We start from the raw sequence: 72,089 nt of genomic DNA on the forward strand, positions 1-72,089 counted from the left end.
AATACCTGTATAAGAGTGTAAGATATTCTGGGTTTTAGCCCTGGTAAAAGGCAAGAAATCTTCCATTGTGGAATCAATTTTCATCCCTATTCTCCTCTAAATTTACCACTTGGAGCTCTCTATAAATCTGATATTTTGAGTCAGAGAAACATTTGATTTGACTATTATATTTTTAAATACATAGTACAAAAATTAAAACGCTTTAAAAACACTCCTAGAAATTCTACTTAGAAATGTTTTGACATTTCTTGAAATGACTCCTTTTGACTTCTCCTTCTCAGCTACTGAGGTTGGTGTGGACTTGTGAAAAGTTTACATTTTTGGAAAAACGGTTTTCTTGTGAGAAAATGTTCTTGGAAAGGTGTAAGGTAGTGATAATTGCACTGTAAATGCCTCTTTTTTCCTCTTTTCCTCAATCCTATTTGGATTCCCAGCTCTGAAACAGCAGTTTCTTGTTTTTGTGACTGAATAACGTCACTGATGATCCCAAAAAACATGCTGATAAATAAATGACCACTTGAAAATAATATATGGCCAATGAGATGGGTATGAAACCAGTTCAAAGGTGACACCTTTAGCCAAATATGTATTAAAAGACCCTACAGAAAACCAGATTATGGGGTAGAAAAACAGGCATTGTGCAAACCTAGAGTAGTAAGTTCTTTCCCCAAAGTAACATCTGGAATAAAACTGCCTGAAGGAATACATCCATCCACAATTTTGCTGAAACTCAGTATCTCCAGCTTCATCCTTGTGTTTCAAATAAAAGCAATTAAAGTTGGATCTGCTTATTCAAGCTTAAGTTTTTAAGTGTTTGAAGCATTTTAAATTTTAAGAAGTACTTAAACAGAAGTATTAGTTTTAAAAACTGCAGTGTTTCCATGTTTCTATAAGAGCAACTGTCTTCACTCCATGTTGATAAATACCACAGATACAATTAGCAAGGGAGCTGCCTTTTACTTTAAAGGAATAATATCACAGGATTACAACATAAATAAACAAAAAGCCAGGGGTTGTTTGCTCCATTGTCTGTTCTGCAAACACAACATTTTTCCTTTTTTAAATCAACAGTTTCTCTTAATCTAATAGGAAAATGCCTGTGGATAAATGTGTTTATCATGTCACAAAATATCACGTTTCTGCAATGCACTGTGATATCTCTGAACTCCCAAATGCCAACGTATAAGAAATAATAAACATTTTACAGGAACTAATGCCTGTCACAGCAAGAAGGATTTTACAACAGATTTAGATTTTTCAGAAAGTTTCTTTCACGCAATTGTGTAGAGAAGCTTCTTATTTTTATATTGTTATTAAGATGCACTTCACTGGAGGAGTCATGTCTTCCCTCAGACATATTAACTGTGTCAAAATTCTTCTCTAACTCAGCTTTGTGAGGCTGTTGGATGCTGCCAAAACCTACAGAGAGTAAAACCCCAAATCATAATGCAACAGGAGTTGTGTTAGTCAGAGTTACAGCAGAGACATCCACAGCCCTCTCACTTCTTGGTCACAGTCAGTGCTCTGAAGCCAATATCTTGATTATCAAGACCTCTCACCCACACTGGGATTAGGGGGAAAAGTCTACAACACTTTGTGTTTCTACAACCATGGGATGCTGCTTCTTTAGGACTTTGGCACCGCTAATCATCACACGCCATGTGTGAAAGCAACAGAGAAATCCATTAGGAATTAAGTCCAGAATCTCTCTTAGGTTTTGCTTCATGCTTTTTTCAATATCCCACAGTTTCTTCACTCCTGGTTTGTGTTTCAACTCTAATATAAATTCATTTTAGGATGATGTTATATACCACAGTCACAGTTCTTTCCCAGAATTCCTCTCATCCAGTGCAGGCTGCAGAACATCCAAACCCCTTTGACTCACCTGCGTGTATCTAAGGCAGAGTCTGAACATGACCTGGAAAGACTGATGGTGATTTCAAATTAACTTCCACAGGTCTTTCATCTCTGCAACAGCCCTTGGCCTCTTTTCTCTTTGCTCTCTCTGGACAGGGATGAAGTCAGAATCTTCTGTTTCTTCTTTGATTGGTTTTGAACTGGAACAATTTTAAGTTTTGACATGAAAGGGGGAAAAAAAAAAAGATGTCCTTTAAAGTAATAATTTTGTACTTCATAAGGATCAAACTCTCAAGATTCCTGCCTGAAAAAGAGAGGAACGCCACAGGAAAGAACTGAGGTAATGAACATTTCTGTCACTCACCTTACAGACTCATTTTTCTTCTACATTTTATTAGATGCTGCCTTGCTCTCCTCCTTAAATACAAATGACAGATTATATTAGATGCATAAATTATATGGATTATATTTCTGTCATGAGTAAATTAGCTGTTAAATTTAGTTTGCTTGATGCTATTGACAGGTCCCTGATTTAAGAATGTTTTTTCTTTTTAGTAGCTTTTTCACCTTTTCTTCTTTTCTCTTTTGGAAAGTTCTCCATCACATTTTGGAAGAACTCAGCAAAAGTTGCAAATATATGTCCCGGACTTACAAGGACACAGAGAGGCTGTTTCTCTTAGACAGATGGGGTAAAGAAGGCTTTTAAGAAAATACATAAGCCCAGAGAGGTTGTGGACTCCCCATCCCTGGAGGTGTCCAAGGCTATGTTGAATGGGGCTCTTTTTGCAAGAAATGGCAAAAATGCATCATGAAGCAGCTCACTGGAATAAACACTGGAGGGTGAAAAGCAGTCTGGTTTAAACCTATATAGAAATCTGTTCTAAAGGTTTGTTCAAGAAGTACTCATTACAAAAGGTTTTAAAGTCAGAACCTTAAATGTGGTTTAGCATTAAATAAGTGCAATAAGATTTTAAAACAAAGCAGCCCCAGTACTGTTGTTCAGTCAGTGCCTCCACAGATATAACTGTTCTACAGACATTTGGCACAACCAACTGTATAACAACCATCTCTTGACTCTTTCAGCTTTTATGTTTCTTTTTTACCAGGAGTTTTGCTTGAACCCTAGAGCAGCCAATGTTCTGTTTTGTTCCTGCACAGAAAACAGGGCCAAACCAGCAGTAACAAGTGCTAATCAAGACTCTCCCCTTGTTCAGCTTCCTGACCCTTTAACAGGCTTTAGAGTATAAATAGAAACCAACCCCCTGTGTAACCACCCAGAGAATCACTGGCATTTAACCCCCGCAGCACAACAGCAACAATCACCTCACCAGTGATACATATCCCTGAGGGCTTGGGATTTTTTTAGGCCCACTCCTAAAAAGAGGGGATTTTGTTCACAAGCAGAATCAAATTGTATTTGACATAGAGCCAACTAAAATTATCAAAACAGACATATAGACAGACATATCTTAAACCCCTCACATGTCCACATTGACTCTAATCTTCTTACAGTAGCAATTTATATGAAGGTTAAAAATAAAGCACATATAAATATGTCTTTTGAGTCAGACTCCAATTTTGCACTCCTCACTTATGCAAATAGGAATTTCAAGGGTATCTACCCATCAGGGTATAGGAAAGGAAGCTTTGAAGAATTTGGTGCTAACAGTTGATTTTAAGCACAACAAATTAAAGAGGAAAGACAAAAGAGAAGAAAAATTATGTTTCTTTTCTTGTCAGCCCCCATGGTTTACTGTGGACAGATCAAGCTCACAAGAAAGAGTTTCAATTTGCTAATATTCATAAGAGACACCCCCCCACACACACATACACACACTTCCAGGCCCTGTCAAAAATTCTCATCTTTTAGGATTTAAAAAGTAAGTTTTAATCCTGGTTCTGCCAATAATCTTCTGAATGACCTTGAGCAAATCACTTTGCCTCTGTTTTTTCAGCATGGCTGTAAAGCTGGATTAATTCTTACCCACTTGTGGTAGTGTAAAATAAATGATTGTCAGGCAGCATTCTGGAGCACTACAACATGCAGGAGATAAGCAAAACATACGCCAGGCTTTGCATGAACTTTGTAAAGATAAGCTTAGAAACTACTGTCTACGAGGTTTGAAGGGAAAATATCAATATTCTTTTTCAAAAAGTCTTTCATTTTACATTCCAAATGATTCCCACCTGAAACTCAGCCCAGTTTTATTAAAAACATTTAAGACACTGTGCATGTCTTTGATTTGTGTCAACAAGAGTAAAAGAAAACTAATTACCTTTTCTTTTTCTCTCTTATTTTTTTTTCTTCTTTTCATGGCATAAGGCTCTAGACTTAACTAGATGTAACAAAACATTGAAATAGCTCAATTTTGCAAAACTGGCCATGCAAAATTAGACCACCATCTCCCAGCACCTGTAGCGTGGCAAGACACTAAATGGCGCAGGATGATGGCACAAACACCTCCTCATCTCAGTCATTTTTCAAGCCAGCAACCAATTAATTTATATTTTGAAATACAGTCACACACTTGTTTTGCAAAATATTCCTATTAAATGCAAAGCTATATTACCTAGTGTTCCCAATAAGAATTTTAATTAAACTGTCAGCTTTTTGAAGCCAGAATTATCTAATGCCTGTTCTTCCTACTGGTCTCTTATTACAGCTGGATTTTGTTTTCATTAGTTTCTTTCTTGTGGTGGCTTTATTCTCTGCTCTCATTACAGTGAAGATTCATAGATCAAAATGACACTTTTGCAGGAAACTCCCAATTCAGCCAACTCTGTGTTTGCTCATAAAAGATACAAACCTGCTTATCAGGAACTTATTTCCTCTGCATAAATGAACACAGGAGAATCACAATGACCTACAGCACTGAAATTATTAAATGCCAGTCATCTGCATGGACAGAGAAAAACTGCTCCAAAGGATTACAGAGCCTTATCCCTCAGGTTATCCTCATCCAAGGGGAACAATGTCCATGCCCTCAGGGATGTTTGCAGGAATACAGCTCTCCATGACTTTAAGGTGATCATCTTCTGACTTAGCTATGGTTTGTTTCTAACTAAGAAAGCAGTTGTACCTGAAATACAAACCCCAAATTCCCTACACACATGGATTATGGAGCTTGAAACAAGGAGTTTCTTTTCTCACACCTCAGCAAGTAGGACTGGTCATATGCTGGAGATTCCAATTCTGGTAATCAAGGAACTGTCCTTTCATTAAAAACCCTTCTCTTAGTAAGACTTCATTCTCATTGTTTGACCCCATTTTAATGTCTATTCTCTTCATACCCTGGTAGTATATCCATGGAGGACACTTAAAACAGTTAGGGGCACACCCATGACAGTTTACTGAAGGAGATGAAAGAAAACATCTGTAAGGCGAAGAACTTCAATAATCAGGCTTCATAAAAGTGCTTCAAAAGGTCTTAAAACTAACACAGGTATATTCCCAGATGAGTTCAGTTCCTCAGTCCCTAAATTAATATAGCTTCTACTTAAAAGTTCTTTAATGTGATCTTTTCTGTGCAAGTCCCCGGGACTAATTGCAACAGTGAAATCTTATGCAGATGCAGATACTTCTTAAAAGTATTTTAAAGTCTCAAGCAACAGTGTCCCAAGGGAACAGAGCATCAGGATTGCTCTTCTGGCTGCTGAGCTGAGTTACAACTTCACTGACCTCAGCAACACTCCCTCCCATCCTCTCAGGTGTTACTATCCTCCCACATCTGCTCATAGAAGTCCTTGTGTAATTGCTTTCTATCCTAGTCATGTCAAGGGATCCTGCTTTTTCTTCTCTTTAAATAAAAAATATTTTCTATTTCAACCAACTGTTGTCCACTTTAAATAACAACATAAAGAAGTGGAATGAAATTTTAAAATTATGCTATTAGCAAATATAAAGTTACAGGAGGGCCAATAAGTACATGATTAAGGTGCTAAAGTATAAAGTTTTGGGGGCTGGGAGATATATCAGCTCTGTGTTTAGATATCCCTTGGATTGCAATTTCCAACACTTTGCAGTCAGGAAACTCAGCCACACTTTTGCTGTGGACATGCCTCAGGGGCAGCAATAACTGGAACAATTCATCCCTGAAAGGAGATAAGTCAGAGGGATATTTATTGTGGTATTCATTATTTTCTGGAAGAGGTAATTAGCCTTTTTTCCTTCCTCTGTATTTGCTCTTATTTCGTAGAACATAATAAACAAGAGGCCACTTTCAATCCAAAAAGTTTACAAATGTATAAAGGAGCAGCATTGGAGGCTTCATTATTGCAGACCCTGAAAGAAAAAGGTGATTTCAAAAGGCATAAAATGACAGAAGGATAAAACATTATTGACTTGCTTCTTCAGAAAGCAAACTGAGCCCTGCTGAGTAAATTAAATGGCTGTGGACACAAGAATACATCCTGTGTTCTTTCTGGGCCCCAACCTGATGTGGGGCTCATGTGGGAACAGGACTCAGACAATGGAGTGAAATGCTGAACTGGGATTTAGGTGTGCACTGCTTTCACTTATCTGGAGTTCAATTGTGCTTTCAATTAACTGGCATTTCTAAAGCTTTGCTGTTTACTTGGGGTCAATGGCAGGAAACTGGGAAAGTCATTAGAAATCTATTTATCCCATCAGCACGTGTGGCCTCTTGCAAGCTGCTTAAACTAAGCTCTATGTTTACAGAAGAGCTATTAATTTTCAATTTAAAGCTTATCTGTAGCAGGCTGCTGAAGACAATGACACTTTGCAATGACCATTAGTGTCTAGAAATATTTCAACCCAAACTTAGTGCATTTCGAGATAAACATTACAGGCAGAGAGCTATCAGTTAACTTTATGGCACAGTCATGCAATAACCCCTAAGCAGTGTCCTAGAGGATCTCAAAAGTATGAAAAATGTATTTCTGACATATTATGTGCATAACTGCTTTTATGGGGGCCCTCCAGTGCAGGCATTGTAAACCACTGAACAGCTACAAATAATTTACAGTCAATAAAGGTGGGTGTTGACCTGAACTGCAGCACAAACTTAATATGTGTCCAAGTTTGCTGGTCAAAGTACTGAAAGAGTGGTTAAAAAAAAAAAAAGAAAAGTAAAAAACATTCAATACAACTGGTTTCTCAAGTATCATAGAAGGAAACCTATATTTTTCAGTTATATGAGCTGGCTTTGAAGCAAAGAACATGTTTTTCTCTCTTTTCTTTTTCCTCTTTGGATGTGTCCTTGGGCTTGAGCAAAAACAGTCCGTGTGCCAGTGAGTTACTACAATGCACTCAATTTTTATATTAATGTAGTTAACGGTGCCTAGCAGTGTAAAAAGAATTTTTAAAAAAATGGTACACATTTACAAATTGCTCTTTCCTGCAGCATCCAGACCATCTTCACACGTTTCAGCCAGGGCCACTTCACATCTCAAGCACAGCTCTCCTCGAGGCCACTTTCCATAGTAACCATCCTGAGTGTCAGGGAAAATCACCCAGGAGAGTCCTACACTCTGTGAGGGAAGGAAACCCTTCTGTTGTTGTTACCATGAGCTGATATATGGCCACGATGAACAGCAACACTAATAAAAGATTTAACAGCCTAGATTTAACTTGGCTTGCTATAGGGTGCAATGAAGCTTTTGACTTGATTAAATATTCCACTTCAGCGTGGGAGGCAGGTTTAGCATTTTTTAATTCTTCCCCAGAGCACCATGCCAGGTTTTCACATAATTAAGTGGGTACATCCAGACTGTTTACAACTGGGATCCCTGATGGGATACTCTCTGAAAACTTTATGTTCTTTTCAAAACTACATATAGGCTGTCAAGTTCCTTCATTATTTCCCTTGTAGTGGCTGTTTCAGAAAGAGTTTTAAGCAATTTATGATTAAGGAAGCCAAATAGATGCTCCCTCCACTTTTAATTTTTGTTTCTAATTTCTTATTTTATTCTTTGCTATGGGTTTATGGGTCTTAATTACAGAAGTAATTGAGAAAAAGCTGAAACAGAACTAGCTTAATTTGAGGCATAGAAATGAGTCCATTTTCAATATATTAATCTGTGGAATAATTAAAAAGGAGAAACCTTTAATTCATATTAAAAAAAAAAAGTGGCTCACTGCAACAAGAGAATTATGTTTGATACATTAAAATGCCACTAAATCTGAACCACTGTCATCAAAATACCTGTGACTGCAAGGGAATAATCAAATAGCACATGAAACAGTTCTCTCTTCTTTTTTTTCCCCCTCACAAATTCAATAAGATGGAACAGTTCTTTATTTACAGGTCTTCATGCTTTAGCAGTCTGCTATCCCCTGTCACATCTTGTTAGGATACAGTAAAAAAATCAAATGGGAAAGGGGTTTCAAATAAATTCTTCATTAAGAAAAGCACAACAGCAGACGAGGGAGGAAGTTTGTGTACAGAGCAAGTCTTACATTTAGGAAAAAACACATTCCTGCCTCATTGTCTTTGCTCAGTGACACAGCTGACCCCAGCAGCCAACATTAAGTGAATTTGTTTGCTCCTACACATCTCTTCATTATCATCCACGAGAAAACACTGGAACCATGGAATGAATTGCACTTCAAGCTGCGGGAGATGAATTCATGGTCAAAGAGAGGAAAACAGAAGAACACAACAAACACGTCCAATAAGCAGAAACAAAACATCCATGAAAGAATCATAACACTGAGCCTCCTCTCTTCTTTTGTTTCACACAAATGATTACACACTGTGAATGCCACTTCCAAAGACCTTTAGCAATTCCAGAGGCACACAGCTTCCCAACAAGGATCCTCTATTTCCATGTGCTGATCCCAGCCAGAATATCATGCAGGTGACAATACGAGCTGCTCTTCCAACATCCCATCTATAGTGTAGACATTTGCTTATTAAGTATTTTGAACACAAAAAGTAGAATTCTACTAATTATAAAAATATCATACAATTAATTGTTATTCTGCTACTTAATCTAAGTGTTTTCTTGTCCTGAATGAATATTATACAATGTATTACACTCCATGGTTTTTTTAAACTTCTATACTAATCTGTGTTAATCCATCCAACTTAAACTGGTGATAAAAGCCTCTACTTTGAAGAAAACTTCAAATAGTACAGCAATTAGGACATAAAATAAGATTATTTCAGCGGTTCAGGCTCTAGTTCCTGTACAATTCAGCACTTATAACCAGAGCATATGAGCCCATTGATCCACACACATCAAAGCTGCTGATTCCAGGTGGATGTAAATGCTCCATATGCAGGAATGAGATCACTGGGTTATCAATGCAAATTCCTGGCACACACCTGAGTCCTTTGAACCCACCATGACTTCACTAAACACATGTGCACCACCACCTTATGGCCAGCTAAAGCATGTGACTGTGCCCACCCACAGTTAAAATCCTGCATTGGAACTGCAGGGCAAAAAACCCCAAAAAGCCACCAGCCCCGGCCTCTAACCACTGGAAAAAGGAAGAGCAGGAATACTGTCCCTCCCCAGTGCCACACTCAATTACAAGGGCAGAGACACAGGCACACACCAAGACACACAAAATCAGTGTGTTCTGAAGAGGTGCATTCCCCTCAAATCCCTTCCATTTCTAATTTGGTGTGCTGTAAATTGAGGTTGTGGCCTTCACTTATTTTTCCTCTGTCCTCTGGAGATTTCACCAGCCACCAATACAATATTTGCAAAAAGCCATCTGCAGCATCAGACAAGTCTCCCTGAAATGCTTCTCCCTCTTGTGTAACTATATTTACTATCACAGTAAATGAAATACAAATCTGCACAGTAGAGGTTTTTGTGTTGCAGTTTGTGGGTAATTTCTTTGGGGTCAATAATCAATAAAAGCTTAAATGAAAACAATGAACTATATTCTGGCTGCATTTATATCTCTAAGTAATGGCATAACAGCAATTTCATTCATGTTAGTATAAAATTCAGAAAATATTCCCCCTTTCTCCACATCCCAGCGTAGTTGAATGCCAGGCTGCTCCTAAACACTGCTCACAGCAAAGCACAGAGTGCAGACCTGAAAGGAAAATTATTCTGGCAACTGGGGACAAGCCCCCAACATTTGAATCCCATCTGAACTGCTGGGTGACCTTCTGTCATGGGGAAAAATGGGCTCGAGCCTGAGAGCAAAATCACTCACAACTCCTGGAATTTAGCACATTAAACCACTTCCAATCTCCAAGATGCATTTTATTAGTACATAAAATAGAATGAGATCCATTGTTGGCAGGGAAAACAAATCTACTAATTAAAAAAGATTTAAAGGTTTAGTAACAACTACTTCAGCACCCACCAGGCCCTGGATGATGGGCCCATCCCTCCAGTACCACTCAGCTTCAGCAGCTTTCTTGGGCTTCCTGACACAGCTTCCTCTGGAGCTCAGGGAAAGCTCTTCCCACTCTCTCTGAGGCCTGACTAAAATTCATGATAATTATGAATTTTATAAGAAATCTCTGCCCTGATCTGAAGGTGTGAGGGAATAAATGCCAGCTAGTTTGCTTGGCTAACATTGCAGAGCAGGATCTCTCCACAGTCAACGGAGAGAGAGGAACAAACTGAGTTAACTTCTAGAAGAACAGCTCTGACTGTGGAATTAAACTTAGTGAGATCAGAAGAAGAACAGAAGCTAATCTACATGTATTTCCCATTCACCAGTAATAGCTCCTTTGCAAACTTCATTTTAAAAGGTTAACTGGCTGACAAAGCACTGATTCATATTTTTCATTCCACAGTCGTAGCAACTTTAAGAAACTAAACAACTACTACGTAGTAAACACACAGAAACAATAAACATGACCAAAATAACCATCCCCTTTTCCTCACTGTGATTCACACATGCATAACTGGGGGAATAACATGGAAACACCTCACTGGTAATTGAGCTTTTAGAGGCTTTTGGAGTTGGTGACAGATTAATAGGTTGGTACCATAAATTTTGACATCCTTGCAATTTTTGTATTCCTGGATTTATACACCAAGTAAACACTGTAAACACTTCAGTGCCTCAGCTGGAGCATTCCATGTGTTAGACCATTGGGAATTATATGAAATAACACCATGTAGGTATTTCCATGTCACAGAGCAAGTCAGTGTGAAACAAGTGAACTGAGTCCAGGCACCACAATGATTCCAACAGATAATTTTCCAAAAGAATTACCCGAAGGAAACTCCAGCAACATTAAAAATCAGGTCTGTTGAAGACAGCAGTATAAAAGCTCCATTGCCACTAGCATAAAGCAAAAGATTTTAAAATAGTTTTTTTCCTGATTATTAAGTTCCATGCTGTGTAAAGCAATTATCACATCTCTCAATTTCCCAATCCTTGTGTTATTTTATTAAAACTAATGAATGCTTTTAGCATACCACAGACTAAATAAATTTGCATAGGACTATAACAGTCAGCCCACACTCATCCCTGCAGACTTAAATGCTAACTGTAAAAGAAGTAACATTTATACAGTCAATAAAGATGCTGAATCCTGAACTCCTTGTATGATCTGGTAAATCCTTTAATACAGTAAATGCCTAAAGTTGAATTGGAGGGGGCTGGAAAAAAACCCCTAATTCCAGAGAGAGAGAGACAGACAATGCCAAGGTCACTCATGGACATCCTAACACTTTACACATGAGCCAGCTCCAAGAAACCAGGCCTCCACTTCAATAAAACACTTGGATTGTCAGTGCTTCAGGCCATTTATTTCCCTAAGCACTGCACAGCTCAGACCCATCGGGCTGTAATGAGCTATTCATCTAATCTTTCATGATGGAGAAGGAAAAAAGAGAGAGCAATGAAAACTACAAAGTTCCAGGGGAGTTCTGTACTGTTCACAGTCCGAGTTAGAGCCCAGGTGAGCTCAGCCCAACATTTATAACCCTGTCACAACAGAAAGGAAGTTATACATCCTTTCCCCAAAAAATCACAAATATTTTGTTAAATTTCTCATTCGACTTCTGTGTCATTCTCTCCATATTTGAACCCTGCAACTTCCCCTTCTGGACAACCTCTGTTCCTCTTCCTCCTTGCTCTGTTCTATTATGCTTAAAATCTAGATCTTTTCACCGCAAGCAGGAAAACAGGGAGAAAGCTTCTTACTCTTACAACCAGCCTTATTTCTGCAGGCTAAGAAGGAATTTAATTTAGAACTTACTGCTTTGACATCCAAATTCACAGAAGTTAAAAATCTGGCTTAGCAATGAAGGAGAAAAATGACAAACATCAGTTTAGAAATAACTATTATAAGGATGAATTTGCTACTACACTGAATGATTTGTGTGATAAGCATAAAAGTTTCATGTAGAAAAGATTAGCTTCATATGCTGCCCTGTAGGATTCTGTCCGTCTTGCATTAGAGCCAGACATAATTAAAAGTATCTGCTTAAATTTTTGGCCTCATTTTCCTCTAATGTGCCATCTGAGCCTTAACAAGAATTAATATCAAGGAGTTGAATGAACTGGGTAAATGCTAATTTAGATTTATCTAGGAACTGAATCATCAACTAAGACTTGTCCAAGTGAGGAAAGGACAAAATAAGGAAGAAAGGAAAGGGATGTTTGTAAAGGAGTGGAGGGGAAACAACTCTGGCTAAAATTCACTTTTAATTTTCATACTAAACCAGAAGGGGTTTGCTGTTCTTTTTCATGATAGCAGCATAAATAGGGAGGAAATGAGTGGCTTGGAACCTCTATGGGGCCAATCTCCATGATCATTATAAGGATTCTGTGGTAACAAGGGTGAAGTGCATTTACATATAAATTCATGGACTATATTCCACTTTTATTTACTATCAACTGTGTAAGAGCAAAATCGAATATCAGACAATAAAGCAAATCAAGTCAATGTTCATAAGAATATCTGCAACTTCCAACATTGTATTTAAGACCCATGACTGAAAATAAAAAAGTATCACAATCATTTTAACTGTACATTGAGATATTAAAGATATTTCTTAAAATCCCCGAGAACTTTCCTTTTCCTTTTTAAAAAAGATAAAATACTTAAGTCTTAGAATACTCTCTCCACTGTCAGTTATAAATATACTTAAAGTTAGTAGAAAAAGACATAAACCAGAGTTTTATCATAAAAGTTCTGATTCTACAGACACCTAAATAAAAATGCTCAGCTTCATAACCATGATTTCAGAGAACTACTCAATATGAAGAGATTAATCACTTGAAACAAATATTATGATGATCTGATCTCAAAGACAGACACCTATCCTGTTCAGTACTTCATTTCATTACCTTGAGAAAACTCATTGCAGGCAAATTAAACAAGCACTTGAAGATCTGAAGAATCAGGAATGAAACCTTGAACCCAGGTGGCCTTAAAATTGTGCAGCTGAGAAGCACAGAATTGATTCTGTATCCTCCAAGTACAAGCCTCATGTGCCTAAAACCAGATAATTCTATAAAACAATATTGTATTTATCTAAAATTAAGATTAAAGCTAACCACTGGCTACAGCTCTAACAATGGAACCTTGCTATCTAATTTTAGACAAACAGCTTTGGGAGCTGGAGCAAAACAACCCTCAGAATTGCCACGTAGAATTGCTTATCTGGAAGGTTTGAATAATTGAAGAGCGATCTGAAAGCTGAAAAGATCCTGCTTTTTACTAAGTAACTGCAGCAAGGTTTCTTTTTCCAATATCTTACAAGATTTATGAAATCTTCAAAATGGGATATTCTCTTGTTTAAAGTCATTTTACAAACTCTTCTTCAAGGTATTACAAAATGTGTTTAGAGCTTGCAAGAGCTTCCCGCTATGCTCTGCCTCTCCAAGCACTGCTCCTTCCTGAAAGAAAAACAGGGGAAGATCTCTCTTATTCTTTCAGCTTTTTTTCTCTTATCAACTTAAAAGGAGTTGGTTTTCAATTCAACAAATAGATATTTTTAATATTTTCAAGTAGATTTTTTTTTTTTACATTTTAGTTTGAGAACTATGCCTGAAAAAGGAAATTTTTGTATAAATCACATTATTATGAGAATAAAATCATAGCCATTATACCTTTATGATAGGTGGGGAATGATGTTTCCTGATAAATCTCCCTTGGATGAACACTATGCAGGCACAAACACAGACTTTGCTGAAAATCATTGGATCCATCTTGTTTCCTTTGGAGTTAACTGAAGTTCTGCTATTCTTTTTAATAATAACACAGTCAGTTCCCCATTTAAGACTCTTGTCCTATATACAAGTATGTGGCACTCTACATGTAAGTACAAATACTTAAAAAAAAAATCCAAACAAACCCCAGAAACTATGTTCACTTCCATCATAAATCAGTTTGTCTTCATTGTAGTGTAATGAATTTCATTTTATGTATTTTATTTTTATTTAACATGTATTTTATTTTTACTTAACATTGGAACAGATTAAAGAGGGGGAAAAAAAAGGATCAGATTGACTTTCCATCTTTTACACGCTTCTCTTTTTGCTTGGAGACAAAAGGTAGAATTCCTAAAGTGCAATTAGGCTTTTCCAATCCCCAGTTTTCTAATGATAACATTCAGTTTTCAATAAAGCAAAAAAAAAAAAAAATCACTTTATAAGTGTATAACAAATTCATTTTCAAAGCTTAGTGAGGTCTTTGTTATTTCAAGCAAAATAAATTCTTGGACCTGAACGACTTCCTTTTCTACCTGTAGATAGGTGTATCATTTTCTTAGGAAGTGGCTGCTCCCTTGGGAACAGAGATCCAAGGATTATAACACAGCCCCACTGCACCTGAGCAAGCTGAGCAGGGCAGGCCCAGGTAGGAGCCAGGTTCAACCAGGAGTCCAGATCATAAAGCAACTCTCTGGTGTAAGTCCAACCAGGAACACAAGTTGGGATCAGGACTAATGACAGAAACCAGCCAGACACAGCCCAGTCAGGAATGTCCAAGGCAGATCCAAGGAAGCAAGTCTGGAGTTTGGGATGAGGGAATCCTGCAGCCAGGTACAGGTATGTACCTTCCTACAGCACAGCTCAGGAAAGGACTCAAACCCTCCAAGCTGAGCTGAAAAAGAGCTCTGGGGCCCATGGAGGTGTGAGAGAACATCCCAGGTGAGGCTGGTCAGGGCCACTAAAGTGTATTAGTGCCCTCTGGCCCTGACAGAGAGATGTGTTTTCATTTTTCAAGCAGCAGCTGAAGCAGATAATAGTTTTCCCTGGGGGAAAGAGAAAAGGAGCAGTAGAAGATTTCAAAAGGAATGTCTTACTTTACAAAGCCTTATAACCTGCACCACAGAGGGTTTTGTCGATGAACAATACAGGGAACTGTTTTCGTGGCCTGTGGGTTATGCAAGAGAACTCTGTTATTGCAAGAATCCCACCCAAGGCCAATCTGAGAGGGTTGTCAAAATGAAAAGAATGGAAGTGATTTCTATGTAGGATTTTTAAAAGGAATTGATCCTAAGAAATGCTGACCATTTCCTGGGAGGCCGTAAGCCTTCAACTTCCATCACCACTCTCCCTGTATTAATATCTCAATTTCAGGCTTCTTGAAATCTCCAGGAATCTCTGAATGACACAGAAAGTGAACTGATCCATAAGGTTTTCTACTAATATTCTTGTAAATGCCTTAATGCTCTGATTTAGCTCATTTACATGGAGTTACAGGAGTGTCTTGAGGCACTAAAGACATTGATGTGTCTTCCTGTGGCTATGGATGTGCATAAGGATATCCAGGTTTTCTGGCTCATGAGTCAAAAGCATCTGTTTTGTCCTAATGTTTTCAGAAGCTGATGTGCACTAACCACAGCTACCACAAACACTAACTAGGCTCATGGAGACTTTTAGCACAATTTTTAGGCTTATGTTAACCAAATCTGTATCATGGGTTGTAAAGAAATTTATTAGGGTGGATTACAGTGGATTAAAGATCATTATTATAATTATGGAAGGAAAAGGTCAATTTCTAGCTACCTTTTATTGAAAAACACTAAGTCTGACAATCTCTTGTTAAGAAGCATTGCTAAAAGATGTTTTATTTTGGTTTTCCAATGGAAAAAGTTGTACTTGGCCAATGGATCCCTGTTTAAAACTGCAACGTTTCTGTCTATAAGCAGTGCATATACAAATATCATCATGGTTTTGGGTGAAAATTCTCACTTCTTCCTCTGTCTCTGAAGACATTGGGAATCTGACATAGACAGAAGCTCTCCTTTACAGCCCATTTCCTGAAGAGGTGAAGCAGGAGGACTAATCAGCCAACTTTGAAGGCTTTCGCTTTGGCTGAAAATGAAGTTATAAAGTGGTTAATGGAATTTCTGGAACTTAATTCATTGCCTGTGTGATTCAAATTTTTTTTTAAAAGTCCTTTTCATATATTGTAATGTTTCTCAGTCATGTTTTCTCTCTCTTAACGATATGTTATCTTACCTTATGACCCTCAGTTCCCCAGGGCTATACTGCTCACATAGCTTTTTTTTCCCCCCTGCCCTAACACATTGTTCTAAAATTTGTAATTAGGTAGTGCTCTGTTTTTATCTTTTCACTGATAGAGAGGGTCCAATTCCCTCCTCAATTCTTACTTCAAATGTTGAGAGTCCCAAATTCCCTGTGCTTCTGAAGGACAACTGGTGCTCAATTCCAATCTCACTGACATCAATCTGACTTATGTGTTTTGCTTGGTTTAATGGGTACATAACAATAGCAATGACAGAGCACAGGAGATGTCAAAAGGAGGCAAACACACCTTTGTAAGGCTGAACTGGGAGCAGGATGTAGATGTTTAGCTTCATCCATGAATAGTCCTGACACACTTTGGAGGACTTCGGGCTCATGACAAGTTTTTTGCTACGGGGCCCAAAGTGCACATTGCTTTCAGGACTGTGACCTCAAATTACACAATCAAATTTGTGTGGCTCCCTGCAGATGTTTCACAGCAAACAGCTCTCAGCAGGGCTGGCCTGGGCTCACTGGGGCTGTGCAGCAGCTCCTGTACCTCAGTGTCGGACACTGGGACCAACAGCCGGCAGGATTCCGGGAGCCAGAACCTCCAAAGGCCACGGGGGTGTTGTTCACAAAACTGGGTTCATTACTGAGTGCAACAAGCCAATAGTTACATGAGAGAGACAGTGGTTATTTATTTCAGACTTACAGAAGCCTGGGTGCTCTGTATTTGTGGTATTCCACAAATCCAACACATCCACCAGACTTTTCACACCATTATACACAGAAATTCAGAGTTAGTAACTTTCCAAGTACAACCCCTCTAATTAGGATTGGCTAGTAATTTACACACAAGTTAAACAACCCAAGTTAAATTCTACACATGCTCAGGGGAAGGGTGATGTGGTTTAGTGGTTCAGGGGTTGCAGCGGTGGTGCCGGGTTGAGGGTTGGACTGGATGAGCTTAAAGGTCTCTTCCAACCTTGATGATTCACAGAATCACAAAATCATTCAGGCTGGAAAAGAACTCTGAGACGTCCAACCTGTGAGCAATCACCACCTTGTCAACTAAACCACGGCACCGAGTCTTTCCTTAAACACCTCCAGGAGCAGTGACTCCACCACCCGCCTGGGTAGCCTAATGCCCAATCATCCTTTGCGTGAGGAAATTCCTCCTAATGGCCAACTTGAACCTCCCCTGGTTCTCTGTGTTCTCTGTGATTATACTACGTTCACTACGACTCTATGATTCTAACGTGAACTCTGAGGGAAGGGACAGTGCCGGGGAGCTCCGAGCGCTCAGGACGCGCCTGTGCCGCCCCGGGGCGGGGCCGCGCGGTGACCCCTGTGCCCACACTCAACATGGCGGCCGACACACCCCTAGCCCCGCCACACAATTCTCGCTTTCCATTGGCGAAGCGGGCTGTCAGTCTGCGATTCCACCCAATCAGCGCGCGCAGCGCTACCCCGTGGGCGGTGCCCCGGCCGGTGCCGGTGTGTGGCCGGGAGAGGGATGAGCCGCCTGTGCCCGCGCCTGGGCCCGCGCCCGCTGCTCTGGGCAGCGCGGGGCGCGCGGTGCCTCTCGGCCGCGGCCGCCCCGGGCATGGAGGAGCTGCTGCGCCGCTCGGTGCCGCCGCTGCCGCCCTACGAGACCAAGGAGAAGGCGCCGCCGCCCGCGGAGCTGCGCGGCGCGGAGTTCGTGCGGTTCTACCGCGCCCTGCCGCCCGGGCCGCCCCGCGCAGAGCTCCTCACGCGCCTGGCCCAAGACTTCGGCGTGGAGCACGGGCGGGTGGCCGAGGCCGCCGGGAAGGTGCTGCAGGCCCGGGAGCAGCGCAGGGAGCCCGGGGCGCTGCTGCAGGCCGAGGACCGGTTGCGGTACTACCTGAACCCTCAGTACCGCGGGCTCTTCCAGCACCTGGGCCGCCTGGAGGGCGGGCTGCGCTTCCTCGTGGAGCTCCGGGGCGACCTGGTGGAGGGGCTGGCGAGCAAGGAGGTGGATGGGCCTCATGTCAAGGTGAGGGCAGGGATGGGGGTGGGTGGCTCTGAAGGGAGTCAGTAGGGATATGATTTGAGGCTTCTTATTCCTGGTGCTGCTCCTGGAACCACGTTGGGATGGAAAGTGTGCCGTGAAGCTGATTCGATGTTGGGGTGTCCGTGGGCCCCTCAATTCAGGAGGGACGTTCAGAGGCTGCAGTGGGGCCGGGGAAGGACAGCGGAGCTGAGGAAGGGTCTGGAGGGCAGGTCCTGTGAGGAGCAGCTGAGGGAGCTGGGGGGGCTCAGCCTGGAGAAGAGGAGGCTCAGGGGGGACCTTCTCGCTCTCTACAACTCCCTGACAGGAGGGTGGAGCCAGGCGGGGGTCGGGCTCTGCTCCCAGCGAATAAGGGACAGAATGAGAGGAAACGGCCTCCAGCTGTGCCACGGGAGGTTTAAGCTGGACACAGGAAGAATTTCTTCACAGAAAGGGTTAAACATTGGAAGGGGCTGCCCAAGGAGGTGGTGGAGTCCCCATCCCTGGAGGTGTTTAAGGAAGGACTGGGAGTGGCACTCGGTGCTCTGGTCTAGTTGACAAGGTGGGGATTGGTCCCAGGTTGGACTTGATGATCCCAGAGCTCTTTTCCAACCTAACTGATTCTGTGGTGGGACACGAGTGAACCCCTTCCCACAGCCATGGCACCAGCGAGAGCTGCCTGTGCTGACGTTCAGGAAGGGAGTGGCCCGTGGGGTGAAGCAATGGGTTTACTTTCCAGAGTGGCAGCGGGAGGCTGCTGTGGGCAGTGCCACACTGATGCAATGCAGCTCACATTGGGGCTGCCAAGCTGTGCCAGGAACTCCCTCGGTCGTGGCCTCACTCTTAGTCTGTTCCAGGGCCACAAGTGACACAGTACCATGTGGTGCTAATGGTGAGGAATATCAGCAGGAGAAAGGAGTTGCCGTGATTTGGCTCAAGAGTGTGAAGGCAGAGGTGAAGTGGAAGATCCCCAGTGGTTCCATGGTGCAGTGAGGTGACACGGATGTGGAGGAAGGACTGCTGTAGGACAACAGTGGCAGGAGCTGACAGGACTTCCTGGAAGGCAATGAAGAGAGACAGCAAGTCAGTCAGATGCAATGACCATTAGTTATTTGCCAATATTCAAATTAGGTTTGACAAGAAAACGGTGTTCTTGATGTCAGTTCTGTCAATGAACCACAGTCATCACATAACCCAAGCAACGACAGCTTTGGTGACATTCCACATCCAGTTGGATCATCTTAAGTAAAACCAGACTGAGTTTGCAAAATATATAAAAATATGTAAAACAGCTGAATGTACATGGGTCAAATAACACAGAAACATACTAAAGACATTTGAAAGTAGGAAAATATTGTCTGCAAAGCTAAAGCATCAATAAAAGGCTGTCAGGAGCATTCTATCTTCTCAAAATATTTTCTTAAATGTTTGGGTTCATCAGATGACTGGGCTCAGTTCTGTATTTCCGTTCTTGTAGTCAGTTTTGTGCTTGTTGATCAGTTTTATTTTTCAAATTCGATGTAGTCTAAAAACGAGTTGATGATAAACAGCACGTAAGCCAGGAAAGATTAACCTGGAACTGGTTTGCATTGGGTTTGTTTGTGACCATATTGGCTGTGAGGATTTACTCTGAGCACTGTTTCTTTTCAGCCTGGAGTTTCACTTAGGTCATTCTCATCTTTTTCTACATCAGCCCAAGACCTAGAACTGTGTACTGTTCCCATGTTCCTGCTAGTGTGTCTGGGAAAGGTGTTACCTGTTGCTTCTGAAATAAGTGTCTTGCTCAGCCTTTAAAATCTATTTGCTTCTATTGCAAGTAAGTGGCAGAATAATTACAAGCACCCAAGGGAGCAAAAAACCCCCAGGAGGTGTTGACAGACAAGTGGTTTGTGAAGAACGGGCGTGAGGACACAAATACTTAATTTGATACCTGAAAGCCATAGGTGTGAGACACTATTACCTGTTTGAGACTGTGTGTCAAGAACAGAGAAAACTGTATGGCAGGATATTCAGACTCTAAATTTGGGGGTGGGATTGTAAATGGGTTTTTTTCCCTTTTTTTTAATTAAACATTTTTTAACGTTCTTTTCTTTTTTTTTCCTTTCTTTTTTAATAAAGAATTTCAGTCTTGAGTAAAGAACATTTCTAGTGATGCAACATATATTTTGGGTTCTTGCAGTTGACAATTTCTTTGCTGGTTTCCCTGACTGCAGGATAGAGACAAAAAAACTATTAGAAAGCTCTGAAACTTGGGATGTCACTCTATTATTGTTATATGTGATCAGTTCTAACTTGCTTGAATTTCTGAAGGTATTACTTGAAACCAAGGAGATGCAAATTAACTTCTGATTGTTTCTCCACTGGTTTCACTGTCCCTAAATCATGAACAAAATGAAAAAGCTGAGTTATAAGCAATTGAAAAGAATGCTGTCTGCCTTACTGGAAGAATTCCTTAGATCTTAAAATAAACCCTGAACAATGCATTGGAAATCCTTAAAATGATGGACTGTGCAAAGAGAAGGAATGTGCTGCATGTAAGTTTTAGTTTATATTTAAGTTGGTTATTAGAGGGCAGAATCATCACCCAGAGCAAGACAGAAAAATTATGGGCATCCAGTGACAGGTTGTTATGATGCAGTAAATGTCCCGTGTGGATTGGGAAAGATGATGAATGTCTTGACACAGGTGTCTTGATAAAATCAAAAATTTAGTGGTAAACTGTATTTTTGAAGCTGTACGCCCTTTTTCCAAAGAGTCCACCAAAAATTCATACAGGACATACGAGGAGAAAGTTCTCTGTAATCTGTCCCAGAGGTGGATTTTCTTATCTGTTAAATATATGAATCAATTATTACCATCACAAACCTCATGGATAACATTAGGAAGGCCGTTTAAAGAAAAAGGTACTGGCACATCATACACTGTTTAAAAAGTTAAATTACAGTGAAGCTGGGCCTGATTTTTTTTCATGATGCTGTTTGAATTTTTGTCCTCATTCTCTTATGTTCTTTTCATGTGTCCTGTTCTTTCCTTCCACCCCAGGACAGGCTCATTTTCCACTGTCCTTATAAACAAGTTGAATTTCTGATCAGCCCTTGCAATGCACAGAGCAAAATTTGCTGAAGATCTGTTTCCTGAGTGTAGTTCTTTTACTGTTCAGAACCCTCTTGCCTGCAAGGCTTTACTTTTTCTGTGCCAGCATTTTCCTCCTGAGATGTTTTATATTTCGCTTGCTTACTCATATTTCAGCACTTGAAATATGACTCTGGTGAAAAATTCACAACATTATTATTTCAAGTAGCAAATCATTCAACGATTGCTTTTAAAATATTTTTCATCTTTCCATATGATGTAGAAAAAGTCAGTGGAAAGTTCAAGCTTCTGGCAAAAAGATAATGAAAAAGAGAGCATTTTTGTCAAATTGATTTAAAAATACACCTGCTTCCATAATTAAGCAGTAGCTGGAGTGTATCTGTAATCTTGGTCTAGTGTTGGTCTACTGGAAAAAAAAGAAATACCATCATTATTAAAAGTTTTTCTGTAAAAAAAATGTTTGGTATTTGCCTCTCTAAAGTCCTGTGTAGCCATTTCATTAGTGTAGATTTGATTGAAATTCTAACAGGCATAAAAAAAAGTGTGCAACAAGAATTTTACAACTTCTGCATATTTGTGTCTGCACTGAGCAGGAAATGTGGACATAAAATTAAATGGATCTTCCTGATGCTGGAGGAAAATTACAGAATGCATTATATGACCTGCCGGGATTTTGGTTTTGCCCAAACTGTCTAAAATATTTCTTAGTCCCTAGTTTTCATTTTGCATTTCGAAAGACCTATTAAAACAAGGATTGCCCATTGCTGTGTTGTAAATATGAAATATTTTTCTATTTCCTCAGCAGCTATCAACACAGAAACAACTTGGACTGTTAGAAATGGGTGGGTGAAACATTTCTATTTTGTGTTTGTTCAAGAGATTACAGTAAAATATATGCTATATGCAGGTGATTGAGTCACTTGAAAATGCTTGTGCATACTTTACTCATAGGCTAAATGAGCTGAAATAGGGGGAAAAAGGAAATAATGACTTTAAGTTTTTTTAGGAATAAGTCATGAAATAATGTAGAACACAAGAGTCAGGAGAGTTTTCAGCACTACCATTATCAGTGCAGTAATTACTACTAGCAATAAAAAAGCAGCAAACAATCCCCTTTAATTCATGTCTAACTATCGAATCCTGGTTTTCTGATGGGATATTTTTCAGTATCTCACCAGGGATATTCTCTATGTATATTTTGAAGCTAATTTGGGGGGGAGGGGTGGGGAACAGTAGGAAAAAAAACCCCAACCCCCACCCAAAACAAACAAAAAAACCCCCCAACCAAACCCTCCCACCACCAAAGACACCTTAGAACACTTGGCCATATCAGAGTAGATCTGTAGGTCCCAAATAAAACATATCAGGTTAAAACCCAAAAACAAGTTAAAATTTGACTCATCTGAGGGCTTTTTCATTTAGTAGTTTCAGAGGGAAATTGAAACAGTTCCCTCATCAGAGAGGCAGTTTTTCTTACTAAAAAAAATTAATTGCAGGTTTTCATCAGAGTTCTCCCATTTGTTGCCCAATAAATAGGGACTTGTTGGGAAGATTAAAAAGCCTGTAATTTGCTGTCTTGTAGCAAGAACACAGAATGAGAAAAAATAATCACAGTTTATTATACTTTGCTAATAGAAATCGAAGTGTAACTGGTAATTTGAAATACTAATCTGAGTATGTCTTGTTGCTCAAATTCAAAATTGGGATGCTGAATAACGAATGTGTGATTTCAGTGAAGTACTGGAGATGTAATTTTTATGATTAGAAAGGCCTCTGAAATGAAAATAAGAATTTACTTACCACTAACTTTACAAAATAAGAGAATGTACCACTAAGTCTACAAGATAAGAGATACAAAATTGGGACTGTCCTTGTTGGAGTAAAACCTTTTGGAAATGTGCATATTGTGATATTAAACACAACTCAGACTTTTTCTCAGATGGCTGAATTAAACACAGTTTTGGATAGTATAAATTTTTATGTCTTTCTGCACCAAGAAATTTGGTTACCATAGAATCATGGAATTTCAGAATGGTTTGGGTTGGAAGGGACGTGAAAGCTCATCTCCATCCACCCCCTGCCATGGGCAGGGACACCTTCCACTATCCCAGGTTGCTCCAAGCCCTGTCCAACCTGGCCTTGAACACTTCCAGGGATGGGGCAGCCACAGCTTCTCTGGGCAACCTGTGCCAGGGCCTCACTGCCCTTATAGTAAAGAATTTTTCCCTAATATCCAATCTAAACCTGCCTAAGCCCATTCCCCTTTCCCCTGTCGCTCCATGCCCAGTTGGAGCTGGACTCAGTGATGGGTCCCTTCCAACTGGAGCTGTTCTAACCTTTGGCCTCCATGCTGCCCTGTTGTTTTATAAAACATTATTATTTACAAGTGCTGTTGAATTGGGTTGTAATTCCCCACAAACAATATTCCTTTCTCCCCAGATTGTGACTAAAGCACATCTGTTTCACTTCCTTCCTTGGTTCCAATTGCATTGCTTTATCCAGCTGCATTTTGCACCTCGAGTAGCTCTGTCTGAAAACAGCTCCCACCATGTGGAACACACTGGAAAAAGCTGTGGGTGCTCCAAAGAAGTAAAACACAACTCTGATGTTTTCCACTGTTCCCAGTTTCAGTGCAGGATAACTGGTGTTCTCCCAGGTCACTCCTGCATCCAGAGCTGCAGAGCAGAGTGTTCAGTTCCTGCCCAGCAGGAGTGCAGCCATCAGCACTTTTCCCTCCTTCATCTGGGCTGCAGCTGAAATGGTGTTCCAAGAAGGGGATGGATGACAGGAGAGCCATAAGGATCTGTTCCTTTGACCCCAGATCTGACAATTCCAGCTCATTTTTCTGGTTTACGGTGTGCCCATACAAAAGAAAACAAAACAAGCAATCCTGGAGACTTTCACTACACCAAAGGGTATCTGACCAAAATGATTTATGGTTATTATCTAAGAATTTTAGAGCTGTGCAGAAACCTGGATTCACAAGGGGGGCACCTTAAAGTCAGAATAAACAAACCAATCAGAATATACTTGTTTAGGAAAAAGGTACTGGCGAAAAAAATAATCATGCATGACAGAATTGTTCTGTGCAGATTAATGGCTGTTTCTTCTGTGTTCAAAAATTTCAGTTTTTCTAGTATGTTGAATTAAGGAATAAAACCGTCCTCTTTTTCAATCCTGCAATATTTGTAGCAGTTGCTTTGGCCAGCAGGAACCTTCTTTGAGATGTATCTTTTGACAAGTGCCTCTACAACTTTGTTAATTTATAACAGGAATTATTTTTACTTTCTTAGTCCTGAGACTACACCTGAACTTAGGGAAAATGTTTTAAGTGCAAAAATATAAATCTGATGAGATTTATATTTTTTTTGTGTTGTTTTGCTTAAATGTAGCAAGCTAAAGTACAGTGGAGCCTAATTTTTGTCTCTTTTATGTGCAGTAATAGCTATTTAATAAAGGATTGAGGAGAAGGTGAGGAGTTTTTGTTTTGAAATAAATGGTTATTAAGTTAGTTTCAGGTAAGCTCATGTTTCTGCCCAGACTGTTGGTAAGTTGGTGCTGGTATCACACGCTGTCCTGTGGACAAGGCAAATGGAAGACAAAAAAACAAGCTCTGGACTTTCTTTAAGGAATTTTCATGCTGTGCTGAGTTCAAGAATACTTCTTCAATTTAAAGAATTTTAGATAGGAGATCTTTAATAATACAGGCAGCAGGAAATTAACAGGGAATATAAAAATCACCATTAATGTTTCTGAAAGTATTTGATATTTCGGGTGAGTTTCATCTGTTCAAAGCTGGTTTGATTTTTGAGTTCTGTGGTCTTATGCTGCTGTTTTTATTTTTCTTGCTCCAAATTTTTCATATTTCTAGAGAAGAAAAGTTCTGCAAAGCCTGTAAAAAATTCTGTAAAGTTCCTTCTACCTCCTGTTGAAAGATATTTTCTCATGGTATTTAAATCTGAGCAACTGTGGTCTTATGGTCAGGACTGCTGAAATACTTCTACCTATTGTCTGCTTTTCATCTGCATTCCTTTGCCTTATCTTCTTATTTCTATAGTTTACTATAGAAATTGTCCAGTCCTGGGTGAGGAAGGCTGAACTGGGTAATCTTCTCAAACATTAGTTTCTTTTAACTTCCCAGTGTTGTAGTTTGAATCAATCAAGGTTATCTTTACTCACAATCCTGTGTTCTACCTTGCTTATTTAATTCCAGCTTTCTTCTGCTTGCAGGAAATGAGTGGAGTTCTAAAGAACATGCTGTCAGAGTGGTTCTGCACAGGATTCCTGAACTTGGAAAGGGTCACTTGGCAATCCCCTTGTGAAATACTCCAGAAAATTAGTGAGTAAGTGCTAAAGGTTGGAAAGACTCGTTTATGAAGAGGTGATGAAATGCTTGGGACTGCACAGATCCACTGTTTTCAAGACTCTGCTTTTCAATAGTGAACCACAGGCAAAGTATAATAATGGAATATTTTCATTTAACACTCAGTAGAGCACACATTTAAAAACTGAATTAAATAACAGTAAAGGGTATCATTTGTCCCATAATCCGATCCTTTCATTCACACACTGCCCTTGTAGAGGGCTGTGTTTTTCTCCAGCTTTCCCAGTTACTCTTTCCACATTTTCCTACAAACCCAGATCCTTGCAGCACTGCCTTTGCTGCCACAGATGCTGCTGCTGGTTCTATGGGCCCCCATCTCTCCTCAGTCTGTACCAGCAGCACATTTAAATCTCGTGCAGCCCAACACTCAAGAGCTTTTTTACTTCTAATCCAGTGATGTTCCACTTCCTAGCTGGAAGTGGTGAGGTGCACAGGATCACCTGTGACCTATGTGTGAAGAGAGCACCTTGGGATTTATAGAATGTGCTCTAAAACATTAATTTCTGAATTTCTGTCAAAGCTGTGATGAAGAATCAAAAGATTGAACTCAAGTTATGTTGTTGTGCTGCTTTGTTATATAAAAAGCTTGAAGAAAACTGAATCTCTGAAGAGTTCTGAAAGTATGTGACTTAAATGTTGGGGAGGCAAAGAAAAAAGATCTCGTATACCAGCTAAATATAATTAAATAAAAATAAAAATAATTAGTAAGAATTAATCTTCAAGGGAATTTGGCAAACACACTAAGGAGTGGGTGTGCAATCTGCCTTCACAATCCACTTTGTCAGTTTGCTGATGAATTTTACTTTACTCACAGCCTGATTCTCCTTTTTTTGATTGGAGAGTTTTGTCCCTGACATCAGTGGGAAAAATGAGGAGCTTGTGAGGTTGGCAGCTGACCTCTATTTTGAAAAAATGATAATAATTGTCCTTTTCTTTTCTCCTTGAGTTCTGAAGCTGTGCATCCTGTTAGGAACTGGGTTGATATGAAGCGTCGAGTTGGGGCCTATAGAAGATGCTACTTTTTTTCCCACTGTGCAATCCCAGGGGAACCTTTGATAGTCCTGCACGTGGCTCTAACCAGTGACATCTCCAACAACATCCAGGTACAGTCACTGCTGCATTTAGTACACAGCAAAGTGCTCAAATTGCAATGTGCTTCTTTTAAAATGCCTTATAATTTGTCAATATTTGGGTTTGCTTCATCTTTTTAAGAGATGAGAGAATTGCAAAAATTACAGGGATATTCTCTATTATGTAAGTTGACATTAAGGGGGGTTGCTCAAGTGGGAGAAGAATGAGAAAAAATAAGAAATATATAAGAAAATGGAGCAAATGAGATTAAAACTCCAAAGTGGCTGCAATTACTTCTGAAAATTTTAAACCATGTTATTTGCAGCACTTACTAATGGATAAACAGCTCTTCTTTCTTCTTTTTCATTAGATTCTTATTGTTTCTCACAGAAGGTAATGAATAAAAGAGTGGGGAAAAATGTTAATACACTTAAAAGTTAAAAAGAAAGATTTCCTCCCCATAATGATGATGATAACTATTAATAACTTTTCTTTTAAATTCTAATTTTCCCAGGCCATAGTGAAAGAAGTGCCTCCTTTAGAAACAGAAGATACAGAAAAAATCTCAACAGCCATTTTCTACTCCATCAGTTTGACTCAGCAGGGGCTGCAGGGGGTGGAACTCGGGACCTACCTCATCAAGAAGGTGGTCAAGGAGCTGCAGGTGGGTTGATGGGGGGTCCTTGAGGTGCTGTTTGCCCACTGTGCTGCCCTGACCTTCCTGAATTTCCAATTCCTGTCACTGCTCAAGGCCAGGAGCTGCTGGGTTTTCCCAGGTCAGATGTGCAAGGACTTGGAAGAACATTTTCTGCTCTTGGTTAATGTCTGCCACGTGTGGGTTCTGTTCCACATTTGGCACATCCTGTGTGAATTCCTGTGTTTGCCTCCTCACTTTAGATTACCTAAAGTCAAATGAGTCCATTTCTCTTGAAGGTAACTTGGATACAGCTGGATTTTGCACTGTTGTCTATGATAGGATTCACTGTTGCCTCTCAGTTGAGGGGGTGGACCCTGCAAACAGGTTCCTTCCAGGCCCCTGATCAACATTTTCTCTCTTCAATGTACCTGACAGTGCCTTTTTCAAAATCTTACACCTGCTCCAGTAACAAAAATACTTCCTGTACATTAATTTGTTCATTTTTTTGTTTGTTATATTGATTTGCTTCTGGTTATTTATGCAGTTTGCATTCTTGCCTTGAATATCTTTATTTAGGAAAATAAAAAGATTTTTTTGCCCAGGCATTTCTTGCAATATAGTTAAGAGAATGTCTTGATAGTCCAAGAATCAGTTGCTTTATACAAGTCAGATCCATTAATTTAATATCATTACATGCCCCAGGAATATTTTTAATAGTTTTAGTACTTCTTGTAGAACCTTCTTCCAAGCAAATTGAGAAAGGAATGAAAATTCATATATAGAATGGTGTGGAAGAGACAGTCATATATTTCTGCATGAGACCCCTGGTGGCCTAGTGGTTAGCGTGCAGGACTTTCACTGCTGCGACCACGGGTTCGATTCCCCGGTCTCCTGGCCTGATGGAGGTCGTTAGCCCTGTGTGGCCATCCATCTATGAGAAGGACACTCTAAACAAACCTACGTCCTGAGGACCTCACTGCCATTGTCCAAGCTTGCTTGGCCCCGGCAGATGAACCTTAGGATTAAAGGGTGGGCTCAGTTCAGCGCAGGCTGTGTCTCACCTAAAAAATCCATTGCGCAGGCTGGAAAGGTAAAAAGACCTTTCCCCAAATCTTCGTTCGCGAAGATGGGCCATTATTTATTATTATATTTCTGCATTGAGTACATAATTTTATTTAATACTCTTTACTACTTAAATTATTAACAAACCTACCACTTAAAAGTAATGATCACTTTTTGTGTTCATATTTAGTCTTCCACATCTAGATTAGTAATGATGTTTGGAAAACTGTCTGTGATGTAGAACTTAGGTGCTGCTTACAAAAACAACTTAAAAGTGGATGCTCCAAATTTCTACTGCTACAAAATGATTGATTAGTTAACTGCTGAATCATAGCTGGCTGCCCTGAAGTTTTTATTTTATTTTATTTTTAATGGCTATTTTGGCTGAATTCTGTTGCTCCTTGCATTTGCAATGGCTTTTAGATTAATTGTGGAAAGTGCAGTAGTCCAGGTATAATTAGGCTGTGCCATCTGTCTGATCTTGACTGAGGGGAAATTGGAATAAATCCATGCAGTTATCTGCTTTCAGATCTGGAAAATAATTTCTGCATAATTGAGTTGCTCTCCTAAAATCACCCTATTGCCATCAGATCTGTCCATCACTAATTGCTTGCAACGCTTGCAAAGTTGTGAATTATAAAGGCTGAGATAACCTAATGCAAGTTCTAAAATTTGGTGTGTCCAGCAGAAGAATGTGTTTCTTATTTATACTTAATGACAAAGTTTCTGCATTTCAGTGGTGTAAAATCCAGCCTCTCTTCATCAAACACACAATGAAGAGGAAACACTTTGGCTGAGATGCCTTTAAATACATTCTAATCACAAATTAATGCCTCAAGGTTGTATAACTTTATATTAAAAACTGAGTGCTGTCCATAGAGTGCCAAAGATGGAGATCTCCCTCCCTACTTACATTCCATACACTGCTTTAAGGTGTCATGAAAAATATGTTGTTAGTAAGGTGTTATGTGGCAAATTGAACATGGGCTTAGTTGACTATGAAGTGCTGGCCAGACTTGAACAGCTCATTTCTATGTAGTCTGTATCTATATAATAAAGGTACAACAACTTCTATCTCTTGCTTTTACCCCATTCCTTTTTTGGGTACAACTGTAGGGCTAAAGAAAATACAAAGGATAATCCAGGAGTGTTTATCCATGATAGACATGGTTCTCTAATAGTTTTTCTTCCACTCTTTGATGATAATATTTTTTTCTGGTCTCTTCTTCCCACTCCATGCTTTCTTCCTCTTCATTCCAAAGCATTGCTCTTGAATTCTGCAAGAACCATTTTCCATTACATATTTTACATCTGTGCAGTGACCCTGAATCACTGTACTGTTGTTACAGAATTATTTGATGCAAACCTATAACTCCTCCTTGCTGAGCTTTAGCTTTAAATGTTGTGCCTCCATCTCAGTGGATTTCTCCCCTCAGAGGAGACAAGCCCTGTGTATTTACAGTTTCCAAATGCTTTCCCTGTGAAATTTGTACAAAGTGAAGGCCAAAGGTAGAGAATATGATGAGTAATACTCTTGGCAGCCTGTTTTACCTGTCTCCCAAAACTCTGGAAGTCCTACTTCAGTGGATTAATTGCACACATGTGCTCTCTTTCTCTCTGGTCAGGTGGAAGCAAAGGACTTTCCAAGGTTGTCTGTATTTTCAGACTGGACATAATTCTTTGGAACAGTGTTACAGTGGCTTTAAAAGGGACAAATGGTGTGGCAGGAGTGCTGAGTTGACTTGGTGGCAGCAGCTGAAACAATACAGCCTCAGCAAAAAAGTCCTGGGTCAAAAATTGCATCTCATTAAGCAAGCTTCCAGCAGCCTTTGCAAAAATAGATGGGTGAGGTCTCTGATAGGAAGAGGATTTTTTATGTAACCTTTTCATGGCTTTGCAATAAACAAATCTCTTTTTAAAGTGTTGCTAAATCACCGAGTGTTCCAGGTTACAGAAGTTGAGACTGTCTTTAATTTAACTGGTAATAGAATGCTTTGGGAAGAGGAGACCATTTGAAGGGGTTGAGGATTTTGTTTCCCATTGTGTTTGAATTGTTGATGATTAATACACTTTTATAACTTGCCAGTTGAGTTAACTTTTGTGGACATCTCTCTTTGCTCTGCAGAATTCTATTAGATTCATTTTTTCCCAAGGCTTTGCAAACTCTTATAATTTCTTTTATTCTCTAGTAAAAGTCCTTTATCTGACTTTGCCTCAACGTAACCTGCTCTGACACTTCTAAGTCCATTGTAACCTCAAAACTGAGATCTCAGCTGTCATTCTTCATAAGGAAAACTCCAGATTGGACTAGTCATGAATGTGTATCATTAGGTCAGAAAAAGACATGCACAAGTTAGAAGTGTGTTAACAGCCACTCTGCTTCCACCACTGAAGCCTTCATTTGACAAGAATGTTAAAAAACTGTACTGAAACATTGATCTAACAGGTATCTAAACTACAGAACTATGGCTGTAAATTCAGTTAGCACCCTCTTCCTTAAAATCTGATGAATGGACAATTAAAATAGAGCTTAATTTTCTAGAAATCTTCTTGCTGATTTGCCTGAGGTGGTCACATACTCTGCTAAACGTGAACAGGTGGAGGGCAGGACTTCTCACCTTCAGAGAATGTCCCCTGCTGGTTCCCTCGTGAAAGTATTCCTTGCAAATGGGTTTTTATTGGGATTATTGGGAAAACTGCAGCAGTGGAGGCTCTGGGGAGGATTTCAACCCCCAGTGTTGAGCGCTGTTAGTTTGGGGCACTGTGTACAGGTTAAATGCCCCTGCTTTTGGTTCTCTCATTAATTTAAGCAGATGGAGGATGGATGAAGTTGAAATGGGTCCTCAGTTTCCTCTGTTTAAATGTGCACTGTTTGCAGTTTGAATCCTTAATCTCTACCTGGACATGATGATTTGGAATTTGCCACAGGTGTTGCTATATATATTTGTGTAAAGGGGAGGGATATACTGGAAATCAGAGCAGGACCTGAGGGATGGAGCTGGTGTCTCATACAAAGGGCATCCTGGGAGAAAGTGTGCTGCTCTCAGGAGCAGATTGTTCTTTTTTTGGTAGTTTCTTGTCAAAAGTTTGCTACACAGGTAATATGGAAGGGTTTTATATACAGGCTTCTGTTGTTATCTGAGCATATCCCGTTTGCATCTTTTTGGGATGAATTCATTACTCCACTGATACCACTTTGGTCCCAGTTCTCCCTGTACAAATCTGAGAATGGGCTGTGTAAGAATTCTGTGTGTGCTCCCTTGGTTATATTATTGTATATAAAGCAGGGAACGGACAACAAAAATAATCTCTGGTGTTTCTAAAATTCAAGCTTGTGTTGTTCCCAGAAATGAATTGTATTTTGAAACTATTTCAGACGACTACAAGAAAACAAACAAACCGACCCCAAACTGGGTGCTGGAAGAGGAGCAGGCAGATTGTTTCTAGCAGGCTGAGAGGTGCTGGTGAAGGTGGAGAAAATTAGATTACTCATTAGGCAGACATTTAATTCAGAATGTGTTTATAGCCACTCTAAACACTCTGGAGCTCTGCAGAAGGTACATCATGGCAATTCAGTCTGCAGATGACAGGCACAGATAACTGTGGTGAAGCCTTTGAGAAAACTGCTTAAGATTTTATAGCCTGTGGCATTTGGGGGAGAAAACTGATAGCTGCTGTGTGACTCAATAGAATGCTTAACAATTGGTGGCAGATTTTAGCTTTCTGCTTGGGCTGTTGATAATTGCTACCTTAATTTGATCTAGGTGACCTGGGGAGATCATAATTTCCAAAACAGGCTTTGCTTTCATTGATGAAAAATGTGACCTTGGACTACAGCTTTCAGAGTGCAAGACAGTTTCAGATGAGATATGGATAACAGGAGAAATCTGTGCTGTTCTGCAATGGAACAAAAGCCTAGAAAAAAAACCAATCAAACACAGAAATCTACCCCAAACCAAAATTAGCAGCTGTTACTTAATGGTGTGTGGGTTTCTGACAGGAAAGTAAACATTAATGGATTTCCACAATAGCCTTAGAAATTAGCACATCAATTTAGCAACAACATAAATGTGCACACTCTGCTGCATTTATTTATTTTTCCACAAGAAATGTCCGCCCCAGATAAGCTCCTAAACTCAAGCATTTATCAGATATGTGGTACTTTGTACTGTAGCTTCAAAGTGGGGTCACTTTCCCATGTCTTACCTGTCCTAAGAAGTAAAGAATGTGCACAATTTCCCAATTTGTATTTATTAATAAAGGAGGAGCTACTGTCTTCCTGTTAAATATTTTGGGTTGTCTTGCTGAACGTGTCACTCCTTAAAGGGATGATGAACAAAGAGGAGTCAACACCAGCAGGATTCAGTGTCAGTTATTGAATTAGGAACTTTGCAGTGGTTATTATTAACAGACAGATATGGGAAGAAATCATTCATTCTCACTTTTGTCCCTGTGGGTGCTGCTCAGGTGCCCTCTGGGCTTTGCAAGCTGGGAGATGAGATTGGGATTGTTGCTTTATGGAAGCCATGGACAAAGCTCAGCTCCTGTGTGGAAAACTCAGTTTGTGAGCTCTGCTCAGTGGCAAAATAGTATTTTCAAGCACTGCTTTCTTAGCAGAGAGAGTGTAGAAGAGATCCAGACTTGCCTTTGTGCTAAGCAGCCTTTTCTCTTGGTCCAATCAGTTTTTCCTTTGGCCTGAAAGAAGAATTTCTGCTTCTCAAATTTCAGCATTACCTTCCTTCTTCCCCTCTCAGGTTTTAACCCTAAATATCTGTGAAGAAATCATGAAAGAGACCTAAGCAGTGTGTTCTCAAAGGCACTATCTTTTATGGGATAAGTGATATAGTTAGGAAAAAAAGGCAAACCTTTAAGGAGTGTAATCCCATCTTTGGGTCACAAAGAAACAGATTCTGTATTCCTTGAATCCTTGCCTAGAGAAAATAGCCTCTAACAATTTTTTCTTCTTCTCTATGTTTTTTTTTTCTCCCTTTTTCATCCCCACTGCAGAGGAGTAACATCTGTAGTCCCTCCTGCAGCACATGGTGGATTTGTCATGATAGGTCATTAGTTTGAAAACTTTTACCCATTTATTCCTCTGTCTTGTGATCTCTGTATTATGAACTGAAGAGGAACTTTAAAGCACTAAGAAAATGAAGAAGAGTGAACCCCCATTTTGAAGGCCAGTCTTTTTGAGGGGAGCTGGCTGCTGCTTCAGGATGGGACATGAAAAGGGCACTTCTCATTATAGATGATGGGTTTGTGTTTCTGTGCCCTGAGGTTCCTCTGCAGGTCCATCACATCTGAGGCGGTCACTGAGATCTCATCCATCATTACCGTGTGGACAGGCAGGAGGCTCCTGGGTCACTGAATCTTCAGAAGGGAGTTGTGACCTCCCTTCTGGGCAGAAATTCTTCCAGCTGACATGCAGGAGGTCACATTATGGGACAGCAAAGTGTCTGAGCAGCTCAGCTGTGTCCAGTCCCAGCAGAGTCAGCACAGCTCAGCCCTCAGGGCACTGATGGGGCAGTGAAGGTGATCCTGCTCCTGACTGACTTGACAGAACTGAAAGCCCTCTGCTCTTTCTCCGGGAACAAACACCTTCAAGTTTAGAAGTGGCCTTTAAAAACTTGCTTCTGTGCCGTATTTCTTCTTCCTCCTTCTCCAGGAGATCCATGGTTTTGTGTAGCTGTGTTGAGTCAAGGAAGGTGTAGCTGACTAGGGGGTCCATGGGCAGAGCTCTCCTCTGCAGGGCTGATGAAAATCCTGCTGCTTGAAAGAAAAGTGCATTGCAGAGGTGATGATTAGGTGCTTCTTGACTAAGAAACACAAGGAGGTGAACGAAAGGTGACCAGAGGAAGATGTAGTGAGTGCATTTGATTCTGTATTAAAATTTTATAAAGTTACTTTGAATTGATTTGTGGATAAATCGTGTTTATATCCATGGGGAGGTATTTAGCACGGGGCTCGGAAGGAAAATATGTTTGAAGTCTGTGGAGTTGCTTTATTCTGTTCTTATTTTTTCCCTTTTTCTGCCTCCAGATATATTTTTTTTAATTTACTGTGTCATTGCTCTTTTTCAAAAGCAAAGGGAGAACTTTTTCTAAAGAGTCTAAACTGTCTACTCTAAGAAACATTCTTTTAATTAAAACATACTTTCTGTATCTGTGCCTCTAGTATCCATAGTCTACAGTAAGAGCACAACCCTGAGAAACTCATTTTTTTATAAATGTTGTATTCCCTAAAATTGTAGGAAGATGTGTAAGAGATGTCTGTAAATGAACTTTTTTTTTATTTTATGAAATACACATGCAAGGAAACCCGATAGTTGTATTTCAGAGATCATGTTAAGGACATCAGCTTCAGAATTACTCTTAAAAGTAAAATATCATCATATCCTTTAGTGGAAACTTGAAAAAAGTTCCTGCTTTCCTAGTTTCTACTGTTTTCCTGGTATTGCACTCCCTGACTGTGGAAGCTGTAGCAGTTGTGACTATTGATCCAGTCAAGATTTCCTGGGTGCTCTGGTTTGTTCAATAAGATACAGAAATTAGTGGTTTTAGGAAATAATTTGCTTTTTTTCTTTACTTGGTTCTTTGAGGAGATAAAATGGGGTGTTTCTTTGTAACTTGATCTGCTTTTCTTGTTCCTGCCTGCTCCCAAAAGGATTCTTCAGCTTACATGTCTATATAACAGTCAGAGCTTCAGCTCAGGGAAAAGACACTGTGAATACCAGCTATGGAAGTTGTTAGGAAAGGCGCTTGTCTCCAGCCTGAGGTGAGCCAGGTCAGCATTCCCTGGCTCCTGCATCCTCCTGGAGCAGAATTCCCTGGCTCTGCATCCTCCTGGAGCAGGGAGCAGGTGGCAGCCGTGTGAGCACAGGGTACCTGAGGATGCCGCGGTGCAGGAGCAGCTCAGACAGCCTGTCCCTGCCAGAGCCATTAACGTGCTGAGGAGGCACCATCTGAGCCCTGATGGCTTTTTAATGCTTACCTCAGTAATCCTCAAAGCACAAAAAGTGCAATTTGTAGTCATTTAAAGACAATTTTCTGTTGACATTAAGATGCCTCTGTAATGTAGATGAATGTCTTGGTTCTCACCACTTCCTCCTGTATGAGCAGTAATTAAACCAACACTGTGGTGGTTTCAGTTCAGCTCTGTCTTCCCTCTGTTCCTTTGCCCCCCACTCCTTCAGAAGGGTTGATTAATGTAATTTTTGTTAATTCCGAGTGCTGATGTAATTTTTATTGGAAGTGTTCCAAGTGACAGTCTATTCTTCATGTTGATGTGCCCCAAAACTAACACACAGCTCTCCTTATGTATGTTTTACTTCTTGTGATTACATAGTTAACAGGTTTTAATCATAACTTAGGAGGGGTAGAGAAGTTTCACTTTGTTGAAACAAGAACTGCGTGAATGTTTTTTTGTTACTGCAAGTATGTATCTCTTATCTTGCTGTTTTTAAGGTCTGTAATGAAAAGTAGCTGCCCTGTATAAAGAACTTAATTCAAAATTTCAGGAAATACTTCTTCCCATAAAAATCTAAAAATAGTACCTCCCCTCATTTTACAGTAGACTGAAGTAGTAAACTGCCCTTGATTTAAAAAAAATAGTTACATACCAAAAACTAAATGGCATTTAAAAGGTTCTAAAAACTTGTATGTTTATTTAAAAAAAATATTTCTCAGAATAACTTCTTTATGGCCTGTGATTCTATTTGTTTATTTCTGCCTATAAAACGATACCAGAGCTGAGGGTTGGTAAGTACTGCATAAGTACCTTTATATAGGTTGTGTGTGAGGACTGTAATTCAGTCAGTGTTAAAGTTTTCTTCGTGCTCTTGAGTGCTTTCTAGTCACTAACCTGGTACTGGCAGGGTGATTTTTAAGCTCTTTTTTGTGTCTATGTGGATCGGTTCCTTCTCAGAATCCCTGGTTTTCCCTTGACTTGAAGCTGTTCTTTCACTCAAAGTTCCCTGTGTCAGTCGTGACAAAACTCATGATTTTTTTTTTGTTCTTTCCTTTTGTCTGCAGAAAGAACTTCCTCAGATAAAAGTTTTCTCTACTCTCTCACCTATCCCAGGATTCACGAAATGGCTCGTTGGCCTCCTCTCCCCCCAAACAAAAGAACAGGGAAGAAATGAACTTTTTACAGAGTCCGAATGGCAAGAAATCTCTGCAATCACTGGAGACACTTCCACTGAGACACTGAAGAAACTCTTAAACAACAACGAGTGGGTGAGATCAGATAAATTAGTTGAGGTGCTGAATCCCCCACTGATGAGACTCTGTGCCTGGTACTTGTATGGAGAGAAACACCGTGGTTATGCCCTTAATCCAGTGGCCAACTTCCATCTCCAGAACGGCTCCGTGCTGTGGCGGATAAACTGGATGGGAGACACGAGCCCTCGGGGCATTGGGGCTTCCTGTGGCATGATGGTCAACTACAGGTATTTCCTGGAGGATACAGCCAGCAACAGTGCAGCTTACCTGGGCACCAAACACATCAAAGCCTCGGAGCAGGTGCTTGCCTTGGTGTCCCAATTCCAGCAAAATAGCAAACTTTAATTAAAAATTCTGAAAGCTAAGAATGAGTGTTCCTCACCTCTAAAGAGCTGTAAGAATCTGCAGTGCCTGTATTTAAATGTGAATGTATTGTAAAGCAAATTTGCCCAGCACATACATGTCTGGATGATCAGTTGTCTTGCTTCCGTGGCCATATATTCCAAACCTGACTGGCTCTGCAAGTTCCAGGCATCTGTTTATGTGCAGGTGTGTAGTAAAGGCTGAGTAAAATTCTTTTAATCAGTTACAACTCAGCAGTAATTGAATGGACAATACTTGAACCAACCATTATTCTGTTGGTAATAAATCTGTATAAACTGTCCTGTAAGAAGCTGCACTTTGTCATAATGCTGCTGTACATTGTTCAGTGCACAAGTACCTGAAAAGGACTGAATGAAGGTAAATTGTTATTCAAATATGTTATCAAAACCTTAATCTACAATTTTATTTCTATAATATCTATCTTTTTCACCCTTAAAAAAGTCTGATGTAAAACCTTTTTAGGTATTTTCTTTTTTTCAAATGCACTAAAAATCTCACTGAACCCTTGCTTTGCTGAAGCATGGAAAAGCCATGCATTAATGTTCAAAACCCATGATCTCTCAGTGCAGCAGGTATGTTGTGTTGTATTTCCATCTTCTGGCTGCCAAAATATGCTGAGCAATAAGGAAGTGTTCAAACAGGAGAGGACAACAAGAGAGACTGATACTTGGGGATCAGTTGAGAAGTTTCTAAATATGTATGTTATACTTTGGCTCTGATAATGTTTTAAGTTAACAAAGAGCTTTTTTAATAAAGGGGTAGGTGTGTGACCTGTAAATCAATAAAACAAACTTTCTCAATAAATCATGTCTGGTTGTATTTCAACATCTCCCTTCACTTAGTGGCCCTTCTTGATAACATTTTCACCACAGCAGAAGGCCCATTTTAAAAGAATTTCATGCTGGTTTGTAATATCTGATTTATTCTGGTCCAATTCCAGTCCTGTTTTCACAAAAGGAATTACACAGAGGATTCAAAAGTAATGGAGTGTTTGCTCGTGTATGAAAACAGAAGTGAAGAAAGCTGTAAGTGTCCAATTTTCTCCTAGAATGAAGTTAGTTAATTGGAGACACTATTTTCATAGTCATTGTTAGAAACAAATTCCATCCTCCACACTGGTCACCTGTTCTGGGGACAGGTTCCAGGGATTTCTATTCATGGTGGATTTTTAACAGCAGTAGTTAAGGACAAGAATATGTTCACTGCCTGTTATTCCCTTGAGAGCAGAGGCAGCATCTGGCCATCAGTGGCAGGGATGTCACATTTACAGTGACAACTCTCTATGCCATGTAGCCTTCAGTATGTTTTTAAGAATAGTTCAAAAGTCAGCATCTTTCTTAGACAACAAAGTTAGTTTATTGATTTTTATAGGATTAAAAGAAACACCGAAGAAGTATCATCCCCTGGTAAACAAGATGTGTAGAGTTTGCTGAAACTACTAAAGAAAAGTTGAGTTCCTCTTGGACTGTGGTGGTGGAATAAATATAAGTTGGTCTTGGTTTGGGTTTTTTGCACCTTCCCTGAATATCTTGCTGAATGTGCATTAGGGAACACTTTATTCATGAGGGGAACAAAGGATTAAACACTCAAACCCACTGGGAACTTTTAATCAGAGACTTTGAACAGACAACTCCAACCTGGCCAACCTGAGGCAGTAACTTCAGAGTGCCTGTCAGTTTTTGCTCTTGGATCGGGAGTTATGGTAAGTTTTCTGCACAACAACGTGTAAGAAGAGTCTGTTTAGTGCTTCATATTGAAGTCTGTGCTTCACCCTCAAGAAATGCTGGAAGTTGAGCACAGGTATTGAACAATTGCATGTCCAGAGGAGAGTTCAGGCTGGAAAAGAGACGGGGCAGAGTCAAATGTGTATAATGGTTTGGGTTAATTAGGGCATCTTCTCCTGGTGTTTTTATTTATTATTACATGAAGAATCTGGTTGCCACTTCTATTGCAAACTCCACATTTTTAAGGCATTGTTAGAATTTTGTTTAAGTTCCTTCTAAAATTTGTGTGCAACTTTTAGTCCTGGAACATGAACATTAGGGAATATACAGTGTGTGTGTATGTGTGTGGTATGAAAAGCCTCCTAAAAAGTGGCTATTTACAGTTAAGAATGTCAGACCTGTATTAGAACATCACACCAAACTACTCCCACATCACTTTTCTCTGTGGCATGTGCATTTTGCTAGTCAGATTTTTTAATGTGAAATAACACCAAGTTGGTACAGAAATTTTCACCACACAATCACTACGGGACACTCCTCTTTTTCAGTGATCAGAGGATGGCTTTGTTCTGCTGTTGGGTTTTCTAGTCTTTCTGAACTGCCTTAGAATTCAGGTTTCAAGGTGAAATTTAGCTGCTTATATAAACAGGTACAAGCCTTTCTTGGCTGGGAGGAATAGAGAAAGACAACCCTCTCTCTTTGTTACGTGAAGCTCTTCAAGTTTGAGGAAACGTGGTCACTTACTTCAAGTGAAAGGGTTCTGAAAATGCAATGATTTTGAAAGATGGTTTTATTTTGAAGCAGGAGGAGCTCTGAGGGCAATTAAATGTGCATCCTCCTGGCCACAGTTCAAAAAGAGCCAACGCTTCTGCTCTGTTGCAGATGGAAATACAACATAATCCCATATTCTTAACAGCTGGACTCGAAGGATAATGAGTTTTTTCCACTTGGAGCCCCAGACAATTGTATGAGAATTGGTTCAGTGACATGAAGTGATTGTAGCTTATAAGGAAGAAAAAGCAAAGAAAAAGCAAAGAAAAAGCAAAGCTGCTCATGCTTCGTTAACACTTGAGTTGTTCCCCAACTGTTCCCCTCTGGCTGTTGGATCTGACCTGGGCAGAAACCCAGCCCTGCCCTCAGTTTATGGGCAGCAGACACAGCTCTTCTTTTTCTTCCTACCAATCTTAAAATCAGGAGGATTGCTGGCATTTGGCTGTGGCAAAGCAGCCATGGGAGTTTCTGTGCAGTTCAGACCTGCACCCTGTGGTTCCAGGACTGGCTGCTCAGCTGCTGACCCAGTGGTTTAGTTGGCAGGTCACGGGCAGGTCTGTCCCTGCTCCCTCACCTCATGCACATGCCATGTTCCTCTAGACCTTGAATTACCCACTCACTCCTGCTTTGCAGTCAGTTTAATTTGCTACTCTTCCCAGGAGCTATTCCAAGGGCTTGTGATGTGGGGCTGGCAAGGAGATGACAGACAAAGCATCTTCCTGGAGCTATTCTGGACAGGTACATTTGTTACATGACATCTGGTCTCCATCAGAGCTCCAGCACCTGCAGAGTTGTTTCCTTTTCAACAGTTGTTATGGTTTGGGTTATTGGTTGTGTTTTGCTCTCTGAGGTCAATTCATCTCTTATATTGATAAATTAGAGCAATGTGAGGCCAAAAATCCCTGCAGTGATTTCTGCACCAGAGTCACAGTGCGGATTTAAGTGCAAACGGATCATTTGAAGATGAGGGTGGGACCGGCTGCTTATAAAAGCCATCAGCTGATAAATGCTATTATTTTTCTTTCATTGGCTGTTGATTCTTAACTGAATAGCAGTGCTTGGGCTTTCCAACTTTCTGCTAAAGAGTGATTTCAGCATGAAAGATGCTGAAGAGAAAAAAATAAATATTCTCCATCTGTACCACTTCCTGGGACAATAACTGTCACTGAGAGCATCAGAGAGTATCAAAGAGACTCTTCACAGCTCAGAAAGAAGAGAGAAGTCCAGTACCCTTTTCTCCCTCTCAGTGTGTGCCATTTGCAGTGCCATTTCTGAGGAGCAGGTACATGATGTTACAGAGCACCTTCTGTTACTGTGTGTCCAGAAGGAAAAGGGGAGGCTGGTTTTAGGCTCGCTCCTCAGTAAGCAGTGGGAGCTGCTATGCTGGAAGGTGCAGCATACAAAAGCACCTCACTTCCACAGCTGCATCCTGCTTTTGAAAGCAAATCAATAGAAATTATGTTACATTGTCACTTAGGTTTGTTTATGATCAATTTAGGCCATTTCTCTTGTCACAGGAGCAGGGTCTCTCTTTGTGCACGTTGTATGGAGTTGAGTAGGATCTGTGCTCTCCGTGTGCCCTGGATGAGTAATGAGGAAATATTGCTTGACTGGGGGATATTGAGTTTATTTGCAGATGCTGAGCCATCACAAAGTCTTGTTAAAAGAAAGGAGTAAGTGCTACTTGAAGCAGAACAAATTTTCCATGTATATCACCGTAGTTGATTTTAGTTACTGACTGTCATAAGCTACAAAACATGCCTCCAGTGGGAATTCCTCCTTGGGGAAATGGGGACAAAGGTCTGTTGAACCAGATAGATTAAGGTTAGGGTAGTCTGATTCTTCAGCCTCTAGATAAGGAAACACATCGGAAGGGAGAGATGAGGGTTTTGTGGTCAGCATGCCAGGAGCAGTTAACACATATTTAGAATTGTTTCCTTTAGAAAATAAAGGATAAACCATCGCATTTATGGTCTGGTTTTTTATTGCTTCCAAAAGCATTTGAATTTTTCCAGAAATCTGAACCCAAACATTTCTCAAGCAAGGATGTGACCCCTGGGGATGTATAAATGTTCAGCACTGTTAAGGAGCTGTCCTCAAAAAATGGACCTAAAGGGAAGCACCATGTCATGAGCCTGTTCAGATGTGTTTCTGCATTTCCTCAACTTACAGTTTTAGGATTGGTGTTTTTCCACATGCAGCTGCCATAAATCTGCCATTAAGGCATCAACTACACGATCCACAGGTTATGGGGAAAGTTGAATTGTCTTGATGTGTCACTTCCAAGCTTGATGCTTACAGTTAAGGAATTAAGCACAGCATAAGTGGGTTGGATTTTTAGTCAGGCTTAGGTTTTGTTTTGTATTGAGGATGCACAGAATTGTTCAGAAAAAAAAATCACTTGTTGCCACATTATTCAGGAACGGAATGCATACTCATTGCTCTTGAAATAAATCTGTACCAGCACTGATAAGTGCTTGGAGAATGCTGAGATACAGCAAAATGTAATCTGACAAGCTGGATAAGTTATTAAACCTCATACTGGGATTGTGGCTGAAAGCCAGAGAATGTGGGATTCTGTCTTCAGTCCCTTCAGCAGGGGAGATTCGTGGCAGTGCCTGGGAGCTGTTCCCACCTGACAAGCCCTGCAGGAGAGGGCAGTTCACAAACTCGTGTCCAACCCTGCTGAAGTTGTCACGGTTCAGTGGCTCATTGGATTCACTACCAACCTCCTCATTTAGCTGCTCCTCCTGGGAAGAGCTTGGGCCAGTTTCCTGAGGTTCCCTAATTCCCTCAGCGGGGCAGGGCTGGCAGAACAGCTTTGGCATTTCAGCCAACTTTTCCCTTGTTATCCACAGGCGTGGAAGTCTGGTGGGAGCTCCAGGGGCTTGCTGGCTGTGCAGGCTGCTGAAAGAAGCTCAGAAATTCCCTGTTAATCCGGTTTGCTAAATGCCAGAATCTGCTGATTTTGTTCAAGTGCTGCCATTGTTGAAGTCAATGGGAGATTTGTTTTCTTAAAAAGTGGGATTTGGGTTGTGTTGATTGTTTGGTCCCTGTGACAAATGCAAACTCCAGATCTGCTACCAAGACTGTAATGAACATGTGCAAATACAGATTTTTATGTTGGTTTTTAATTTGTTGGTTTTTTTTTTCAAAGGAGCTGCATTCCTTTTCCATGTGGCTGTTTCTGGAGGTGCCATAACTCCCTGTAGGATACATTAGCTCCCTGCAACAGGTCACTATTGAAAAACAGAAGGTTGTGTGGCTTTTTTGTATTACGTATAATATGAATCAATATCCATCTCTTCCTTTTTATCATCTCTTCATGAATCAAAAATCATAATCTCTGAAAGGCAGCACCTGCAACTAGTGGATGAAAGAGATAAACTAGGCAGGGATGGGGTCAGATTGTGAGGAAATAAAAGACATTCTGCTCCCATTTTTAAGAAATGGCAATTAAAAAAGCAATTTTTACTAAATTGTTTAAACTAAAAGGCCCTTTTTTTTGAAAGAAAGGGAAGGACAAAGCAAAATTAAGGTAACTCATGTGCCAAAAAAGATATGCAAAGTTCTCACCCAAATGTGACTTTTAAACCAGAGAACTCATTAACCCAATTACTGGGGATTAGGTTGAATCATTTACTGAATCTTAACCAGAGTCAGAACTTGAGAGTGTTGTGGGAATGGTGGAGGAAGGGGAAGACACAGAACTAAAATGACCCTGGTTGTTTCTGCTTAATTACTAAAAAAAAAAAAAAGGAAATGATGCAAGAACTTTAAATAGTGAAAAAATCATTACGTTATTACAGTCTGTATCCAAGAATACACTTAGACTTGATGTTCCAGAACAGTATTTAAAATGCAATTTAAATATTTAAGGTATGTTTGCTTAAATTTTTTAAATAAATGTTGTTGTGGGTTTTTGTTCAAAGAATATTCTCCTGACAAGATGGGCTTGAAATTTCATATTCTCACTGCAAGTAAAGTTCTCCTAACGAGTTATGTTAGAGTTAAGAGAATGGCTTTAGGCAAAGGATAAAGTTTTAATTGGATTTTTGAATAATCATCTTCTGAGTTCTACCCAAACTTCAGATAGTTCTGCGTTTGAAATACATTTTACACCAGAGATCTTTGATCTCCTGCTCAAAATGTGCAGCTCTCTGCTTTATTTATGGCACAACACTCCAACCTCCCTGGAGCATGGGAGTGCTGGATTTTGTCAGGAGCTGGGGGATCCCCAGAGCTGAGCCTGACAGGAGTATCCTGCTCATCCCCAGAGCCCAACAGGAGGTGGCTGAAGGAGATCCCAGCCTGGGCTTTTGCAGCACATTATTTGTGCAAAGTGGAGTTTGTACGTGTTGTCTGCAGTCTACACTTGACAGGTTCATGATTTGGGCTCAGCTGTCTCTTGCTTGACATAGAAACTATGGGAAAGTCCCGACTGTGCCTGTGAAAGCCTGGGTTGGGGATAGGGCTTCAGGAGAAAATATGGGATCGTAGAATCATACAATGGTTTGGATTGGAGGAACCTTAAAGGTCACCCAGTCCACCCCCACCCACAGGGACACCTTCCCCTAGCCCAGGTTGCTCCAAGCCCCGTCCAACCTGGCCTTGGACACTTCCAGGGATGGGGCAGCCACAGCTTCTCTGGGTGACAAACAGTCACCTTTTTGATCAGCTCTTTCTGCTGTGTTTGCTGCCCCGCAGGATGGGATTTGCCCTCTTGAGGCTGTCAGGACACTCTGCTGACTCACTGAGCCTCCTGCAGACCAGCACCTCTACATCCCTTTCTGTAGGGCTGCTCTCCAGCCACTCTTATCCCAGCCTTTACACTCCAGGGAAATTCAGCTCCGTGGGTGAACCTCAGCTGGGTGATTTTCAGCTCCCACTGACAATCTTACACCACCTCTCTCCTTCCTGCTTTCCTTTGGTTCAGGTCCCTCCCCCCTCCTCATCCCCCCTGTTTATTTTGCTGACCAGCAGCAGGACTGATGTCGCAGGGGACAGTTTGTTTGCACCCCGATGAAGTTCCCAGCCCTGCATCCTGCTCTAGGTGTCAGGGACACAGCTGGAGAGGAAATTCTTTCTCAGACCCTGCAACCCCAAGCAGTGGAGCATGTTGGGTACAGCTAAATGCTTCAAAGAATTTACCTGTCTGGTTCCATTTCCCCTGAGCCTGTGCAAGCAAAGAATTTCAGAGGCTTAAAATCGGGACGGATTTGTCCGTCTTTCACAGGAATGTGGTTATCTCCCTCCCAGTTTTATCACCAGAGCACTGAGGGGGAGAAGCTGCTAAAGCATCTTTGTGAACTAGTGATAATACACAGCTGAGCACAATGATACCTGCCCTTCCTAACTTTGTTCTGACAGAAATGTCGAAGGCTTTTCTCCCTGCTGAAAATTTTTGCCAACAACGTTCTGGTGGTGTCAGAGTTGCACAGGAACTTTCAAGCAGAATGGACTAATTCAGCAGTGAATGAATTTTTAAAAGTTTTAAAATAATACCAGACTAATTAGGGACAACTGTCCAGTGCATCCATCCTCCCTTTTCCCAAACAGCCTGTGGAGAGATGCTTGACAGATCCATGGTGGAAAACCAAAGGTATTTGGTGATAAGAAATTATTCTGCGTGTCAGAGCAGCATAGGTGTATTTCTGCTTTTTCAATATGCATCTAAATTGGATAAGATCACTCAGAAAAACCATAAAACAAAAAAAAATGTAGTGTTGTAAACTCCAGTTACACAGATGGATCAGGAGCCTGTGCAGGGTTAGGTGAGAGAGAGCCTTAACAGGATGAATGATGTAGGAGTGAAAGCTTTTAAAACAGAACAAGGCTGTCCTGGCTGCTACACAGATTTATCATTTCTTTTCCAGAAGGAAATAATTCTGAGGATTTGAGTCTATTCAGGCTGACACAAGTGGCTGAGAAAGGGAGTATTGAAAGAGCAGGTTTTTGATATAAAATATATTGAAGTAAAATATCATATGAGCACTTTGGACTTCCCTGAAGTGCTCACTTCCACAGCATAGTTAATGTAATGAAATTTATTAATTAAGAGGAATTTATTCACTATGTTGACACCTCTCTTGCTGTTTCTCCTGCCCCCCTAGTGCAGAGTGTGTCTTTACCAGCCTTTGATAGTTTTTGATGCTCATAGAAGAGAAAAGGAGGAGGAAAGAAAACATTCATATTGTCTTGTTTGTAAAAAAGTTCTTAATGACAATATGCCAGTGTTTGAGATGAATACGTGTTTGGGTCTGTTCTTTGAGGTAATCAAGCCCTTTTCTTTCTTTAGCCCCTGCTTAACCCTTCACTTTACAGGTTTATAGAAGGAAAATAAATATTAGAAAAGACATTGAACAGAGTCTGAACTATTATCATGTTCCACTTTATTTTTCCCTCAGTGAACTTTTAGGCATATCAGTGAGTATAATTCCCCATAACCAAGCTTATAAAGTGAGGGAGAAAAGAACACTAATTAGATAATCTCTGACTTTTATAGGATTAAAACCTTCCTGCCCACAGATAGACGGCTGAAATACTGGTTCTGTTGGAAACTCCTAATGACTTCCATGGAGGCACTGGTGATTTGTCTGTCTGCTTGCTCATTTGGTCTATCTTGATTTATCTCAGGTTTGCTCTTCCTGTGTGTGTTTATTGCTCCTGATGCAGCCCATCAAGCCATGCAACCCCCTATGATAGCTCTGTGGAGATATATTTAATTTGATTTGCTGCTGTCCCCAGGAGCTTATTCCCTGTCAAACAGCTGCCTGTTGCAGTGAAACCTCAATATAGGAGAGCATAATGGTTTGGGGATGGAGCATTTAACAACCACCCCTGAATGGCATATGCCTGGAAAATATGTTCCAAACATGGTCGTGGCATATGCAAAGGCCATTGTTCTGGAACAGTTATAAGGATACATCCACCAATGTGACTCAGCAGGGAATTACCTGACGAGTGTATTCAGGAGTTTACAGACACCTCTGCTGTTTGGATGTTTCTATACCGAGTGTTTTAGTCCATTACTGCTGAGCAGGTGCTTAATATAAGGATAAGGCCCTTCAGTATTCATTCCTGTGCTTCATTACTCTGCCATTCTTCATCTCCCTCCATCACTGCTTGTTTCTCTCTCTTTCTGCTCCCTCAGCATTAAAAAAAAAAAAAAAGGTTGTGTAAATGTCTACTGAGGATGCCTGAAAAAAAAAATCTGTGTTAACAGGGAATTAGCTGGAGGTTGTTAAAGCAAAAGAGACACAGAAAGGCACATCATTTGCATGTGTTAATGGGAGTAAGGAAATGAAAATATAGGAAGTGCCTGTGCTCCATCACTGCCAGAGCAGTCACTTGTAGCTACCCTGACACTGATCTACTGCCACTGGCTCTGTGCCAGAGTACATCCAGTAAGTGAAGTCCTGCCCTTGGTGAAAGTGCTTGGATATTAATTTCAAAGGGCCTGGATTTCAGGCACTTATTTTAACTGAGTGATTAATTTCTATTATCCCAATTTGTGTGTTGCTTCTCACGTACTCTCGGGATCACGGGGATAAGCAGAAAAACTGAAATGGAAACCCTGGAACATCACGTTAGAATGACATTTTTAACTGGGGCTATAAATGTTACCCTAAACCTTAGTGAGGTTCCATGGGAGCCGGATGCCACATTCCCTAATGACTTCCCTGCCCACTCTCTTTCCTCGAGGTGCTACCCACCCACATTCCTCCTCATCACTTCAGGCACTTACTTCCCCCTGAGACCCTCCAGCTCAGTGGCTGTCAGGAATATCCACACACATATTTCAGGGCTCTGAAGGCCTCACTGGCATTTAAAACTGTTGGAGCCAAACCATCTCCTTGTGGGAAAAACATCTCAGCTGGAATGTCAGAAGGGGTACCAAGCTGCAGCACGAGGGTACCAGCTGGCAGATGGGGAGGTTCAGGTAACAACTGGAATGGGAAGAGGTTGTGTGAACAAGCCCTAATTATTGTCCTCTGAAAATCCTGACCCTGTGGATTAAATCCTGACCTTACTTAGAGCAAAGGGGGTGGGTCTGTGTCTACCAGGGCACTTTTGAAATGAAGTTGAACATCACATGTGGAGTCAAATTCCAGCTTGTCATGTCTGACTGATTAACTCCTCCCAGCGGAGCTGTTTGGCCCCAAGTCCTTGCTGCTCCCTCCACCTGGTGGATCACCTGGATTTCTGGAGTCTCTGTTCATCCAGTTCCTCCCACACTGAGGAATTACCAGTGCATGGCTTATGTCCACACACATGTACAGGTCTGTTCATCTTAGGAACACATGAGGTGCAAAGGAAGTCAAGCTTGATTTCAGATCCCAGCATCACCTCTCTGCCTGGGCAGCCAGTGCACTGAGGAACTGGGGGCCCAAAGTCCTCAGCAGCCACTACCAGGGGGACAATTTTCACAACTGTGCCAGAGCCATGCTTTTGGGGCAGATGTTTACTTCTTACATGGTTTTTTTTGTGAATTTCAGTTCCCAAAAGTCCAGAATTCTGACAGGTACTCTTTAAAAAACCTCATAACCCACAAACAACAACAACAAAAACCTGTGTTTATTTTCAAAGATATATTTTCATTGGGGTGAGGAAGAAAAAGTCACACTTCCTCAAATGCTGCCAATCAAGTGACTGACACTTATATTACAGTCTCAGCTGAGCTCTTCACGTGAAACTGTGGCATATTACTGCAAAATTCCAGGGAATTACCCTTTTTAAGGAGAAAAAAAAGAAAGGAAAAATGATATTTGCCTTCTCCCACAAAGGTTTGTGTGTACATGGGCAGCAAACTTCGTGAGCTTGTTCTGCGAGTGACAGACAGTCCTGGGGTGGTCACACAGGCTCCAGAAACAAGAGGCATTGGGACATTTCGAGGGGAAAATCTTCAGAATAACTAATCCAAGTAAATCAGAAAAGAGTGGTAATCAGTAATAGGATTAAAGTCCTGATCCAGATCTTCTTTTCTAATGTCTGTAGGCAGCACTGCTGGTGTAGCAAATACCTAAATAACAACAAACAACATTTTAAGCGACTTTTATTTTTGTTTTTAATTATTACTAATTTTTAAAGGTATGTGGAGGCACCGGCTGCCAAGTCCCCTCATGTCTCCTGGGGTTGTCTTACACTGGTGACCATTTGCAGGTCTTGAACATGCATTTTTAACCCTTTGGGAGCCCTGATGAGCTGTGAGTCTGAGTGCCATGAACACAGGTTGTTCTGAGACCTGCTGTGTGCTCCTCTTGGTGCCTCCACATCCAGATACTCCCATTTGTTTTCCATTCACACCAATATTCACCTTTCCCTTGCAGTTCTCTATGGTTCTACCCCAAATCTCACAGAGGCTGTCTTAGTTGGAACCCTCAGATGTCTACAGACCATCACAGAGTTTGCAGTGTCTTTGGTGGCCCTTAAAATTCTCTCATATGTGTAGGTTTTTGCTGTGCGCTGTAAAACACTGCACTGCTCCTCTTGCTTTAGTCATTGTTTCATGCAATACTTCAGGTAATACATTTTTCTGTGTAATTGTAATTCAGTGTCATCTTTTGGACAAATATTGACTATATTTTATCAGTTTTATGGGATGGATGCACCCCCCTGAATAACCAAACTGTGGTTTGTGTGTTTTCAGCACCTGCCTTGGACTTCAGGTGCTTTGCTGCTTCTTGGAGAGCACAGACACTTCAGGGTTTGGCAAAAGAGGTCTCAGGAATTTCAAAATACAAACAAAGTTATCGACCAAGAATAAGCAGTAGGTGATTGTAGGAGAAAACTGGATTAAAGTGGAATTATCACAGGTCTCATTTCTGTTGGGTCAGTCTCAGCCTGCCCTGGGTCTTCTGATGTCCTTGAAGTTTTTCTTGAGGAATTTGAAATGTTGTTTTTTTCCGTGCTCAAACAAGAAATGTACTTATGTATTTTTAAACAAGGTGTGTTCTTTCTGGATGTATTGTTCTGAGGAGAATGTTGCTGTGCATTTCAAATGGGCAAAAATCCAATTAGAGAAGCATGAGGAGGTCTGATAAATACTGAATACTGCTTGAAAAATGTCTGGAGGCAACAACCAAACATTCTTTTGAATGCTAACAAAAAAACATTTATTGCTTTATAGTAAACCCATCCATATATCCAAGATTCTGAAGAGGACATGAATACATGTTCAGGTTTCATATGTTTATTGCAGCTTATTATAGCAGTGATCTAGGTTATATTTTGAAGCCTTTCTTATGAACAGAGAGATGCAAGAGAATGTAATATGTTTAGTTTGTGAAAATACCAGCTATAGCTTAAAAATCAGAGGAACCTTTAGAGGAATTAGCACCACCTTTTTGATTCAGTGGGACTTTTCCAGCTTACCCTGGATATAGGATAGAACTCAATAAGTGTAAAAAACATATTGCAACATATGAAGAAATGAAATAAAGCAGCCTGAAGATGGTTTCTGCAATCCTTCTGTAAGTGACTGGGGGTTACTGTTTTATAAGAGGGAAAGAATTTATTTTGAAATTTATCCAAAGGGATGGGGAGCAGCTGAGCATGGAAATCATCAGAAGGCAACAAGTTTTAAAATTCCAAGCCTCCATTTTTCTTCCTAGTTTTCCTACCCCAAATCCAAGTAAGTAATTTCTTCCTGTATTTCTGTACCATGCCAGCACTTTGTTGGTAGCTATATATCCTATACACACACACTACCTGTTTGTATGGGCTTTTTTGTCCAGTAGTGTCTGTAATTCCTTCTAATCTACTTAAGGGATTTAACCAAAGTACCAACATGAGCCAGAAGGCATAATGCTGTTATTCTGTCATGGAATAACAGGAATATCCTTTAAAATGTGTAATGTATATGCTTCCACACCTCAGCTTTTTTGTACTTTACCATTTCCTGCCTTTCTGTTCTTTGTTGTCACTTTGGAAGTGTGTCAGTCCTCTCCATCTCTGTTTATTGATACGATCAATAAATCAACATGGGATATTTCCCAAACAAACCCCTGAAAGAGGTTCAGGTGAGAGTCAAGACACTGTCAAGGGATCTCTCAGAGCCTTTATTTTAGCAGCTCCAGTGCCACCAGCTACTAAAGTGTGTGCTGGGTCTTAATCCTATGGGTGGTCCCATTTCTTTGGTTTAAGTACTGATGCACCTGGATGAACTAGGATTACAGGTTGTCTGGACCTGGACATACATTGCCACTGATCCCCCCAGTACAGCATCAGGCTGGGAGGGCTCTGGACTGGTCAGTACTAAGGATTCTGGTCCATCCCTGGTTAAACCCCCTTCAGAGGCAGAAAACATTTGTGCTTCATTTCAAAAGGTTTACTGTTGTTTGTAGTGCACAAACACACCCAAGGATTCTAAGGTTTGATTTGGCAATGGAACTTATGACACAAAAAAATGTAATCCCTCCAATCCTCCCCAGAACAGCCGGGGAAACTTAGTGAATGGCAGCAGCATTTTGCCCTGGCTGCTGTTGGCTTTGGGCTGCTCTGCTCCCTGCAGAATGCTCACTCCACATTTTCCCTGTTTCCACCAGCCTTTCCTCTGTTTACTTATTATTTACACTTCAGTACCTACTGTTTTGTGTGATGTTTGATGCTGGGCTTCATGTAATATTACCTTTGATCTCGTGCCTGCTATCGCTGTCGTCATTCCTGGCTTCCCACTCTTTGATATTTCTGAACTACTTTTTAAAATCAACACTTCTAACCTTTCCTAATTGCACCCCCTCCCCTGGCCCTCTGTGTTTGAAAACTTCTCATGCTCTGATTATGGCACACCTCTTAGCTGCTGTCTGTCTTCCCATCTGCTCACTCATCTTTGAGGTCTCAGCCTGTCCCACATACATTTTTATACAAATAATCTGTGTTAGTGTTATTGCTCCCCTGTGAACCAGCAGATATTTAGAGAGCCTTCGTGTTCAACACTCCCCAGATAAGATATAACCAACACAGAAGCAGCTCACATCATATTTTGCTACTTCTTGACTGCGTATTTCTTTCATGTATTAGGAAAAAATTAGAAAAAGTGTAAAAGGGTTGTTTAATGATTTTCCTATAGCAGTGTAAGTGTGGGTGCAAGTGTCTTGCTAAATATATAAACATAGATAATCCTTGCTTTCTCTCTTCTTCCAGGCAACATATTTTTCCTTTATAACTCATCCCTGGAGAAAGGTTCATGAGTGAAAAATCATTGCTAACTTCATTTTTTGCCTCCACTGTGAATTTCTTTCCTGGAGCAATGATAAGAAATAATGGATGCAGTGTTTTCCTTCGGAATCCATACTGTGTAACAAATTGTCTGGTTTATTTGTTGTTGCCATATTTAATTTAAGTGTATTAATTTTTTCTCCTTGGTTTATCTATTTTATTTCAAGTTCAAAGGACCTTCCAAATCTCTTTGTAATATTATTTTAGGAGCCAGATCAGTTTTGTAGTTAGATGTGGAAGCTCAGATTCAGGTCTCACGTCTCCCACTTCCGTCCTGGATTGTAAAGCAAAATCAGTCAAAGGCTACAACTTAAAGGTAGGGAGGGGTTTTCTTGATGTCCCCAAAAAGCAGAACAGCTGAGACACAGAGAAATCAGTGCTTAATCCCTGTATGTCTCAATTTGCCTTTCTGTGACGTGGTTGTAATATATAATTGCCAGAGAAGGAATGCTCAGCCCATTTAAAGGCTGTGCAACATTGCCCAGCTCTAAGCTAATTGCCTTTGATGGATGCTGAGTTCAAGGATGATGTTTTCTGCCTTGTGAGATGGCTCTGCTTAACAGAGCTTGGGGAGAAATGTCTGGATGGGCAGATCCTTTTGTCCCATCTGAGCAAATTTAGCAAATCTGAGGACAAAAGAATTTCCTCCGTGACATTTTTGTGACCCTGTTTTGTTCATCAGCTCAAGGAAGGGACGTTTGTAGTTGTACATGGTAAAAAAACCTGGTGTCCACATTTTAGCTTGTGAGTCCAATTTATTGTGACGAGTGAGGAGTCTCATTAATTAAGGATGAGAAAATGGAGATTAGAGGATCTTAAATCTGCACTGTCGGGGTCAGACGTGCTGGGCCCTGGTCTGTGCACATAATCTGTGTCCACCTGGGCAGAAGGTTGGAGGGACACAGGCCCCACCCTTCTAAGCCCTCAGCGAGTGAATCCAGCTGGATGAGGCTGTCACATAATGCCATCCATCCTCATCCAAGGCTAGAGGGGCACTGGGGCGTGAGATTGATCCTTGTGCTGTATCAGTGGCACAGGAAACACCTCAGTGGCCTTTATCTCCAGGTAGACAGCTAAACCAATCCATCACACTGCTGAGATCCAGGCTTACCTCTTGCCCAGGCTGGTAAACATCAAAACACAGAGGAGATTTTTTTACATGTGTTAAAAAAAACCCCAGAGTTCACAGGAATATAAATTATCCTTTGAGAGCTCTCTCAGAGCTCTTAAAAGAAAAAAAAAAGGTAAATAGCATTAAAATGTTGGTTTAAAAAGTCTTTTCAGTATGTCTTTAGATCTGAAGAGAATATATCTGTTGTCATTTTCTTTTCTGCTCCTCTGGGTTTTTGAAAATATACAGCTGCTTGCTCACCAGAGGTAAGGGATTTGAGGACAGGCATTCCTGATTATGCTGCAAATAATTGAAGACCTTTCTCCCCATGGTATTCTGAAAGGTTCAATTTGACAGAATCATTACAAATACAGAATCACTGCTTGGATGTTTTATCCAGCAAATAGGAGCTCCCACTCCATGAAGATGTTGAGCAGTGAAATGACTCTTAGGAGCATAAACATGGGAGCTGTGAGTGCTCCCAGAGCTCTTTTGCTCCCAGGCACAGGTTGGCACGGGAGGGTTTGTTTCCTCAGTCCTTCCTGGCTAATATTTGCTGAGTGGTTTTTCAGAAATTGTTTGATCTCTTTTGGCTCCTTTGCAGAATGGGAAGTGTTCTGTCCCTGCTCCCTAAGTGCTGCTCCGTGTACACTGAGATCCTGAAATGAAAGCTGCTGTGGAACTTCCAAACACTGGGGTTCAGCTGAGGGTGAAGCAGCATCACCAAGTATGGACTCAGCTTCTGAAGCTGGAGACTGAAGGATTAGAACATTCTAGATCCAGATGGCTTGTTTGGGCACTAGCAGACTGTTCCAAAACTGACAATGTTCCAGTGTCTCATCCAAGTACATCCCCAGGAAAGCAGGATGACAGTTTAAGCAGTAGAATTTGAGGTCTTCTTCTGCAACATGGTGTTTAGTATAGGTATTATTTTATTTCCTCTTCTTTAACTTTCATACCAGATGGGAAAGTTTTGCCCAGCTCGGTTTGGCTTTCCAGGTAGTTCTCTCATTACATTCTTTTGATGGTGGTAAATTGTAGATTACACTCTATGAGATTACTATTATACTTTGCAGCCTTTTAATTTCTAAATATCTAAATAGCTGCAAATCAAAAAAATACCATCTTCCTTTTCTTGGGGAAACTTAAGCATGCATTTTACTATGTTGTTATTAAAGGCCACTTATGTTACTCAACTTGTAGTAAGCCAAGAAAGAAGCCTTTTAAAAGTAATAATAAAAACTAATTTACCCTTGAATAGAACTTATGGGTAATCTATCCTTTACATCACAAAATATTTTTAATAATCTTGAAATAATTTACACATCCCACCGGTATTCTCTCCCAAACCCAAGCTGCGCTTTTTTTCCTGTCACATATATGTATTTAATATACTTAGGGACTTACAAAGCAATATGTTTTAGGCCAACAAGCACACAGATGTTCAAAGCAGGTTCTAAAAGATGTTCCTGGCCTGTAGCTAACAGTATGCTTGTCATGCACAATAGTAACAGTAAATAAAAGACAAAGAAATAACCTGAGAATACAATCAAGAAAGAGGAAAATAATCTCCCTTAATAAAAAGGAGATTGCATTACATAGTCATGGCTCCAAGTGCCATTAGGATGTTGGGCCTCCATTATCTGTAATTCCCAAAATATTTAATTTGCAGCTCTAAGCAATCTTTAACACACAAGAAGTCAGGGCTCATGCAAAAGTAATTTGGAAGTAGTCAAATGCCCCAACTTTCAGCCTCCCTTTATTGCCTGAGATAGGGTTGCTGTACTTCAGAATATATTTTTCACACTGTCAGATTCCTTGTTTGTTTTGCTGTGTTACTTTAACCGTGTCTTTTTTCCCACTCCTTTTTTTCTTTGGGTCTGTAACAAATCCAGGGCTGGTGATTTGCCATTGAGGAAAAGACTGCAGTGTCATAAAGAAACCACTGTGAAGTCAGGGACTGCCACAAGGCATGAATGAGAGGGTCAGGTATAAAATCAGGAGATTCAACCGATGAAGCTTCTTTTGGATGAATATTGTATGGTATTTCCATTTGCTCAGCCATGAAGAGCTGCTTACTGAAGTGCTTCATTACATTCCCACCTGTGGCATCAACAGTCACATATTCATTGGCAAGATGCAGCTCTGGACAGTAAAACGTTCCCACAGGGACCTGGAATTTCTGTTGTACTGTGGTATTCCAGATTTTCAAGATGGAGTAAATGTGGAATTAGGCAGCCGTTGCAGAAGTGATCAGGGGTGCATACATGGGAAATAAAGAAGTTCATGCTGCAACACTGAGGTAGAGTTATATGATTTGGTACAACAACTGTGCTAATTTGTCCTGAGGATCCCCAGGCTGGCCCCCAAACTGACATAATGTACCTTATTGCTGCTGATGTCACTTGAATTACAATGGCTTACTCAAGCTGAGGATCTGATCCTAGAAGTTAGAGGAAAGATTATTCCCCTTTGGTGACTTAGAGCCAAAGCAGAACAGAACTGTGACAGTGGGAAGCTGAATTAGTCATAGGTGATAATTCAGAAGCACTGGCCTGAGGCTCTGCTGAGGGTACAAGAGGGGATTAGGGGAGGTGCTCCCTAGTTCAGGGCATCACATAAGTCTTTATGCAAGTTATGCTGCTGGGAAATAAGGCTATGCCAGCAATGTTGTGTGCTTTTAACCTTCAGTACATTTATGAGAGAAAGTAGGGGGAATGAAAATGTATAAATGTGCCTGTCAGAAACCTTGATCAGTCCAGGAGGTTTATAATATGCTTGTAAAAATATACTGTGGTCTACGGGTTTATATGGCAGTTCTTAGGACAGAATCACCATTTTTTAAATAACTGATACTGAAGTCACAGGACAGAGTCATAAAGAAAATTGTACTGAGATAATTTTCTCGTGTTAAAAGGCTTTGTGACTTTAACAAATGAAATGTTTCAGCCTTCATCAGGCAGCCTCTTATTCTGTACATATTTATTCATATGCTTAACCTTGAGCTCTGTGAATTGTCCCATTAACAGCCCCCCTGATGCCTTGCTTTAATATCACTTAGTTAAGCCCAGGAACAGCAAGAAACCCTGGAGAGAGATCAGGATGCTGCTGCACTAAGTGCTGCACAGACACACAATAAAAAAGACAGACTCTACCCCCAAAGTCTTCCAAGGTAAAACAGATGGATACAGAGTAGCAGGCTCAGAGAGAGCAGAGAAAGTGCCAAAATGTTATGATCAGTCTGAAAGTCAAAAGTCTATCCAAGCCTGCTTTTGGCAGTCTTGAACTTACTGAAGGGTTCAAAAGAAGGGAAATAGGAAGGTGCCTTAGGGATGAAGCAGTGAGAGGACAAACAAAAGTTCTCCTGGAAAACTTAAACCAGTGGGGTGAAAATGGTGCGTATCCACAGATCTTTGCACTAGGATCGGTGCCCATGTGTTCAGAGTGATTTTTCATATGTTTCTCCTTATGTATTTGGGTTCTGTAGTCAACTCGTACGTCCTTGTGTTGGGGAAAAAAATTAAAGATTAATAAAGAGATTCAGCACAAGAAAATTCTGATAATGAATAAGCTGAGTCCTTCATCTTGGAAAAATGTTAAGGATAGATATATAGGAGCTATGTGAGAATAATTTCCATAAGATTGGTATTGCTTAAAGGCAAATATAGCTTTCACTATTTATGACTCTTCTCTTGGATGGTTGCTTCGGGTTTGTTTTTTTTTTTAAAAAAACCCCAGTATTTCCTAATTTCTTTCCTTTCCTTCCTATTCTCTCTATGCCACAGTTGAGGAATTGCCACCGTTAATATTTCATAACCTCCAGAGTATGTGCTAAAAACATAGAAATGTGGAAACAAATCACCTTTTGGTATTAATGCAGTATTGCAGAGTGTAGTTCTCAAGGCTGTGCAAAGAAAGGATTAGACTTTCGGAGGGAGGGGGAGCCAGCAGTAAAAATATGTCTAGCAAAGCACATTGAGAGTTTTTAAACAGTTTAAACAATTTTATCACATCCTGTAGTGACTTATTAACAGTGTCTTCAACCTTTGCATATTCCAATAACAACCTGATGTCTTCATCTTATCTTATGGGCCTATAATTGGCTGAATCCAGGTACCAGTGCCTGGAGGCCATACAATCTTATAGACTTTAATGGCTCATTAGTTATTTATTCACTTTAACTTAAACAGCTCAGCCATTTGTGGAAAATGAGCCCTTAAAATAGAATTAGGGATGTTTTTCTTTTTTTTTTTTCACCTACTCATAGTGTGTAACTTGAACTGCCACTGAATTTGAATTTCCAAATCTGCCAGTTTAATTTGGCCTTGGTGTCTTCCCTTTTCAAAAGGGGTTGTAGCTTTGTAATAACTTCTGATACTGAAGAACTATGCTGGTGGTACTTACAAGTGCTGGAATTAAACTGAGTGCTTCTTTTAATTAAAAACCAAGCCAGCCCCCACTAAATGTGTGGCTAATGTATTTTGATAACTCATGCTGACAGGTGTCATCTCTGCAGGCTCCCTCAAGCCTTTAATCATTAGAAAACAGAGACTGGAGGGGTCCTAATTAATCTGAATTTTAGCCAGGGTGGTGGGTGGTTCCACCTCACTGTTCAAAACAGCACAAGTCTGGTGTTACACACATGGTGCACCTTGGGTTGTGTCCAAACACATGAGCCTGTGAGAGAAGGAGACTGTAAAAGATCACTGAGGATGGGAACAACGTGAGGGTGAGCTGGTTTTGATGTCTCCAGCTGAAACCTGCCCTGGGTGCGTTGAGCAGTTGTCACACAACAGGCAAATCCAGCCTCTTCTTTTTCCTACTGATCTGGAGTGCCCAGCACAGAGGGAAACACGTGTTTTTTCCTGAAAAAATACAGTTCAGTGAAAATGTACCATAAGGAACATGGTCTTGGATTTAAAGGGAGTTCATTTTTGTAACATGACAGCTTAATGTGGCACTCACAGGGAATTTCTCAGTGTAAGTTTTGCTTAATTATTCTCTTGTCCTTTACTGCCCAGCACTGCCATGTGAAGGGCAATGTCAAGGTGGGCACGGGCATGTGAGAAAGAGAGAATCACGTGAAGGATGTGGCTTTTTGGATCATCTGGTTCTCTGTAGGAAGATGAGGACGGCCAGGGAGAGCTCTTGCTCCTTGAGATGCTGGCTCAGGGGGATTAGTGATAACGACAGGTGAAAATTCTCTTCTAGAGCCAAGCTACACAATTTTCCATCCTAATGGGTCTGTTTCTCTCCCATATCATTAGTCTCAGGCTGCACAGTTTTATTTCACGAATGCATAACAAAAGTATCTGGAAATTGCTTTTAAGCTCCCATTTTTTTCATGTTTCCTTTGTTCTTTTCCATTATTTTTGAATGGTCTGAAAATGTCTGTATTTGATCCATTTTATCTATTATATATTTTGCTGGAGGAGGGTGGTTTTGCGAAGGGAAAAAGTAGAAAGCTCTTAAAATGCTTAGGAATAATAGTGGTACCTTTAATATGAACAGATTGTGATGTACTATGAAAGCCAATGGAGTTGGGGGCTAAAATACAGCATTGTGAGAGCTGTGGATGAAGCTGAGGAAAAGCAGGTGCTGCTTGTTCCTCAGCAGAGAATTAAAAGAGAAGTAAAATGCTGAATGGTTCTGCCTCTTCCAAAGGGATCATTAAGGTTAGTTTGTTACTTAAATTTACTTAGAGTGGTGCTTAAGGACAATTTGTTCCTGGTTCCCCCTGCCAGCTGAAGCAAATGGTTTTCTTTTCTTTTCTTCCTTTTTACCTGATGAGACCACAGAAGGCATTGTGAGAGGGAATGGCCGGAGACAGGAGCCTGGTTACTCATACCATATCCCCTTTTCATCATTCCCTGTCTGTTTTCTGCGTGCTTAACGGTATCTACAACTTCTAAAACCCAATTTAAATTGATTTCAAATAAGTACCAGAGGACTACATAAGCAGTGAACTTTGTTTTCCCTCTGTGGCAGAGGAATAGCAGAGATGGGAGCTTGGTGGGCCTTCCTTTTAATTGCATAGTTTCTGCTGCAATTAAATAAAAATAATCTGTCCATTATTGTCTACAAGAAATATTTCTATGAACCATTTTTTAAAAACCAATATATGTACAAAATTAACCCCTGGACAGCTTTTAAGACTCTTGCTCTCACCAATAATATTGTTAAACTCAGAAAAGGTGCCTTGATGTTTAATTCCTGCAGAAAGCTGGGGTGACGTTCATTGCCTTTGCTATTGGAAAGATAACAGCAATAGCGTGATCAGGACTGGATGTAGCTGTGATTTACACAACATGCTGCCCTATCCTCTGCTGTATCAGAAGGATTGTACCCCACATCACACAGTGGATAGAGGGAGCACAGTCCCTAAACCTCTTCTCTTTCCCTTCCAGTAGTTCCATTCCAAGAAACATTATTAGGATGGTTCTTCTGGGACGAGATACTTACTACTAAATCAACATTGCTTCCCAATGAATCACGGTATTCCATGGATCTCCTGAGTTGGGCCTACCTCTGCTTCCTGTAAAGTAGCCGTGTTGACATAATATATTTAGACTTCTGTAATGTGTTTGACTTAGCACTGCACAACATTCTGATTAAAAACAATTATCACTCTACAAAATTGGTGTTGCACATATTAAACGGCTCCCAAAGTGTCTCAATGACAGCTTGCAGAAGGAAGCTCTAGGTTTGGGATTGGCACTGAGGGGAAGTTTCCAGTTCCTCTAGGGTCTCGCTGAGGGTTTGGCACAGAAACTCCCACAAAGGTCCTGTTTTCAGCAGGGATAGAGTTAATTTTCTTCTTAGTGGCTGGTGCAGTGCTGTGTTTTGGATTCAGTTTGAGGGTAGTGTTGGTAACACACTATTTTCATTGTTGCTGAGCGGTGCTTACCTTAAATCAAGGACTTTTCAGGTGCACAAGGAGCCGAGAGGGAGCTTGGCCAGGAGAGGGGACCCAAACTGCCCAAGGGATATTCCATAGCATAGAACATCATGCCAGTACATAAATTGGAGGGAATTGGCTGGGAGCTGATCACTGCTCAGGGATGGACTGGGCATTGGTCAGTGGGTGGTGAGCAGTTGAATTGGCATTACTTGTTTTTTTAGGGGTTTATCTCCTTCTCCTTTTTAATAGATTTATTATTAACAGTTGATTTTACTTTATGTCAATTATTAAACAGTTCTTATTTCAACCCATGAGTTTCAGGTTTTTTTTGGTCATGACTCTGCCTGGGGTCTCTGTGAGGGAGGTCAGGGCTGTCCCCAGCCGGCCCCGCAGCCGCCCCAGCGCCGGGCAGAGCTGAGCCCTCAGAGACGCCGGAGCCGCTGCTGTGCCAGAGGCGGGAAACGGAAAAAACGGTACTTGGGAATAAGGTGTGAGGGGGAAAGTGTGAGGTGCGAGCCCCAGGGGGAGGAGGATGAGGAGGAGGAAAAGGAGGAAGGGCTCCCTGTGAGGAGCAGGGATTCCAGGCAGCCCTGGAGGAGCCCAGGCAGGAGCAGGTGGGTCTGTCCTGAGGGGACTCGGGCTGGAGCAGGGGAAGCATGAAGAGGAGGGAGCCCCAGAGAGGAGCCCTCAGGTACAAACTGTGACCCTCTGCTCCCCTTGTGTCCCCACTGCTCAGGGAGAGGAGGCTGAAGAGCTGGGAATGATAGAGTGACACTGAGCCTGGGGAAATGGGTGGGAAGGGAAGTTGGGGGGAACGATGAGGAGGGACAATGATGTTTTAGTCTTGTCTTGTTCTCATTAGCCAAATCTATTTTAATTGGCAATAAGTTAATTTTCGCCAAGTCAGATCTGTGGAGGTAGCTAGTAAGGGATCTTCTTGTGTTTATCTTGACCCACAAGCTTTTCCATCTGATTTCCTCTCTCTCAGTTCTCCTGAGGTGGGGCACTGAGAGAGTGTCTGGGTGCAGCCCAAGGCCAATCGTCCACTAGTTCCTTTCTGAAAAGCATCAGAATACACATGCTGATGTGGAAAAGTCAAGGTAATCATTTTATTATCTGGTTGAAATGAAGGTTCTGATGTACTTTGATTAAAGCCCATGTTAGAGAACAGCTTGTATGAGGCACAGCAGATATTTCCTTAATTTAACGAGCCAAGGATGAGATCCAGTTAATTTTGCTTAAACTATAATGACTCATTCCAATTGAAGATCTGCCCCTATAGGTCAGTGGAAAAATAAGTGCCTCGTGTTGACTTTGAGCCAAAAACCAGTAACTCAGCAACTGAAGGCAGGATGAGACCCAGTGGCAGACAACTGGAGCCAGCAGAAATTCGGGTCAGACTTCGGGTGCTAAAATTTCACACAGAAAGTAACCAAATAGTGGGATGATTTACAGAGAGTTATAGAAGGGTTTTCATTATTTATTTTTATTATCTTTCTTAAAATCTGTCCCAACTCCTACCACAAAATATGCTCAGAATGCAGGACTTACCAAGTGACATATTTTGACCTGGATTACGCCGGCAGTCACATAGATTAAAGTAGTATTCCCTTTTGGTATAAAAATTCCATGAGGCTGAATGAGATCACAGCCTGTAATGATAGTGTTCACTGTCTCCTAGCACCACAAATGATTAGAAGCAGAATTATAGCATGGTGATTTCATGTCAGAGGACAATGCTTTATTAGAGTTTGATTTACTTAGTAATATAAGTACATTGAGTCAGAGCAGGGGAAACTGCTTTAGAAGTAGTTTTTTCATTAGCTCGGTTATTGTTGTTTTCTTCTGTCTTTACAGTGACCTTCATCTGAGTGTAAGGGATCCTGGAAAACAGGAATAATTTTCTTTAAGTTGTGGTTCACCCAAATATAACACTGGTGAAGCAGCAATCTGCCAAGGGGACAAAGGAGATCTAAGGGACTTGGAAACAAATGGATGACCTAAATATGAACATGGACTGGATTCTTTTTGTAATTCCCACCAAGATGATAATAGCTACTGTTGATTACTAGCTGGCCACTGTTCAGTCACATTTAAGTACTCAGATGGGGATTTACATCACTTAATTTTCCCATATATAAGGTAAAACTGGTCTGATTTAGGAATAGAGGATCTCCATAGAGCCCAAAGGAAAGAATTAAGCATCTCCAAAGATGATCCTCCTGTCATATGTTCCTGAGAGAGGTGGACTAACACAACTTCTAGAAATACCTGTATTACTACACAAAATTAGATGCATTCTGAACAGATGCCTGACTTTTAGACTTTAACAGAAGAACTGTTCAGAGTTGGTGTGAACAGACCTGTCTCTCTTCCTATGGATTCTCATTCCATGCTGCCCATTCAGCTGTTTGTGGAGCTGTGACATGAATCCCTGGGGAACTGCCCTAATCCCTGCTGCAAGGCTGTGACAGGAGGATGGGGAGATAGTGGGCAATAATTAGAGCAAGAAAATGAGTAGCCAGGGGTTGCTGTTCAAGAAATCTTTAACTTTCTATTAAGGCTAATTTATGATTTTCACAGGCACATAAACTCGCCTACAAACACATTCTTTGCTATTGCATTTTCTGTCAAATTAATCCCCAAGCCCCCCACCCTGGAAGGTAACACTGGTGCATTCCTGCAGCAATAAGACACAGCACCTCTTCAGTGGATGCATTGCCCTTGGGTACACCAGAGGTTAGTTAAGCACTATTTCTGCATGTTTGATTACCATGTTGAGTTAATTAATGGGCTCCATGTGATCTCTATTAATTAGACCATGCTCAAGCCTTGATAAAGTGTGTGTCCTTATAGCACAGCATAATAGTTTCACAAATCCCCTACAAACTGTGGTTTATTACAAGCTCATCATGATTTCAGGATTTAAGGGAAGAAAAAGAGACAAAATACCTTTTTTGATGGTTATAAAATAGTTCTAAGAAAAGTCTTCCACGAAGTGAAGGTAAGGATGTTTTTTTAAAAGATGAAATGATGTGATAGAAAGAAAAAATTTTTCTTTTACAAGGATAGTTTGACAGTTTTCCTCTGACTACCTCATCTGTGAGAAGAACAAGCATAGGATAAAAAATAGATGGGGAACCCATTGCTTCAGTGGAGGGAAAGAAAAACAGTAACCTACAGTTACTATTGCTTTAAATTTGATGGCCAGCTCTACCCAGCACTGCAAACTCCCCGTTCCAAATGCTGTGAGGGCACAGCTCCCACTTCTCACATCACCAGCTCCCATCAAAAAAACCCTGCTGCAATTAACATTTCATCCTCCTCGTCCTTGGTTTCAACCCATTTGACTGTGACACTCTCCTGGACACTCAGAGGCAGATTCCTGGCCAAGTTTGGCAGCAGGGGTGTCCTGTCTACACTCTTCAGGCAGAAGGTAACACCTATAGGTTTGGTAAAACAGATATTGCTGTTCTGCCAGCTCCAAAGGCTCAAATCCAAGAGTGACTAAGCAAATTAAACAGAGCCAGTGAAGGATTCGTACAGCAGGTGATCAGTGGCTGCCAGGTGGTTTGTATGTGCAATTCTAATGCACTATTGACACATTTCTGAAGCTGCACCTTCAAAAATAGGAGCAATCAACTTTTTTATACTTGACATAATTAACTTTCAACTGGTAGTGTGTGTTCCTTTATTTTGATGTACCTGCCATTTAGGCTGCAGAGGAGGATTATCAATTCAATCTTCAGGTTTGTGCCAATTTGGCTTTTGGATTTGTGCACTCCCACAAAGTTCCTATGGCTGGTGTGGGGTCCAAACAGCAGATTCCCAGTGAACATTTACTTTGCATCTATAGAAACTTCCACATTTTTTCTTTTTGTATTGATGCAAACCTTGGAGTTCTTTGCCCTTATTCTGACACAGCTGCCCTTACAGTCTACAAAAGTTTAGGTCAAGCACAGAAGACTTTGTCCCACTGGTTTCCATAAAATTCTTAATAACAATATGTAATATTAAGAATAAAGGTTAACGCATTTATTATTTACACACACGTAAATTATACATAATATTTAATAACATTAAAATTTGATGAGCTATGTGGAACTGGCTATGTTTAAATTAGAGCTTTGCTTTTCCCTCAGTTATCTGGAGAACAGAGTCCTTCTGCATCATTAGGAATTGCGTGTTTACAAGGATTCCCTGCGGCATCACTTGAACTCTTCAACTATTCCTCCCCCCAGGATGGAGGCTCATTGCATGGAAACACCAACGCAGTGGTAAGCTCAAATATAGATGTAAAATTATTATCAAAGCAGATTAGAGAGTATTTGCTCAGTTATTGTCTGTCCAAGTCATTTTGTGGGACATGAAAAGCAACCAGCTTTGTTTTAGGAGTGCTGTTTAATTTAGCAAGCATCTTGATTAAGATAGATGCAAAGGCAGCTCTGGCTATGTTTAAAATGGTGGCTGACCACGATTCTTTTAATCTAAGACCTCGTTTATAATGACTATAGGAAATGTAATAGTTTCTGGGGGAAAAGTAGCATGTGCTACCTGGACAAAGCACCTCCCTGAGTAGACAAACAGCTTTCAGAAAGAAAAAGAGGAGAAATCCAGGAAAACAAAAAAAAAACAGAAAAAAGGAAGAATAAGAAAAAAACTCCACCACCTCGGTAGAAGCTGAGATTACTTGATATTTCTTCTAACAAAGCAGGAGAAATGATTCTTAGCACTGTTCAATCAAACCATCCTAAAACAAGTTTTAGTCCATTGTAAAAGCAAAACTTGTCCATTTCCCTGTAGAAACAAGTGACAGTCTTGCAGTACAACAAATTTCTCCTGCTTCCTTTTCTTAAACATCACCGGAGGGTGGCCAGCAGCAGGACATACACCTGAGCCAAACCCACAGAACACATGGACTGTCATTCCTCTGTGAATCCAGCTTGAAAACGCGGGTCTCTCCCTTTTCCCACAACTAGAAAGGTGGCAAATAACAGCAGAGATGTAGCAGTCGCCTGTACCCTGCGGCACAAGGAGAGACAGCAGATGGAGCTGGGTGTAGGTGTGGAGGGGTTAAACTCCGGCAGGTGGAGGAGCGGAGCACAGAGCGCTGTTTCCCGGTAGATGGCTCCGTGGTCCATCAGACCGTCCTGCAGCTCCCGCTCCTCTCCCCGCCGAGCTCCCGTTCTGCCTCGATCCAACCTTTTAGCACAGAACAGATGCACGGATCTTTGCCTTTTCCTCTGGGCTCCAGTGTCACGCGTAGGTGTCTTTTTTATTATTATTATTTCCCCTCTGATCGTAACGTGTAACTGTGAAACTGCCACAACAACAGGAATTTTCACAGCTAAACCCCAGGACACAGAATAAACCAGCACTGGGTGAGCTGAGAACACTAATAGCTGATTCAGTTCCACTGAATTATTGGTTGCACGTCTATCAGATAAAATTTAACAGAGCCAATTAAAGCCTTTAGTTTAATGCAATAATACTTCATAAGTGGTATTCCCAGTGTCAGAATTGTTGTTGGTTTGTTTTTTTCTCAAAGAGCACAATATGGGATTGATGAGTCTTGTTATTTTGCCTATAAAGAGAGGTCTTAAATGCCTAAAAATGCCTGCCAAGTGCAGCCATTCAGTTCTACACCACAGAACTAGATGAGTTTTGCTCCAGTTATAAAATGCATTAATTTAAGATTATACCCCTGTATGCTGTGGAACATATGTAGGTACACCACAAAGCTGACAATTTGTCAGGCCCTTTTCCAAGCCCTTTCCATGAAGAATGAGATCCCATTTGGATCAATTGCAAGTGAATAGACATTATACCCTCAAAATCATGCCTTTGTTGCTTAACAGTGCAAAATATTGTTGGGATAATTATTTTTGTATAGTCCTCTCGCCCTGTGGCATCGGTCCAAGAGCGATTCCAGCTCTACCTGGCTCCAACCCAAGACCACTCCACATCAGACCCTCAGGATCCTAATTCTCTCATTCAACTGACTATGACCAGTGTCTGTGTGGTTTTGGTCCAACATACAATGGTACGTGCAGGGAAATCCAAACATTTTTCTACTGTCAGTGGTCTGCTCCAAAAATCGGTCAAATCTCTTGTACCATGCAAGTTCTTTGTGGATTTCTCCTAGGTATTTGATACACTTTTCACTTCTACATTCCTGAGTGTCTCCTTCTGACACTATTTCTCCATTTTGGTCCTGATATTTTCTGAGCTCTCATGCCATTCTGATTTTAAACTCCTGATTGCACACCAGCGGCTGAGGGGTACAGCTTTCTGTGCCAACCGAAGTGTGAGGAATGAGTTCCTTCCATTCCTGTCCTGGCAGGATTAATTCAGGACCCCTCAGACAGTGTAATTTGACAAATCAGTCTTTGACTAAAGCTAAGACTAACTGATTGAGGAACTTGTGCTTGGCTGTGTGTAACAGCTCCCACGGAGTTTCTCTGATGTTTTCTGAAGAACTGGAGAGAGGTGGAATTGGCCACTGTGGTCACAGGGAAGCCAGAGCCTTGAAGACTTATTCTTCACACTTAGGGGCCATGAAGGAGCTATTTTTTTACACAACCCACTGCACACTTTGGGATACACTTTCCCTCTTATCAGACATTACAAACAGATAATCCAATCCAAGCTTTTCTCAGAAATGACTTGCAAGAAATACCTCTTCATGCTACATAACATAAACAATTGCTAAAATATGCAGATCAGGAAAACTAATGATGTATAATACTACAATGTTTTAAGTGTCTTAATTTAGTTTATAGGTACTCCAAAAAACCCCCCCACCACCACCTCTTAAGGAGCCAAGCATCAATAACGTGAGCCTGCAGTAGATGAGTAATTACCTCTCGGTGATGAATTCTTAAATATTAATTTGCTATATGCTATTTATCATGTGCAACACTGTAATCTGTGAAGGCAAGGCAAAATCAAGGCTCCAAGTAAAAGGAGAGAGTCGGGTTTTTTCAGGCAAGGTGCAGAGTTGCCAGTTCTTTAAACTTGCATGTCTCCCACTTCGTCACACATTCACATGACACAACTTCAGTGCATGGCCAGGGAAATCCTGAGGTGACAGCACTGCATCCTCTTCCAGGCTGAGTTGCAGGAACCAGCTGGATGTGCTGGTTGGTAGGACAAGGTGTGAATGTCTGAGACTTTTACATGTTTACCAATTTGCTCCTAAATTACTGCAGCATTATATTGGCTTCCCTGAGAGGTGGCCAAAGAAATACTCCTGGGTTTGTTTTTGCCCTCAGCAAAGAAGTGCTGTTCCTGTTGTTAGTGGGAACTGGGAATATCTTTGCAGAACAACTTCTCTATGATCAAATCAGGGTATATTTGCATTGCAAAGTACAATATATTAAAGACACCCCAGCTTAATTCAAATGAGTGAGGTCAGATACTAAAGGTACTTCAGCTCCAATCCTATACAACAACCCTAATTTACTCTATCTCATAGACTGTATAAAAAAGCCCCAAGTATTTAACATTGAATCCTGAAATGTCATATTTGAAATGGATCTGAGATTATAAGTCATGCTTTTCCACTAGAAAAACTTCGCTTCTTGGACTTCAGCTCTTTCTTGTCCTATGAGGGAGGCAATCTGTATGTTACACAGGTAAACAGAAGGGAAAAGTGATGCATTTCATACTCCCTGAAAGTAAATAAAATTGATTTGGAGAATTTTCTCCCAGGCTGAGCAGCCTGTGTTGGTTGGGTAAGTGGTATTTTAATGCACAGCTACATTCTACTGCTATGGTTGTGGTCATGCTGTAGTCACACTTTATTAGGGTTGCGCTGTGGTCATCACTGCTGGCTCTGGCAATCACTGGGACTGCAGATTTCTGACTTGAGAGAGAGGGAAACTTCAGCCCTTGTAGAAGTTTCTTGTTCTGCTATTAAAAAGATTTCTACAAGTACCCCAGTGTGCTTAATGGACAATGCCAGTAAACATTGGGATGGAAAAAAAAAAAGAATTCTGATTTTACTACTTATTGGTGTAGCATTATTGAGGAGTGATTTCAACCATTCAGGGCCCCAAGGGTCTAATTAAAGTGGCAAATATCCACAGAGCCTGTGAAGTTACAATACTTAGTGGCAGAAATAGGAATAGAAATCACTCCTTTTTCATTGTCTTCATGGTAAAATGTGTTCATTTGACACGAAAGATGCATCAGGGTGGGAATTTTCCTTCATTTGGAAAGCAATGGACTCCCAAAATTAAGCAGAGGGAACACTCACTCATTTTTCATCTTTCATAACGGTTTATCCAGTAGTAAAATAAGGATAATTCCACCCACACTTCTCACAGACATTCTGTGGAGTGCAGAAGTTTTCCAAGGTCCTTCACAGATTTCCTGCAGAGTTTTACATGGGTCTGTAAGCCAAGATATGAATCCATGGGAGGGTGTTATGTGTTTGCAGCTGTCTGAAAGGCCATGACTCTTCTTCCCTTTGGAGTATTATGAAGTAGAGGATAAAACTCCAGGTAAAATCTACTGGAAAAGATATCTCTATGAGGGGTCAGGTTTAACATCTTTAGATGTTAAAAATCAGAACATTCCTGTCCACTTTTGCTTGTGCATTCCCTGTCTGCTCATGCTTCCTCTCCCATGCCAGTGAGTATCCAAGAGTGTGTATGTGCCACAAATATGTACTTTTATTAAGGAGCAGCTAGTGGGGAAGTAATCACACTCTAATTCATCAGTTCCTCCAAGAGCAAAGTCTCTTGGGAACAAAGATTGCAAAATGAGCCAGTACACCCAGACCTTTCACCACCTGATCACAGGGAGACACACACTGTGTGATCCTTGGGCTCATCCTCCAGGGAAGCACATTTTCCAACCCTGCATCATCCACTTTGGAAGTTGTTTGCTTTCTTTTAACACAAAATTTTTAAATGATACTTAATCACACCAAAGAGCTTTCTTTTCCTCAGACAAATTACGTATTTACATACAATTCTCTAATTGCTTACAACATGTTGTCTTCCAAATGTAACACCTGCTTGGGGAGGCTGCTAATTTAGATATAACAAGGTAAACGGTGGGGTTCTGCATTTTATAGGAAAAGCAGGAGAAAAGTAATTTTAAAAATATAATTAATTAAGATTGTATAATAATAGGGATTTTTTTGGCCCATATTTCATTGCAGCTTTTATAGAAAATGATTTTTCTACTGCATAAAGGCAAATTTGAAGGGAAATTTGGCTAAATTATATGACAGAATTGAAAAAGAAAAATCATGCCTCCAATTTAAAAATTAGGATACTTTAAAGACATGCAGCTTTGCAGTAAAAAAGAGCATATTTTTTGGTATATGCAAATCAAGAAGGAAGAACTCTTATTCTGAGAAATTGGCAGCAGCTCAGTGCAGGTGCATTACCTGAGTGCAGAGCAGCATCTGCACTTCCAAATCCCACTCCAGAGGGGGATTGGAGTCATGGGCTTTGCAAGGACACTGTGAAATTGTTGGTTTAGGGCTGGCAGGGTCTGCACATCTCCACAAGAGGACATGGAGGGGCAGCACCAATCTCTGCTCCTGTGAGCAGTGACAGGACCCAAGGGAATGGCTGGAGCTGTGCCAGGGCAGGGTTAGGTGGGATCTCAGGGAAAGGTTCTTTCCCCAGAGGGTGGTTGGGCACTGACCAGGCTCCCCAGGGCAGTGGGCACAGCACCAAGGCTGACAGAGCTCCAGGAGTGTTTGGACAATGCTCTGAGGGACAGGGTGGGATTGTTGGGGTGTCCTAGGAGTTAGACTGGATGATCCTTGTGGTTCCCTCCCAAGTGAGGACACTCTCTGACCCTACAGTCCTGCTGCAGTGCTCTCCCAGAGCGGACACCCCTGTGTGCTGAGTGGCAGCATTGTGAGGATTCCCTCTGCACGTGCTTCATTTCTGCATCCACCACTGCCACTTGGCATCCTTGAGCCTTTCTTTAGAGCTGCCATCGTGCCCACCAGAGCAGAGATGGAACATACTGAGTTTTCTCTGTCTCTTCCTTATGCTTTTTTCCCTTTCCCAGGCCTTACTGCAGAGACCACTCCAAAGTCTTTTCCTTCCATTTGTGGCTGCCTGCACAGTGCAGTGGGGAGTGAATGTTCTTTGAGGCTTCAGAGGCAAGGTGTGGTAGTTGCTGGCAGGCAGATCTGGGTCTATGCTGGTGGAAGTCTTGCAGTTTGTGGTTGCTTCCTTTATTGACAAAAATGTGTTTCTGTTACACATATTCTGCTTGTCTTGTTCTGCTCTGTGCATCATAATCTAAAAGGCAGATCTGGTTGTGGCTGCAAAAATGTTGGTTGAGATGAAACACAGTGAAAAGACCCGGGCTGAGGAAAACATTTTGATTTTCTCCAACCATGTTTTGTATATTGTCTGAGACTGTTTGTAGAAAATAATTGTATAGAGATTTGTCATTCTTTATATTCCTACCACTCAATTTCATTTGTTTTTTTTTCTTCCTCCCTCCTCTGAAAATCTGAATGTGTTTCACAAATTACTATTTTCTCAAACTCATATGTATTTAAATGTAGTTTGTCTCCTTTTTAAAAATGGAGGGAGAATAGAATGCCTCCTTTATTCACTGTGTCCAAGTAGATGGTTCTTGCCTCCAAGCTTGGTTTTGGTCCATTCAATGAGTTTGAGCTGCAGCAAACCCAATTCTCTATAGCTCCAGAAATGTTTTTCCTTTTTATCTGTGGCCTGATTATCTATTCTTCACATTCTCATGAGCCACAGACTCTCAGCTGTGCTGCAAATCTCCTGCCTACTATCCTTAAAACCCCCAAAGCATTCTCAGCTCCCAGCAGAATCCAGCTGTGTCCATTCCCTCCCACTCCCACGCTACACCTGGGTTGTTTTTAATGGAAATATAACACAACCTGATAACCAAACACAGCCAGCACAGAGAGGGGTTTAACTGATCTTTGTGGACTCACACACAAGTCTGAACCAGAACTCAGGTCTTACCTGTGCTTTTAGCATTTGATTTCACTGTGGGACATCCCTGCATCTGTAAAAAGGCTCTGTTAAATTTAGTGCCTTTGATAACTGTGCTGTGACAAGCTGTAGTTGTGCCACACAATGCAGGGCTCTGACTGTATTTACAGAATATTTACAGAATTGTTTAAAGTCACTTCATACTTTTTTTTTTTTCCTGAGGAACGTATTCTATTTTACATCTAAGTCTTGCTAAATCCTAAATGAGTATATATGGAAGGGACAGGAGGGGGATGTGGAATAATAGAGGTTTTTTCTTTGTACTTGAAGTCCATTCTGTGCTGCAAGCAAGCAAATAGCTTTGCCACCTGCAGCTATTTGCAAGCCAAAACAAAATGAGCTGATATTCTCTATCCCATTCCAAGCATACAGGTGTCCATTGTATGAAAAGTGTTATTGCCATTGGCATCACTGTTAATGGTGTCAGCCCAGAACCCAAATGGCTCTGTTTGGAAATTGCCCTTTCCCCTGCTCTGGGCTGTGCTGGCAGGGTGGGTGAGCTTGGTCACCAGGCTGTGCCTCGTTAACAAGGAATGTTCTTAGTTCAACAATGACAATGATTCAAAGTTCATTTAATAACTGTGGTCTGTTTATTGAATGCAAAGACCCTTAAACAAGGTCTCGGAGTCCTTTTTAGAAAGGATGCAGAGTTTCAATTGCAAGGTACACCAGACTTCTCTATCCTCACCCACTGGCTTCTGATTGTATTGTTACCTGCATTTTCTTACAGTCAGAATGGTTTGGGTAGGAAGGGACCTTTAAAGGTCATCCAGTCCATCTCCCCTGAAACCACCAGGAAATCTTGCACTAGATCAGGTTGCTGAGAGCCACGTCCAACCTGACCTTGAATGTTTCCAGAGGCAGAGCATGCACCACTCCACCCCTGAGCAACCTGTGCCGGTGTCTCACCACCCTCATCAGATAAAATGTCTTCCTTCTATATAGTCAACACAACCTGTTTGAATTTTGCTGTGGAAAAAACCATGGTTCTGTTGAAATAAAACCTTCTCATAGGAACATATTTTCTAGTTTTGACAGGAAGGATGTTTCAAGTCTGAGGTAGAATTTCTTTGGCGTGTTTGCCTGTTCACAGGAGGAAACAAGGCAGTGATCAGGGCACTCCTTTGCCTGCTTTGTCTACCTGTCAGGGTTCCTCTGACTGTGAGGACAGGAGGTTTCCATGTTGACAGGACACAAAGTTTTATTCATATGTGCTTAATTGATAAGCATATTCATGGACCAAAATAAGCTGCCTT

General features: G+C 40.9%; 1 protein-coding gene across 1 annotated transcript; it reads left to right on the forward strand.

Moving 5' to 3' along the window:
* The first annotated feature begins 17,770 nt into the window (after positions 1 to 17,770).
* MLYCD (malonyl-CoA decarboxylase) lies at positions 17,771 to 37,896 on the forward strand. Its single transcript, XM_027685058.1, has 5 exons — positions 17,771 to 18,248; positions 25,566 to 25,678; positions 26,666 to 26,822; positions 27,305 to 27,454; positions 36,520 to 37,896. Exons 1-5 carry the CDS (start codon positions 17,838 to 17,840, stop codon positions 37,051 to 37,053), a joined length of 1,365 nt encoding a protein of 454 aa, XP_027540859.1. The 5' UTR covers positions 17,771 to 17,837; the 3' UTR covers positions 37,054 to 37,896.
* The last annotated feature ends 34,193 nt before the right edge of the window (positions 37,897 to 72,089 follow it).

This window comes from Neopelma chrysocephalum, unplaced genomic scaffold, assembly GCF_003984885.1.
Source record: "Neopelma chrysocephalum unplaced genomic scaffold, ASM398488v2 Primary Assembly neopelma1_68, whole genome shotgun sequence".
Classification (NCBI taxonomy): Eukaryota; Metazoa; Chordata; class Aves; order Passeriformes; family Pipridae; genus Neopelma; species Neopelma chrysocephalum.

What these genes read in the sequence shown, in the direction of transcription:
- MLYCD (XM_027685058.1), top strand. Translation starts at nt 17,838, where the DNA reads ATGGAGGAGCTGCTGCGCCGCTCGGTGCCGCCGCTGCCGCCCTACGAG. An exon ending in ATACTCCAGAAAATTAGTGA is followed by an intron (nt 25,679 to 26,665) that starts GTAAGTGCTAAA and finishes TTTCTCCTTGAG; the next exon opens with TTCTGAAGCTGTGCATCCTG. An exon ending in AGGTGGTCAAGGAGCTGCAG is followed by an intron (nt 27,455 to 36,519) that starts GTGGGTTGATGG and finishes TTTTGTCTGCAG; the next exon opens with AAAGAACTTCCTCAGATAAA.